This window comes from Canis aureus, chromosome 27 (genome assembly GCF_053574225.1).
Source record: "Canis aureus isolate CA01 chromosome 27, VMU_Caureus_v.1.0, whole genome shotgun sequence".
In the NCBI taxonomy this organism is placed as follows: Eukaryota; Metazoa; Chordata; class Mammalia; order Carnivora; family Canidae; genus Canis; species Canis aureus.
In genome coordinates, this window is record NC_135637.1 from 38357121 (window position 1) to 38429209 (window position 72089).

Here is a 72089-nt window from a genome sequence, read left to right on the forward strand (position 1 = left end):
TGGGTGGGGGGGGTGGGGTGACTGGGTGACGGGCACTGAGGTGGCACTTGACGGGATGAGCACTGGGTGCTATTCTATATGTTGACAAATTGAACACCAATAAAAAATAAATTTATTTTTAAAAAAGGTGGATTTTTTGTGAAAAATGAAGTGATTTTATATGCTAAAGATACAGGCACTTGGCATAGAAGGATGTTATTCCTTGAGGTAGCTCCTTGAATACATTCCAAAGACCTTTTTTTTTTTTTAATCATCTAAAAGTTGATGGTAATTCTCGCGAATACAGGGCTTCTCTATGTCTTTCTTCCTCTGTGCACAGGCCTGGTGGTTTCCGAGGGCACCCAATTAGATTAGTGAAAAGAAATACGGTCCTCTTGTCCCTTGGCTGACCTGCTCGCCATCCTGAACTGACTTCACTTTTAGTGCCAAAAAGCACTATTTCCCTGAGAGCAGAAATACCCCATTCCCTCTGGCCTTCCGTCGTCCTACCACATCCAGGTCCTGTAGCTCTTTTGCTCAAATATTCCCGATAAGAATAATTATGGGCCAATGTCCTTTCCAAAAAGGGCATGGAAATGCTACAAAAAGGAGCTTTTTACACTACTCAGTGCCTTAGGAATGATCGGCAAAGTCAGATTTTGATAGTTTCTCTTTATTGTATTTTATTTATTTATTTGAGAGACAGAGAGCAGGAGCAGGGCGGGAGGGCCCGAGGGAGGAGCAGACGCCCCGCTGAGCAGGGGGCCCGACACAGGCCTCGATCCCAGGACCCCAGGGCCGCGACCTGAGCCGAAGGCAGATGCTCGGCCAGCCGAGCCCCCGGGCGCCCCAGATTTTGATGACTTCTATGAAGACAATAGACCTACGTGGCAACTCTTCTTTGGCAGAAGCACGAATGTATGAACGAGCCGCTCAGAAACACAGCGAATTCATTCTTTCGTTCTGGGGAGACGATGATGCGGTGTGGTGTGTCACCCGTGTCCTGCACAAAGCTGCAGGCCACAGGAGGGCTGTCGGGTGGACGGTGTGCTGGGAGCCCGGCGCCAGGCCTTGCTGGTGGCCGCCCGCTGCTGGCGCCCCGCTGTGCCGGGGGGGGGGGGGCACCGGGGGCAGAGCACGGGCTCCCTGTCCCGACCTTGGGCCGGGCCCCTCGCCCCGAGCTCACTGTCCTCGTCCGTAAGGTAAGACGACAGCGGCGCCCAGCTCGCGGTGACCCGCGGGTCGGTGACTCGGGTGAGCGACTGCCCAGGGCCGCGCAGTGCACGCTCGGCCCGCAGCTCCCGGCTCCTGCCCGCCGCCGCCGCTTGCCTGGAAGTGGGGCCGGGGAAGCCGGCCTGGGGGGCACGACGCGTCGGCTTCACAGCACAGCTTCCTCCAGACACAGTCTCATGAACAATGGAGGTCATATTAAGAGGCGCAGGATGGGGGCACCTGGGGGGCTCAGGGGGGAGCGTCTGCCTCCCAGGCCCAGGCCATGACCCCGGGGTCCTGGGATCGAGTCCCGCGTCGGGTCCCCGCGGGGAGCCTGCTTCTCCCTCTGCCTGGGTCTCTGCCTCTCTCTGTGTCTCATGAATAAATAAATAAAATCTTGTAAATAAATACATACATACATATGAGCAAGCAAGATTTACAGAGGGGGAGATGAAGGGACTCGAGATTTCAGATGCTTCTCTCCTTCCCCTTCCTTCTTGGCCTCCTTCCCACCTTAGCTTCTGGAGGGAAACAGAAACCAAAGCACAACAAACAGGGCCAGGCAAATGCATGTGCTGGCCCCCCCCCCCCTCCCGGAGGCTGCGGTGAGCGGGGCTGGCCCTGGGCGCGATCCCATCCTCGCGGCCTCGGAGCAGAGGTTCCGCATCCCTTCCTCTCCCGAAGTCCAAAGTCGGGGTTCCCTGGACCTGAGCACGGTACCCGCACAGAAGCATCACGTGTGCCCCCCACCGCTGGCGCTCGGCGCCCCAGGCTGCCTCCTTTCCGGGGTGAGTGTGGGCCCCCCGGGACTGCGGTCTGCACATGCCCTGAGAGGAGGAGGAAGGCCGGCAGAGTCCAGAGCAACCACCTCCCGGCTCAGGCTAACTCGCTCGCTTCACTCAACATGTGCTTTACCGAGTCCCTGTGAGGTGGTAGGGACCTTGGCGGATGCTGAAGTGCCCCCCCCAGCCCCTCCCCGCCCCGTTTATAAGTCATTTGGTTGGGGAGACACGGAGGGCACATGCAAGGCCTTGACCTCATGCTCATGCACTGCAAACCTGCCCTCCCCTCTCAGAGCCTCCCTCCCCCCTCGCCTATGGCTTTGCCCTTTACCCTGGGCTCCCTGAGCACACGGTGTGACAGAGCAGAGGGGCAGGAGGAGGAAGAGGGGCAGGAGGAGGAGGAGAAGGAGGAAGAGAAGCAGGAGGAGGAGGATGGGGAGGAGGAAGAGGAAGAGGGGAAGGAAGAGGGGAAGGAAGAGGAGGAGGAGAAAGAGAGGCAGGAGGAGGAGGAGGCAGGGCAGGAGGCGGCTTAAGCCCCAGGGGAGGTGGCAGGAGGCGGCCGACCCAGGGCCCCCCAAGCCGGGGCGACCGCACCAAGCCCGGCGTCTGGAGCCTCAGGCCCGCCTCGAGCCGCCGCGGCCTCTGCAGCTTGGCCTCGATTCCCACGCGCTCACCGTCACCGTCGTGGAAAGTCCCAGCCACTTCTAGGGACGTCTCCTTGGAGTTGTCACCCGGGGCTTTGAAATGAACGAACTGAGCTGATCGGGCCCCTCTGTGCTTAAGGAGCACAAACCAGAACCGCCGAGAAAGGACCGAAGCGGCCGGGGGAGGGGCCCCCGAGCTGGGCCGTCGTGGCCCCGGGCTGAGGAGCGGTCCCCTGAGCCCCCAAGCCCCTGAGCCCCTCCTCTCCGGAGGACGGTGGGCCGCTGAGGCGGCCGTGGGGCTCAGGCTGCTCGGGGCTGCGGGCGTCACCTGGGGCCCCAGGGCTCAGCTTCAGGCCAGGCGCAGTCTTGTCCCCAGACGTGGCCACCAGCAGCCGTGGGCCGTGGCGGAGCCGGAGCCTGCGGTTCCCTAACTGGCTGAAAGACGTCATCAGTGTCTGGAAGTGTGACGTTTGGGGGCTTTTCCATCCATCTGGGGGTCCGGTAGGTGCTGGTGGCAGGCCCCAGGCGCTCTGTCCCTGAGGTGTGGGGACCGGCGGGCGTTGAGGCCTGGCCACGGCCGGTCACCTGTCCCTGGGCCCCCCACATCCTCCCAGCCACCCCGGAAAGTCTCTTCCTCAGTTGCTACCCTTGGCTCCTGGCAGGAAAATCACCCTGCCCATCAGGAAGGTCCTGCCCGGGAAGCTGATCTGGTCGCTGGGGCTGCGACAGCGGCAGCGGCAGCCGAGGGCACAGGCCGGGCCCCCTGCACCCTTGCCGAACGGCCCAAGGTAGCGCCAAGTAGGCGACCTGGAAGCAGAAGAGACTGTACGGGCCTCAGCCTGAAGCCTGGTCTTGCAGAGGAGCCACCCGAGCTCCAGAGGCCTTGGCAAGTCCTCTCCACATTTGCAAATAGGCACCGAGATCAACAATCTACACGGTAATAGGATTTCTGGTCAGGACGGTGAGTAGGTCCTACTTTCACATACCCCTTCTGCCCAAAGGATACGGCGTAAAAAACTCCAGGACCGGGAGGCCTCACCCACTGGCTACATAGCCCGGGAACCCGAGCAGACGAGCCACACGATCGGTGAGGGGGCTGCTGCTGGACCAGGAAGCGGCCCAGGCGATGGGCCCGTAACTTCCCAAATGTAACGGGAACTAAAAAGGTCCCAACTGAGATGAGAGATGAATGATTTGCTGCCTGAAACCAGGGTCTGGGGTTTGAAAAGATAAACTAAACTGCTGCACACCCACTCCCAGGAGACGTGTAGGCTCGGGCAACACGGGGTCGGGGCAATGCCCCTCGGGAAGCAGGAGGACAAGGCCGAGGACCAAGAGAGCTCGGTGACACAGCGCCCCCCAGCATGGTCATAAGATGTGGTCTGGGACGGGGAATTTCCATTGCAGCAACCCGAGGTGAGGGCAGAAAGCTTGAAGGAGGAGGAGAAAAAGCAGGCATAAACACACACAACGTCTATGTCAAACAGGGGTGTCGGACACACTTCCAACACAAAATCGGATGCTAGGACAAGGAAAATAAAATAAACAAAATCAACAATGCAACCACGAATCCATTCGGGATAAAAGGAAAACTGATTTTACACTATAGGCTGACAAAGACTTAATCAATGTCCAGAATGACCAAGGAGATAAACTGAAGATTAACCTTCACTTTAAGAAAACAAAACAAAAAAGATAAAACAAAACCACAGAAATCAAACAGGTGGATATGAAAAAGAACCAATTCAAAGTATTGGAAATTATGTTTAAGTAATCACTGAAGTTTTTATTTTTATTTATTTATTAAAGATTTATTTATTTATTTATTTATTTATTTATTTATTTATTTATTTATTCATGATAGACAGAGAGAGAGAGAGAGGCAGAGACACAGCAGAGGGAGAAGCAGGCTCCATGCCGGGAGCCCGACGTGGGACTCAATCCCGGGACTCCAGGATTGCACCCTGGGCGGAAGGCAGGCGCTAAACTGCTGAGCCACCCCGGGATCCCATCACTGAAGTCTTTAAAGAGTAGACATGAATTAAAAAAAGAAAAAAGAAAAAAAAGAAACCCACCTCCCCGGATTGAAATAGTAAGAATATTACTCAGAAAGCAGCACTGAGAGGGGCGCCTGGATGGCTGTTGGGTAAGCATCAGGCTCTTGATTTCAGCTCAGGTCATGATCTCAGAGTTGTGAGATCGAGCTCTGCTGGGTGTGGTGCCTGCTTAAAGTTCTCCCTCTCCCTCTCCCTGAGCCCCTTCCCATGTTTCCCTCTCTAAAACATTAAATGAATAATTTTTAAAAAGGAGTATTAAGAGATAAAGGGTTAAAAAAGCATAGAAAGCACTGAGGAAGCTTGTGGGATCAACTGACAGGTGAAGAGATGGAAAGATCCCACCTATAACTAACAGGAGCTCCAGTAGATGGAAACAGAAGAAATGGCAGAGAGATAATAAAAGAAAGAAAAATCAAGATGTTTCCAGAACTGGGAAAAGACATGAGTTTTGAAGTCTTTCCTGTCATATGACACAAAGACAATTCCACACTTATGCTTCAGAATATCAAGGATAGAGAGAAAAATCCTAAATCCTCTGCCAGAGCCTACAGATCAACACACACACACACACACACACACACACAAAAGGGCAGACAATCCAATAGAAAAGGGGGAGAAAGACTCAAACATGCATGTTATGAAAGAAGCTGTGTGACAGCCATCCGACAAGGCACTCAATTTCACTAATTATCTGAGAAATTCAAAATTAAAACCACAATGAGGTAACACAGTATGAAAATGGTTAAAGTGAAAAAGAAAGATAAAAGATAAAACCAACCCCCCCCAAAAAAAAAACCAAAAAAAAAAAAAAAAAAGATAAAACCAAGTAGAATGTCGGCCAGACAGCACTTCCATATACTGTCGTGGAGAGTGTGAATTGGTACGATTTTTTTGGGAAAAGGTTTAGCAGTAAGTAGCAAAGCTGAACGTGTGCCTACCCTATGCCCAGCGATTCCGTTCCTAATGGAATTGTATACAGATTTGCTAGAAATGCACAGGTATGTTCATCAAAAGCATGAGAATGGGGCAGCCCGGGTGGCTCAGCGGTTTAGCACCGCCTTCGGCCCAGGGTGTGACCCTGGAGACCCAGGATGTGACCCTGGAGGCCCAGGATCGAGTCTCACGTCGGGCTCCCTGCATGGGGCCTGCTTCTCCCTCTGCCTCTCTCTCTCTCTCTCTCTGTCTCTGTGTCTCTCATGAATAAATAAATAAAATCTTTTTAAAAAAGAAAAAGGCACGAGAATGCTAATAACAGCACCATGCTATAGCCAGAAACCTGAAGGTGCCCTAATGTCCATCAAGAGATGAGTGGGTAAGGTATGGTTTATTCATAAATAATAGACAGTGAGAGTGACTGAACCACCATGAAACACCAGTGAATCTCACCACATACGGTTGACAGAAAGAAGCCACAGACTAGAAAATATTTGCAAAACATTCATCTGGTAAAGAATCTGTATCCGGAATGTGTCAAGGACCCTTACACATCTCCGTAAACGGAAGACAATCCACTTTGGGCAAAGTACGCAAATGAGTACTTCAAAAAAGAAGAGCTAGGAATGGTGGTGACCCTCTGAGGGACTTGGAAAGAATCTGGGAAGGTGGCAAATGACGGCCTAATTCTTTAACTGTCCCTGACCCATCGCCTCCCATAAAACAGAGCAGCAAAAATTTTAAGACCGACATCCCACAGACAGACATCTACAGCACAAGCTCAAGTATCCCCAAGACTTCCCCAAAGTGGCAAGTAGGACAAGCCACCCATGGCCCGTCCCACGTAAGCATCACCTGTATGGGAAGCAACGGGGGGGCTGACGGGCTCGGCCACGGCCCCTCGCGGGAAAGCAGCAGCGACTGTGGCCGGGTTATCTTCCGCTCTGCAAGGCGCTGCGCGGGGCCCTGGGAGCCCTGGGAGCCCTGGGACCTCTGCTGCTGACGCTCCCTGCTGGGGCTGGCCTGCTTCCAGGAGAATCTCCTGGGAATAAAAATGCGTACAAAGTAGAACAGGAGCATAAAGGCTGAAGGAAGAAGGTCCCGATGAAAACGGGGCCTGGAAGTGGATCCGGAGGGCGGACCAAGGGCAAGGGACGGCCCATCTGACCACCTCTTCCTCTGACCCCCGCCGCCCCTACCCAGGGTCGGGAAAATGAGTGAGCGGCAGGTCTATGGGAAAATCCCACCTGCCGGTGCCCAGGCTCCCAGGCGACGCCAAAGGCTGCCGGTGTGTGGGCCACACTTGGAGAGGTCGAGGCAGCCGGGAGCCCAGCCTTGCGCTCAGGTCCCCAGACTGGAAGCACCAGCTGTCAGTGCCGCCTGCAAGCGGAGTCCCCGGCCTAAGGCGGTGCTTGCTCTAAGCCCCGCTGTCGCGGCCAGGGGACCCAAAGTGGCACGTCTCGGTGCCGGAGCGGGGCGCGAGTCCGCAGCCTGCAGGTCGTCAGCCCCGCTTAGAGCTCTGGCCCCGACACCTGCTGGGCACCTCCGGGCGCTGCTGTGCGCGCGGAACCCCGGCCCCGGCCCCTGCACCGGGAACCGCCTCGGGTCGGCAACACGGCCTGAGCCGGGCTTCGCCTTGAACTACGACAGGGACGATTCTGGGGGATGGTCTGTGACCCAACAGCCCCCCGCCCCCCGGTCCCCCGGGAAGCGCGCCCGCTGGGTGCGCGGAGCCGTCGGCTGAGCCCGCGCACACACAAGGAAGCGCCGTCTCGGGCTGGGTGGCGTGGGACCCTCGGGGGACACCGGTCGCCCTCCCGTTCCTGCCGAGCGCGCCACTTCTGGGCCCCAGCAGTTAGGCCAATGGCTGGAGAGAAGGACAAGGGACGGCAGCGTTTCTGCTGCTCCGGGGGCAGAGCCACGGGGTCGGCGTGGTCTACCATCAGCTGGTGGAAGGGCCACCTCGCCCTGCTGGACACGCACATCGCAGCAGAGCTTAAAGCGTTTAAAAAGGGGAGAAAAAGGCACTTTCATTGTCCTTTTGTCATCTGCAAAATGGGGTTCCCGCCACGCAGTTCACAGGCCATGACGGAGACACAGCGGGGCCACAGTAAAACACCTGCCACAGCAGGCGGGGGCCCCTTGCCCGCGGCAGCCAGCGCTCCCCGCACGGTTGTGCAGGGCACCTACCTAGCACCGGGTACACGGGAGCAGCAGGCATGCGTCAGGTGACGACACTGAGCACGGGATGGTCTTTCTCCAACGACGAGACGCGACAAATCCGTGTTTGGGCGAATCCTAACAGATGCAGGAACCCCTATCTACGGGGGCCTTATAACATAGTCAATAGAGCTTTTTTAGACCTGTTTTTTTTTAAGATTTTTTTATTTTTTTTAATTTTTATTTATTTATTCATGATAGTCACACAGAGAGAGACAGAGAGGCAGAGACACAGGCAGAGGGAGAAGCAGGCTCCATGCACCGGGAGCCCGACATGGGATTCGATCCTGGGTGTCCAGGATCACGCCCCGGGCCAAAGGCAGGTGCCAAACCGCTGCGCCACCCAGGGATCCCATAGACCTGTTTTAATAAAACAGAGACAAAAGCACAACAGTTCTCTGACGCTCCCGTGGGGCCCCCGGGTTGGAAGGACATCTCCAGTCAGCCGTCCAGTTTTTCAAGAGCGACCCTGGGAACCGCGGGACTTGAAAATCAAGTATTACTTCGTGTCGGGCCTCCAGCAGGTGACAGAGGCAAGAAGGTGCAGCCCCAGCTCGAGAGGGTCCCGGTGCGGGCTGCGCAGCCCCATCGCCCAGAGCAGCAAGGCCTGCAGCCCCCCGGCCCCTGTGGACCCGGCCGCTCACCCCTCAGGCTCTGCCCCAAGGCTCTCGATTCCCCCCCACACCCTCTGCCCCCCCCCCTCCCCGCAGTCATTAGCAGCCAGGGAGCCAGAAAAGCTGTGAGGCCCAATTGCTTCCCCCACCATCTGGATGAACTGGGGTGGGCCGAGGAGCCCACCAAACTCCCTAAGATAGTCCAGTGGGAACGTCGGGCTCCCCTAATCTCAACACGGAGAGTGACGGCAAGTTTCGGGGAGCAATGCTGCAGGCGGAAGGGAAAGCCCACGCGGGGGCTGGTGCTCACACGGACCCGGGAAGGCAGGGCCAAAACTAGTGTCCTTGCTTCCTCCACGCAGCGACGCTTCCTAGCAACTGAACACAACTTTCCCATCTGGATGCGCCCAAGGACACAGTTCATCAGTATTTATAATTCATAACAAAACCAGATTCTCCGTTTTACAGATTTGTTGAAAAGGTTTCCTAATGTAGCCACATTGTTAATGTCTGGTCGAAGACCATCAGAACCAAGTTTGGCAGGATGAACTCTAATGAAAAAAGCAGAAAGAATCTACAGACTTCCATCTGTTTAATTTTCCATAGTGGCTATTTCAGAAATCCTGTATAATATTTTAATGGCAAATTTTCTCCTTATAGGAGTATTATTTAATTTAGAAGGCCATTGTTTTAATGAATATTTGTTCTCCCAGTTCCTCAAACAAAAGCTCTGGGGTCTAAATAATGGCTTAAGATCTGGGAATAGTACACGGAAGACGTGGAATTGAGACTAGTTTTAGAATCAAAATGAAGAATCCTATCCTATAAGTCTCTACTTCAATGATGCTAGCTTTTTCGTTTTGTTTTTAGGTAAACTCTAAACCCAACACAGGACTGGAACTCACGACCCCGGGATCAGGAGTCACACGTTCCAATGACTGAGCCAGCTAGGCACCCCAAATCGTTACAGCTCTAGAGGTTAGCCTCCTCCCAGGCTTCCAAGTAGGAGGCTCAAACTAATCATTTTTGAAGATTTTATTTATTTATGCATAAGAAACACAGAGGCAGAGACCTAGGCAGAGAGAGAAGCAGGCTCCCTGTGGGGACCCCGATGTGGGACTCGATCCCAGGATCCCAGGATCCCGTCTTGAGCTGAAGGCAGACAGACGCTCAACCACTGAGCCACCCGGGCGTCCCGTACAAGTCTTTTTTTAAAGACTGTATTTATTTATATATGTGACAGAGAGAAAGCACAAGCAGGGAGAGAGAGAAGCCTACTCTCTCAATCCCAGGACCCTGCCTTGACCTGAGGCAAGGGTAGATGCTTCACCGACTGAGCCCCCCCAAAGGCGCCCCAACTACAAGTCTTTTAACTGGAAGAACAATCTCAACAGATTGGCGTGCAGGTGCTTAAGAGCAGACTGGGCTGCAAGGTGCATGTAAGGAAACACTAAGGGAGCGATAGACCAAGGAATTGCCAGGAGGGAACACAGTAATCGGGGAAGTAAGTTCAGGCAAATTGTGGGGTAATGCAAATGTTTATTTTCAGCTTCCATCCGGCTGTAGACAGTCCGAATTCCAAGGATCATTAACGAACACCGTATGAAATATCCATCCTAGGGAAACATGTTCTGGTTTGTTTGTACGTGACCCCCAAGTATTGAAGGGCATGCATCGGTTCTGCGGTTCACAAAAGGAAAGCAATCCAGTAAAGATAGAAAAGTTGATTATGGCTGAAAAAAACAAAACAGCTTTTTTTCTTTACAAATGGAGCTCTGCTTTCAGCGTTAAAATTATGGTCAAGACTATATACAAAAAATAGTATCAGGTGAATGATTATGTGCTGGAGGACAGAACCTCCAAAATGAGACAACTGTAAAAAACAGTAGGTTCAATGCACCGCACACATCAAGTTGTAGATTAGACAGAAAAATGGCAAACGTCCACAGGCTGCTCATGAATTGATGAAAGTGTCAGAACCAGCAGCCATTAAAATTTGGCTTAACCGAGGGATCTGGTCATCTGTTCCGAATGAGCTCTTGTCGGCCAGAGATCGTTTTTCGATGTTCAATTTTTTTTTATCCCAGAGAAGACTTTCAATTTTTCTCGTGAAATTCTTCTATTTCAGGCATATCCTAAATGAGAATAATAGCACCAGAATAATAACACAATCTCTAGTATCAGCAAAAGATGGACCATACTTACCCTCCATCTTGAAATACTATCAAGATGATTATATGGTCCTATCTTAAAATAAAATTAAATAACTCCTATAAAACTCTCATAGTCTAGAAGTTTGTGAATCAAAAATTATTTAGTTAGTGTTCAGACACCGAGTAAATTTCAGGTCTTTTGAGATAACCCCTTTGAAAGAACTAGGTCCATTCAATTTTGTTCACCTATAGTCTGAGTCTAGTGTTTGTACATAAAAAGTACTCAACAAGTATTGATGAACTGACAATATTAATTTGCGACAAATAATTTGGATCAAGAAAAGTCTTGAAAAAGAACACAGCAATTACAAATAAATCCCTCATCCAAGAATATGACATTCAAGAATGGTATTTTATAGAAAATTTTAAAATCCCCACAACAATACTGTAAGTTTCCAGCGTTGAGCATGCAACAAACGGTGAATACCGAGTTTTCTGTTGTTGGTTATCTCTAGGCGGGGAACACAAAAAAGCTCTCAGTTGTTCTTACTTGGATCTAAGCTACAAGTTACAATGTTATTTTGGTGAAACAGGATGATGGCCATAAATGTATATTATATTATTCTCTTCTTCTCTGCCCACTTACAAATTAAAAAGAAAAAGGTAACAGCAGCCCATTGCAGAACAACCAGCAGTATATAGTGTACCAGCCATGTGCACCAGCTAATCCCGTTTTATGGACATAATTCATTTGAAGATCAATGATCAACAGATGACCTATGCATCTTCTTTTATAATTTCAATATGTAGTTGTGATATTTCTTATTTAGATTTTTAAATAAGATATATTTCCATTTTTCTTAAAGAAGTGGAAATTTACTTGAGGAAATTTCTATTAGAAGAAAATTGCCTTATGTTGCCTGATTTAGTCAAAGCTGCTTGAAGTGCCAACCCTTTACCATCAATTACTGATTGTATATCAACACAGCAGAAAAGACCTGGTAGTGAGGTCACACAAGAATTCTGTTTATTATGATAGCAAACACTTTCATGGCATTTGACAAAACTCAGAAGTATCCCTGTGAGATGGTTTCAGAGCTATGAAACTAACCCAGCCAGGATGAAGTTTTTACTTAGGGAAAATAAAGAAAGAAAGAAAGAATGGAAAAGTAATAAACAACCAAAAGATACACTTCACATAATAGCAAAATATAAAAATAGAAGCAAAGTGACAGAATGAAAAACACCGCAAAGCAATGGATTTAAGAAACTCTGATTCATCTTCCCCATTGAGAATGGTCCTCTTTGTCCTCTCATAGTTGTAAATGTAAAACAGGTGGGAAAATAATTAAAGAAAGGCCTTGCAAGACTTCTAGGAGGTTAAAAGGAATTACTGAAAAAGTGTTCAAATACTTTATAAATAGTATTAACAAAAATATCTACTTTATTAGACTTTTTGTCTTCCTTCAGTGAAGGTGTCCTTTGAAAATCACACTGATTCTTAATACTGTTCCAGATTCTTAGCTAGAGAGATGTTAGCTTTCCTCCAGAGCAACAGTCCCGGGGCACCCGATAACTCTGCTGAAGAAGGATGACATCAGAACTGTGCCACGTGATGGAGACACGGAGAAGGGAGGGTGTCACAACTGTCAAGGTTCTACACTTGGTCCCGTCAAGTTACAGATCACCCAAATGACGTATTTTGTGAGTACAGCACTTTTAAGTATCACTGTGAAATCATATTCTCAGTGTGAGATTTCTCATACAAATAAGACGAATCTAATTTCTGTAAACGTCTGCAGGCCCAGCTATTTCTTTAAATAGATTTCTTTTCCCCTTAAGAGAGCTGCTCCAGTGAAGAATAGTTGCTCACAGGTCCATGTCCAGATTCAAAAAGAAACTAAACATTTTTCTGTGAAAAGACAGAAATACTCAAGTACTGTGAAAGCTTTCTGTAACCGCGGATTGCCCACCTATTCCAAAGCGCGTAATCACTCCCTATGAATCACTCCCTGATGAATGAAATGTGTTCTACAGCTACTCATAGCTCATCAGACGTGTTGTTCACCTTTGCTAACTCACACTCCTTGCTGGAATGACAGCTCTGAAGGATGTCCTTGTAGTGGGCCTTTAGATCCTCGTATAAGGAGGCGGTTTCTTGTGAGTGAGCCAATGGCAAGACCTTCTCATTCAACAGCATCTGCACTCGGAATTCCTCCTTCGGAGTCTTGGCATTTTTACAGTGGTAAAGCACGAATATCAGGTTGGAGGCGTAGGGCACGATGTGGCCGCTTCGGAACTTGCGATGCAGTTGTTCCTTGTAATTGTAAGCCGTGAGGGGCTCCTTGTCTTTGAAGTAGCCCATGAGAGCGAGCAGTGGAAGAAGGGTCTCTGCATGACCAAACTGAAGGATGACCGGAGAGGAAACTGGCTGAGACCTTAAAGAACAAATGGAGAAAAAATATGTACATATGTTCATGTCATGTAAGATAACATCCACAGTAGTGAGAAGGAGTGTACAATGTTCTCATCCTATCTAGTCTTTACATACACAACTCAACAATATGGCGAAAAATTCTGCGTGGCCGAGAACTGAACTGTTTACGCTCAAAGTTAAGTCCAAATTCAGGATCACTGTGGTATTGCAGATCCATCTAAAACACTGTGCACACTTGCTAATCTTTCAGTTCCCAGAGAGAAGACAGTCTTCATTAGGAGATCAAGGAACTTGGGCAATACATATTTCAAAATTGTACTGCCTTTCCATGAATGAAACTGCGCAAACTGGCCCTTAGGATCAGTTACTCCACGGAGGGCTTTTAATTGAACTTCAAACGCTGTTTTATCTGTATCTAGGAAATAAGGACAAGCAGTATTCAGTAAATTTCCGGGTGAGAATCAAGACCGAACAGTGAATGCTAATTCATGTGATCCTTCAGGGTTTTATGAGACCTGATCTGGGCACTGAATTTGGAAGAGAGCCACAAAAGGGTAGAGATGCAATCCATTCTAGCTGATTTACTGTGTTTGTGGAGTGGGAGTGGAGTTTACACAAGCCAGAAATACAACAGCTTTCAACACCGTAAGCTAAGTCACCTTCCTTTAACTGCAAGTTTTCTATGTCTCTACGGAGGGTAAAGGGTTTTTTTTTTTTTTTTTAAATCAGCAGCAGCAGATGACTGTTTAGTTTTTCCCTACTTTAATAGAAAGAATATGAGCTGGTTCTAACACATAATTTGTAAATCTATTCAAAACAAGTTAGCATCTGATTTCTTGCTGCCACCCCACACATGAGATTACAAACTTCATGTACCTGGGTTTTGTGGGAGGCCAGCACAATCTGCAGCAGATTCCCCACAAGGAAACAGATGCAACTAGAGAGCAGGTCCAAAACCCAAGGGAAACATTTATGAATAACCATCTGGAAAAGTTTTCTCACGGAATCACCAATAGCCTCAAGACCTGAATATATGATCAGTGTCTGTGTGGAGCGTGCAGAGGGAAGCCACAGAGCATGCCAAGACCTAGGATTTGGTGAGTGCAAGAGAGGACCACCACAGGCCTCTCCGGAGCTGCAGAAATCTCGCCCCTCCAAGGCTCCATTTCAGACAGAGGCCACAAATGCTAGAAACTGCGGGGAGCAGAGGAAGACTAAGCGGACGGGGACAGCAAAGACAAAGTCAGGCGACAGGACCAGAGCCAGGAAAGCTCAGAAAGGAACCCACCAGGTTTCTGACCAGCACACACACCACACCAGAAAAGGGAGCTCCATGAGGTTAGAAAAGCAATCTGACAGGAGCCTTCTTCTAAATGTTCAGGGAAACCAAAGTCACATTAAAATGAGCAACCGGGGATCCCTGGGTGGCGCAGCGGTTTGGCGCCTGCCTTTGGCCCAGGGCGCGATCCTGGAGACCCGGGATCGAATGCCACGTCGGGCTCCCGGTGCATGGAGCCTGCTTCTCCCTCTGCCTGTGTCTCTGCCTCTCTCTCTCTCTCTGTGTGTGTGTGACTATCATAAATAAATTTAAAAAATAAAATAAAAAATAAAATGAGCATCCGAAAAGTAAATAGAAGAATATCGGGCAGAAAAATATCCCTACAAAAAATAAAAGGATACAATACTAGAAATACATACTCAAAAAATACAGAGAAACTATAACATACTGTTACACAATCATCTGCTATTCTGAGATTAATATTTTCTAAAAAAGGAAATGTTAAAGCCATTCATCAACAGGTGACTACAAACTCCTCTTTTTAACTGATATATTCTGATTAGGTCATTTAATGTACCTAAAACCTGTATTTATTTCTAAGAAGCATCCCCATGGGCCAAAGTTACAAAGCAGTATCATTCAGAACACAATTATATTTGGTTTGACTTGCAAAACTATTTTTAAATCTCGTATTACTTGTCGGTATATAAAGATAGGGTGATTTCAGATTCTTAAAAATCCAGATTTTTTGCTCCTCTTGAAAACCTGAAAGACCTGACAACACATACGCCCTTAAGGGAATAATGAGCTGAACAGGAATAAGGGTCACTCCGGAGAGGACATATACCCACTGCCCAGGACATATGTCACTGCACATTGTCTAACCAAGGACAGATCCATTCATTACTTGCCTGGTGCCTTTATGCATTGAGTACACGCAAGTCGAAGCTGACAACGTTGTCATAATGTGAATATAATGGAATTTAATAGTAATTCAAGAAAGTATGTAAAATACAGTTGACCCTTGAACAATGCTGGTGTTAGGGGCGCCTGGGTGGCTCAGTGGTTGAGCGTCGGCCTTTGGCTCAGGTCATGATCCTGGGGTCCTAGGGCTAAGTTCTGCATCAGGCTCCCCAAAGGGAGCCTGCTTCTCCCTCTGCCTAGGTCTCTGCCTCTTTCTCTGTGTCTCTTAAGAATAAATAAATAAATCTTTTAAAAAGAATTGTTAAGAGAAAGAAAATACATTCACAGTACTGTGAATTTATTTTTTTTAAAGCAAAAAAAAAAAAAAAAAAAAAACAGCAACAACAAACCCAAAACAACCCTAAAAAAAATGCACACGTAAGTGAACCCGCAGTTAAAAGCTGTGTTGTTCGAGGATCAACTATACTGGTTTACATTTTAAGTCAAGCCAAGAACAACCCTCGGCCAATTACTTCCGTCTACGAGATCCACCAGGATGGGCAAGAGGTCAGGAAGGACAGCGCAGCACCCCATGGTCTCACAGAAAGACCTGACTGTCAGCAACTCTCCTCTTTTCCGGACAGAGGAATCCCAACAAGCTGAGAACAGGATGTAAGACAATATATAATACAGAATATTCTAGTTTCAACAAGTTACATCAAAATTATTAATGAACTACTTTACATTCATTTTTTTCTAACGAGTCTTCAAAATGCAGTGTTTACACTTCCAGCACATCTCCATTTAGACCAACCACATTTTCAAGTGCTGAATAAACCATATGTGGCTGGTAGCCACTGTGCTGATAGAACAGGATACACAGCGGTGCAGAGAGCCGTACATACTGAGATTCAATAGTCAATCAAATAAAAAGAAAAGAGAAAAAAAGATACAAGACAAATAACATACATACATATTTTTAAAATGTACACTGGAAAAGAGAAGAAATCAACAGGCCTATGTAAAATCATAAGAGTCCAAAGTTCTAGTAATCACATCCAAGCTACAGAATAAATTAAATTGAGCATTGGGTGTTCTGTAAGACTGAAAGATCACTGACCTCAACCTCTGACACCAATAATACATTATGTTAATAAACTGAATGTAAATACATTTTTAAAAAAGAAATGTAATTAACAACAAAAAAGTTTAGGTTGTGATCCACATTTAAGTTTTAAACCTGAAGATTGTTCAGGTTTATATATAAAAAGCAATAAACTTCATTTTCTCTTTTGACTTACTTTACTATTAAAATCAGCTATTTTCAAGAAGGAAGTTGAGGAAAACTGTGCTTTAAAAATACATAATAAGAATTTTATGGGAAATCAAATAAGTTTATGTATTAGATTCACATAGAGAGCTGTATCAACACAAATAAATGTCTCTCTGCCATTTGATACATTTAAAAAAATTTATTTTACATTTATCACAGCATTATTTACAAAAGCCAAGAGATGGAAGCAGCCCAGTGTCCATCCATAGATGAATGGATAAAAGTGTGTTATACACACATGATGTATACATAAAATGGAATATTATTTAGCCATTAGAAAAGGACAAGATCTTGCCATTTGTGACAATATGAATGGGCCTAGAAGGTATTATGCTCAGTGAAATAAATCAGACAGAGACCATATGATTTCACTCAGATGTGAAATTTAAGAAACAAATGAACAAACAGAAAAAAAAAAAAAGATAAAAAACCAGACTCTTGAATACAGAGAACTGGTGTTTGCCAGGGGGGGAGGTAACTGGGGGAATAGGTATGATAGATAAAGCAGATTAGGAGGTACAGACTTCCAGTTACAAAATAAATAAGCCACGGAGATGAAAAGTACAATGGAATACAGTCAATGAAATATAGGAATTTACAAAGGAATATAGTCAATGAAACAGTAATAATGTGGTTTGGTGATAGTGACTACACTTATCATAGTGAGCACCAAGTAATGCACAGAAATGTTGAATTAGTATGCTGTGCACCTGAAACTAATATAACACTGCATGTTAATTATACTTCAATAAAAAATTTTCAAATTTAGAATTCCAGGCAAATAGTAGGAAAAATTCCAATTTTTAAATATATGCCATAACTACTATCTTCCTATAACAGATCAATCTTTATTACAGAAGCTGGCAATACACACAAAAAAATTGTATTTCTAAAGGTCTGGTTAAATTCACCAATAATAATAAGACAAGGATAAACTATAGATTACAGGGTGAAATCTAATATCTGTCTTCCCCAAAACAGTCTTAAAAACTAGAAACACTAATTTGCTTAAAAATCCAAAAGTGCCTGCAGGAAATAAGGAACTTATTTGTAGGTTGGATTTTCTACAATAACTACATAAAAATATTTTAAGTTGATGAGATAATATCAAATACAAAGGAGAAATGAGCACAATTTTACTTGTGATCATTTTTGTCTACATTTCCCTCTGTGCCTTAGAGTGCCCTGCACACAGAGCAGGCGCTGTTACAACTCCAGAGAAAGAAGCGGGCTGGTGTTGCCTGTGTTCACACAGAAAGGCCCTGCACAAAACAGCTATACCAAATTCTCCAAAACATAACAAGAGGAGACTTTTTCAAAGTCCACTTGGTTCTCTTGCTTAGATGCCACAGGTTGAATCATTCCCTCCCATGTGCCAGGTACCATGCTGGTTTGTTTTGTTTTTAGAAGGAAGGGAGGAAAAATAAGAAAGGTGATAAGGTGAAAGAACAAAGAAAACAAATAGAACTTATTCTTGGCTCTTGCAGACTAGCACCTGTGTAAGTGTTAGGGGAACCCAGAGAGGAGAGCAAGCCCTTCTGTCTGGGGAGGACCTGGCTGCACTCTGCTGAGGAGGTGGGGTCTGAGCTGGGTGACGAATGCATTCCCAGAATAGTCTTACTGCAGAAACATTGCCCACTGTGGCCTCAGGGAAGTGTAACAGCTGCTTTACTCCAGGATCTGGACATTCCCAACTCCTGGTCACAGATGAAAACACTGGGGTTAACTTACCTGAGCTAGCTAGCTCTGAACTACTGATTAAAGTCACTACAAAAATAACCATTCATTGATTTGCTTCATCCACACCCGAAAAAAAGGATCACTTCATGGACTGTATGTAAATAAATCATAAATGTGTGTGTACAAATCTTAGTGAGTATACAGTAAGGAGACACTGAATGGTTTGGCTTATGGCTTTTCAAAAGTGTCAAGAAAGCAGACTATTAAAAATCTTGCTGAGAGAAATTTTATTTCATAAAAAGCTTATAAAATAGAAAAGAATGCCTCACTGTATTTTATAAAATATGCTATCAATATGACCATAAAATCGAAACCTTAAAGTTGTCTTTAAAAACTAAGCACTTTCACATTCTTTAGAGTTTTAAAAATCTTTCTTCTTGATTTCTGCATTTCAGAAAGAAAATTCAGGGCATGCTAAATGTCTAGGTTGTGCTAAGGGCAAAAAAGAATTTAGCACACTCTTAAATAAGTTAAGAGATTTAAAAGAATGTTCAGTATTTTTTGCACTAACTCACAAGTATTTCCATTAAATTACAGGTCAGAATATAAGTCCCTTCAGTCTCAAACATAACTGTTTTTCTTTATTATTTCATTTTTCCTAGCCAAACTCAACTTAGTAATCCTTAATGGTTCTGGTGTTAAAACCGAATAAAGCAATCTTCTACAAGGCTCCCCAAGAAAGTAGAAGTAAAAAATCTAACTCATAATTACGAAGTATAAAATTAAAAAGCATTTAGCCCATAATTTTTCAGCCTTTTTACACTCTAGTTCAACACAGAGATCCACTTACAGCTATGAATATTAGAATGCTTTTCTCATAAATAATGACTAAACGACATGTAAACTGATTTTTACTTTAATGTTGGAAACTCAACTGCCAAAATATCAAAATCTGGATATCTATACATGTAAAAACAAAACAAAACAAAACAAAACAAAAAAACCACCCCAACTAGAACTTTACTGTTTCCAGTCAGTGAGGAGCTTAGAAACTACCACTTCACAGTAACAAAGATCTGAACAAACTGAAAAATCCACAGGTCTTCTTAGGTCCATCAGAGAAGCTCATAAGGCATTCATTCTCTCCCCCACAAAAGAGAGAATCACCATGTACAAGAGCAGACACTTCCGTGGAAGCCAGGGCGGGCCAGGAAAACCTCAACTGTAACTGACAAATTGCTAAAGGTTTGGTGTGGACAAGTCGGGGTTAAACACTCTGGGGGACCCCAGGCAGTACCCACACTTAGTGAGTTTTACCCAGAGAAACCATTCTGAAAGAAGCCAAAGCTTTCTGTCCCTCCTAACAAGGTCGGCCCTCAGGGGGCCAGAGGTTAGGTTAGGTTTTCCTAGAGCCTAACCTGCCTCAGGGCAGGGCAACACCCAGCTCCAGCCATCTCCAGCCATCCTGTGCCATCTGAGGTTGGAAGATACAGAAGCACTGGTGCAGTTCACAGCCCGGGCCACAGGCTCAGCAAGAGGCTGAGGCCTCATCACGGAACTCCAGTCTGGGCCCCTCAGCGCCCACATCACTGAAGCCTGTCTGCAATAGTTCCTTTTTCCCAGTACATCACGTCTACTGTAGACAAAACACTGACACGGCACACCAAAGGGCACTGAAAAGGATCAGAACCAGGATCAGATAGGGCAGATGTGGGGGAATGATCAGGCCAGGAATTTTTTTTTTAATATGATTAGTATGTAAGGGCTTTAAAAGAACAGCTAAATAACACGCAAAAATAGATGGATAGTGTAAGTAGAAAGGTGGAAATTCTTTTTTTTTGGAAGGTGGAAATTCTAAGAATTAAAAAAGCACTAGATATAAAAACATGGTACAGAAGTGAGGACTACATCTGTAAGCTGGACACGGCTCGGAAACAATCTCTGAGCTTGAGCACAGAACAATGGAAACTTCCCAAACTGAAAAGCAGAGAATGACCAAAAAAAGCAGAATGGAATATCCAAGAACTGGGGACAACTGCCAAAGGTCTGATTGACATGTGTAATGGGAAGACCAGAAGGAGAAGGTAGAGACAGAAAACAATGCAATCTTTAAAGCAATAATGACTGAGCCCTTCCCCCAAATTAATATTAGAACCCAAACCACTGATCCAGAAAGCTTAAACACCAAGCAAATGAATTAAAACAAGAATACTTAGGCATACCATATTCAAACTTCATAAAATCAAAGACAAAGAAAAAAAATCTTGAAAGAGGCCATGCAAGCAAGATGGTGAAGTGAAATATTTATGTGTTGAGAGAAAAAAGCTGACCAACCTAGTATTTTGTATCATGCAAAATTATCCCTCAGAAGTGACAAACAGAAACAGGGAATCTGTTGCCAGTGGACAGGCCTCACAAGAAATGTTAAAAGAAGTTCTTTCAGAGAGAAGGAACATGCTGTAGGTCAGAAACTCAGAGCTACATAAAGAACAGTGGAGATGAGTAAGTAAAGGTAAAATAAAAACCCGTTTACATTTTTTAATTCTTTACTGACCTAACAGATAAAATTTTTTTCAAAATAATAGCAATAATGCACTTGATTATGTATGCATATACATGTGTGTGTACACACATTTGTATGTTTATGTGCAAGTAAAATGAATGACGGCAATGATAAACAAGGGACAGGAAGGAAGAATTAGAAATATTTTGTTATTATGAGGTACTTGCACTACCTATGAAGTGTTATGGTGTTATCTGAAAGTAGACTTAGGTTAGTTGTAAAGGCATATTGCAAATTCTAGGGCAACCACCAAAAAAAAGAAATGTATCTGATATGCTAAGAAACGACAGGAAATGGGAAGATATAAAATGCTCAAGTGAAACCACAAAATGCAAGTGTTTTTCAAGTGTGGAAGACAAAAATAGGGACAAAGATCAAGGGCAACAAATAGATAATAGTAACAAACATGGCAGATATTAATCCAATTATATCAATAAACACTATCAGAGTCAATGGACAAATTATACCAATTAAAAGATAGAGATTGTCAGAGTGGATCAAATCTAAGACGCAATGATATGTTGCCTATAAGAAGCCCCTTTCAACGTAAAGATGTGCCCCAATTAAAAGTAAAGTAACGGAGAAAGAACATCCTAATTAACACTAATCACAAGAAAGCAGGAGTAGCTTATAAATTTCAGACATGACCAACTGCAGAGCAAGGGAAGTTATTAGGGATAAAGGGGTCAATACCCCAAGAAGAAATAATACTCTTTAATGTATATTCTCTTTCAGAAATGGTCAGATCCAGCAGGCAAAAAATCAGTAAGGATACAGTTAAACTCAACAAGACCAACAACCAACTGGATATAATTGACATCTATTGACTTCACAATAGCAGATTACACATTCTTTTCAAGCTCATATGGAACATTCACCAAGAGACCACATTCTGTGACATAAATCACATCTCAAAAAATTTAAAAGAATAGAAATCATGCAACATCTGCTCAGTTGATAAAACTAGAAATCAGTAACAGAAAGATAACTGGAAAATCCCCAAATACTTGGAGATTATGCAACATACTTCTAAATAACACATGGGTCAAAGAAGAAATCTCAAAAGAAAAACATTTTGAACTAAATGAAAATGAAAACACAACTTATCAAAAATTTGTGGGATGCAGTGAAAGCAGTGCTTATAGGAAATTTCATAGCACCTAATGTATATGTTAGAAAAGAGGAAAGACCTAAAAACTATCTAAGCTTCCATTTTAGGAATGTAGAAAAAGAATAGCAGATCAAACCCAAAGTAAGCAGAAGAAAATAAATTTAATAAAAGCAGAAAACCATGAAATTTAAAACAAAAAAGCAACAGAGAAAAATCAATAATATCAAAAACCAGTTCTTTGAAAAGATCAATAAAATCAATAAGCCTCTAGCCAGGTTAAGAAAAAGGAGAGAAGGCACAAATTACTCATATCAGAAAAGAGATCACCACAGATTCTATGAACATTAAAAAGATAATAAAGGAATATTATGAACAACTCTGTGCCCACACGTTTGATAACCTAGATGAAATGGACCAATTCCTTGAAAGACACAATTGCCAAAACTAACACTAGAATAGATGATCTAAATAAGCCTGTATCTATTAAGAAATTGAATCAGTAATTAATAACCTTCCAAAATAGCACTGGCCCAGAAGGATTCACCAGTGAACTCTACCAATTCCAAGGAAGAAATTCTACCAGTTTTCTACAAACTCTTCCAGAAAACAGAAGCAAAGGGAATACTTTTAACTAATTCTATGAGACCAATATTATCCTAATACAAAAGCCAAGCAAAGACACTACTAAAAAACTATATATACACAATCAATATACATGAAGATAGATGCACACAAAAATCCTAGGCAAAATATTAACAAATGGAATCCAACAGTATATAAAAAGAATTATACACCCCAACCAAGTAGGATTTATCTCAGGTGTCAAGGCTGGCTCAACATTCAAACATCAATTAATGTAAACAACCACATCAACAGGCTTTAAGAAAAATCGTATTATCAATAGATTCAGAAAAAGCACCAGACAAAATTCAACATTTATTCATGATAAAATTCTCAGCAAACTAGGAATAGAGGAACTTCTTCCACTGGATAAAGGACATATACAAAGAGCTATAGTTGAGGCACACGGGGGCTCAGTGGTTGAGCATCTGCCTTCAGCCCAGGGCATGAACCCGGGGTCCTGGGATCGAGTCCTGCATCGGGCTCCCCGTAGGGAGCTTGCTTCTCCCTCTGCCTGTGTCTCTGCCTCTCTCTGTGTCTCCATGAATAAATAAATAAAAGCTTTAAAAAATCAAAAAAGCTATAGTTAACGACATCATACTTAGTGGTAAAAAATGCAAAGCTTTCCTGCTGAGATCAGGTACAAGGTAAGGATGTCTCCTCTCCTCTCCACTGGAAGTCCTAGGTAACACAATGAGACCCCTCCCAAAAGGTATACTTATTGGGAAGGAAGAAATAAAACTTTGGCTTTGCTGATGACATGTTTGTCTATGTAGAAAATTCAAATAATCAACAACAAAAAAAACCCCTCCTGGAACAAATAAGTACGTACAGCCAAGTGCAGGATACAAGGTTCATATATAAAAGTCAATTGCTTTTCTATATACCAACAATAAACAACTGGAAATCTGAAATTAAAAACATATTTTTATTAGTCCCTCCAAAATTAAATACTTAGGTATAAAATAACAAAATATGTACAAGATCTATATGAGAAAACTACACAACTCTTACGGAAGAAATCAAAGAACTGAATTAATGGAGAGATATTCCATGTTTATGGATAGGAGGGCTCAATACTGTCCAAGGGTCAGTTCTTCCCACCTTGATCAATGGATTCAATACAATCCAAATAAAAATCCCAGTAAGTGATTCTGCAGATTTCAACAAATAGACTTCTAAAGTTTATATGGAGAAGCAAGAGACCCAGATAAGCCAACACCATATTGAAAGAGAAGAACATAGCTGAAGGACTACCATTTTTCAAAACCTACTGCAAAGTTACAGTGATCAAGATACTGCGGTCTTGGTGAAAATACAGATAGGCAGACCAACAGAACAGAAAAGAGAGCCCAGAATAGACCCCCATATATATAGAGTCAACTAATGTCTGACAAAGCAAAGATGATACAATAGAGCAAAAACAATCCTTTCAATACATGGTGCTAGAGCACGGGACATCCACAGGGGGAAAAAAAAAAAAGCATCTAGACACAGACCTTACACCCTTCACAAAAAAGGATCATAGACCCAAATGTAAACCTTAAACTATATAAAACTCCTCGAAGATAACCTGGGGGAAAACCTTGGTGACTGACTCCGGCTATGGCAAGGACTGTTTAGATGCAACACCAAAGGCATGACCAAGGAAAGATAAAATAAGCTGGACTTCATTAAAATTAAAAACTTCTGCTCTACTAAAGACAATGTCTAGAGAATAAAAAGACAAGTCAGAGGCTGTGAGAAAAGTATTTGCAAAAGACGTATCTTATAAAGGGCTGTTATCTAAAATATACAAAAAACTCTTATGGGTCAACAATAAGAAAACATCCAACCCTAAATTAAAAAGTGAGTAAAAGGCCTGAACACACACCTCACCAAAAAAAGACAAACGGATGTTAAGTAAGTACATGAAAGGTATTCAACATCATACATCATTATGTATTGCAAATTAAAACAAGGAGATACCACTACACTCCTATTAGAAGAGTGAAAAATCCAGAACATTGACAATACCAAATGCTGTCAACAGAAACTCTCATTCATTGCTGGTGGGAAAGCAAAATGATACAGCCACTGTGGAAGTCAGTTTGGAAGTTTCTTACAAAACTAAACATATTTTTACCATATAACATTTCTGCTTCTTGGTATTTATGCAAATGAATTAAAAACAATTAAAAAATTTATGTTCACACAAAACCTAAACATGGATGTTAACAGCAGCTCTATTCCTAACTGTCAGAACTTGAAACCAACCAAGATGCCCTTTAATAGGTAAAAATGGGGAAATAAACTATGGCACATCCAGACAATGAAGTATCAGTGCTAAACTATCAGACCATCAGAAGACGTGGAGGAAACTTAAATGCATATTACTAAGTAAAGGAAGCTCATCTGAAAAGGCTACATATTATAGGATTCCAATACATGGCATTCTGGGAAAGACAAAACTCTGAAGATAGTATAATGTGTCCAAACCCAGAGAATGTGCAACACCAAGAGTGAACCCTAACGTCAAGTGCAGACTCTGGTGATGATGCTGTGTCGGTGTAGGTCTTTAGTTATAATAAAGGTACCACTGTGGTGTGGGGTGGCAACAGTAAGAAAGGTAGTGCTGGGGCAGCAGAGGGAGTTTATGGGAACTCTGCTTTCTGCTCAGTTTTGCTGTGAACCTAACACTGCTCCAAAAAATAAAGTTCATTACAAAGAAACAAACTATGCTGCCATGGGAATATACGTGACCAGAAAGAGTACACTCTCCCTCCAAAGAGTTAATATAATCCCTCTTAAGCAGCTGTTCAAGCTTATACCTGTTTGTCCTCTTTTAAGACTTACTCACATTTCAATTTTCTTTGACGGAGTTAAGTAGCATTAGATTAAGTGGAAAAACATATTGTATTTCTGTCCTACCTCACATCTGCATGCTAAGAGTGGGGACTTGGAGATCTTCAATTAGTGGAGGCTAAGGAGTTGTGGAGTGTGTGTGTATACACATAAAAAAGGTTTTTTGTCTGTTTTTCTAACTCTAAAGATGTCAAAGCAAATACATAAAGAGGATTTATTTATGGTCCATATTTCATCAGAAGCCATTAAAGGTATGTGCCAGGTTCTATACAGTGAACCAGTAGTTTCTCTGAAGTAAGCTGGTTTTATTTCAAAAACACACTGCCCTTTGCTCTATCTTGTAACAATAAATCTTACAAGTGTCCTAGGCCACCTGCTAGGAAGTGATTTACTCTAGTCAGTACAGGCCCAATTGATATTTGAAACAATCAGATCAGCTTCTCCTTGAACATACCTAAGTCCTACGGGTGGCGTAAGAGTGTTTCTGGGTTTCATTCCCAAGCTTCTTCAAAGCAAAGCTGCTCTATGATTAAGCCCAAAATACTGGCAACAGAACACAGGTAGGAACGTGTGTGTGTCTGACTGAGGAAGGGAGCGTGTGTGTTGGCATGGAGGGCCAGAATAACAGAGAATACAATGTATGGGAGGATAAAAGGAGAAAGAATGTGGAAAAAAAAATCACTCCTCAGTTTATTCAACTCCTAATGTAAGATCACTGCACATAATTTTTTTTTCAGAAGATTGCTGAAAACATAAAGATGGCCACATTCCGCTCTATGACCCCATCCCTGTAGCTCTCTCCATAAACAAAGTCGGGAAGTCCGGAATGTCAGGACAGAAAGAACCAAGTTTTTATCTTTAACAAAAGAATGCAATCTTTTGACGGAAAGATGTAAACGTTTTTTTAGGAGCTGCCGCCAAGACAACCAGAGGTGAGCAGGTTCAAGACCTACCACACCGGGCAGCCCCTGTGGCGCAGCGGTTTAGCGCCGCCTGCAGCCTGGGGTGTGATCCTGGAGACCCGGGATCGAGTCCCACATCGGGCTCCCTGCATGGAGCCTGCCTCTCTCTCTGCCTGTGTCTCTGCCTCTCTCTTCGCTCTCTCTGAATGAATGAATGAATAAATCTTTAAAAGAAAAAAAAAAAAAAGATCTACCACACCTGTAGCTTTTAACTTTTGGGGACATAAAACCCCTGAGACTCTGCCTAAAGGAATGGGACTTCTCCCCAGAGAAATGCACGTGCCCATAAAAATGCGAACACAGCTGTGGGAGTTCAGACTCTAGCATCCCCAGGATCTCTGTGGACCGTATCACAGCCTGCTGTCCTGGGGACAGTCGGCGAAACTTCCGTCCCACATCTGTATCTCCTGCATCAATCCCATGCACGGAAGTCTAATAATTTTACCCCAGTGAGTAAACAATGTAAAATGTAAAAATGTAAAATGTAAATGTAATGTAAAAATGTAAAAATGTCTAAACAAATAGATGTTTAATATTTACATACTTAATTTCAAGTTAATAATTCAGATGTTTTTAAATTTGCTTTGAACTTACCTATTTTCCTGCATTCTGACTGTATATTCTGATCCATCAACAAACACAGATTTCTAACAGTCACATTCCTCAAATTCACTCATATCCCCAGACTTGTAAGGACAATTCTTTCTTTAGAACTCTTAGCAGAACAGTCTCCCAAAGAACAAGGAATACAAGGACATGAAATAGGACACTTTTACCTCTGCTCTCTCCTTCTGATAAAATGCATTAAACTTGGAATGTCACATTTTCCAAATGTGACAAAACCACTTTAAGAGATAGGCACATTAGGGATCCCTGGGTGGCGCAGCGGTTTGGCGCCTGCCTTTGGCCCAGGGCGCGATCCTGGAGATCCGGGATCGAATCCCACGTCAGGCTCCCGGTGCATGGAGCCTGCTTCTCCCTCTGCCTGTGTCTCTGCCTCTCTCTCTCTCTCACTGTGTGCCTATCATGAATAAATAAAAATTAAAAAAAAAAAAACAATGCAAGAGATAGGCACATTAGCTTTAAAAAAAAAAATCTGGAAAATGTAAACCATTAATACAAATATAAGAACACAAATGAGTAATCTGTGCTAATGTATTTCAGAAATACACAACTGGGACCCTAACGTTTGAGGGTTGAGATGTGGTCAAGCCCTCTCATTTTAAAAGTTAGAAAAAGACATGTGTGTTACTGAAAGCTATCTAGCAGGATAAGAATGTAGGTCTCCAAATAGCCCCTTTTGCTTATGTAAGTCGTTAAGAAGATTTTATCAAATCTTCAATAAAAAACAAAATTTAATTTGAAGTCTACAATTATGTTGTTAAATAAGGACTGATGACTATGTATGTGTTCCATTTAGGTAAAATATCTTAAGAAGGTACTTAGAGTCATTCAAAAAGCTCACCCAGAAAAACAACTAATAATTGCATGTTTTTGCTCTAAATGTACTCAGCTTAGATCTTTCTAAGCTCTTAATTCACGTTTCACATTTAACTAATATTACACAAAGTGTGTTTTTAAACATGATCCAGGAATATCAAATCAAACTTTAGATGACTCAAACAATTCCCACACTTAACGTAACAAATAAATGTGAAGTGCCAGAGACAGGAGATGCTCTGGGAAGAAAATTACCAGGAAAAAAAAATATATTTTTTAAGTTTTCTTACACATCTGACTGAAGCATCAGCTCCAATGAGGAATTCGGAGAAGCATCAGTTGGTCAGCTTAGGACAAATGTAGAACTACAATGACTTAAGCATAAAGTTTTTTCTCCAGCAAAAATACAATACAAATAACTTCTTCCAGCCACAGGGACTGGGTTTACCTTCCTGCCTTCAATTCCTCTAAAGCCAGAAAGAACAAAGGAGGCAGCAGTTCTGAGGGAGGGAAGGTAAACCCTAAGGACTCTCGCAGCCCATCACCCAGCTTCCAGGCAGCAGCACAGCGGAGGGGAGCCCGGACGAACAGAGCCTGACGTCCTTCCTGAGCAGATGAGACGGGACTGAGAACCTAGGGAGGCCACACTGGCCGGAGTTCACAGGGCAGAGTTCCAGAGAAGAGAGATGTGCAGGGACTCCCCTCGACTTTCGGCTGCTTCCGATCCACACATGCTTGCAAGAAACTATCCAAATCCAGGGAAAATACCAGAAGAGGACAGGTGAGAAAACTTCCCAAAGCTAACACAGGGCCAGGAAGAGTCTACATCCCATAAGCCAGACCAGGAAAACCTCAAACTGTACAGGGTATCAAACAGATGTTCAGGAGAAACTACCTCCATTGGGGGGGGGGGGGGGCAAAATCGACCCCCAAAAGACACGATCACAGAAACAAAAAGGTGAACCCAAACTAGAAGAATATATTTGTAAGGCATAAGCCTGAAAAGGACTCGTACCTAGAAATATATACAAAGAACTCTTCCAAAAATAAAAGATGATAACCCGATTACAAAATGGCAAAAGATGGGAACAGACCCTTCACCCGAGGAAACACAGGGACGGTAAATGAGCTCACGGAAACCTGCCCAACATCAGGAATGTTTAGGGAAGTGCAAACTAAAACTACAGTGAGGAGCTACTATACACCCACCAGAACTGCGCAAGCCAAAAAGCCCTCCCGTACCAAGTGTGGCCAGGACGGAGAATAACTGAACTCTCGCATGTGGATGTGTCTTAAGAATGTGAACAGTCACCTACACATGACGCAGCTGGCCTACCTCCAGGTGCTACCCAAGAGAAACGAAAGCAGAGGTCCCACCAAGACAACCAAAAGTCACCGCAGCCTCATGTGCAACAGCCTTAAACTGCAACCAACCTAAATGTCTATTGCAAGCAGAATGGATGAACCAACTGTGGTGTCTCTGTATGGTGGAAGACTATTCGGCTTTTTTTTTTTAATCTTTTTTAAAAATTATTTATTTATTAATGGGGGGGTGGCAGAGACACAGGCAAAGGGAGAAGCAGGCTCCACGCAGGGAGCCCGACGTAAGACTCAATCCCAAGACTCCAGGATCATGCCCCGGGCTGAAGGCGGCACTAAACCGCTGAGCCACCTGGGCTGCCCACTATTCGACTTTAAAAAGGAGTGACTATGGACACCCACAACAATGTGGATCAATCTCATAACCATTACGCTGAGTGAAAGAAGCCAAACCAAAAACTGTACACAGCATACGGTCCCATATTCTGTAAGAGCCCAGGAAGAGTCATCTGTAGGGAGAGGAAGCAGATCAGGACTGTGTTCCGGGGAGCAGGAGCCACAAAGAAATCTTCACACGTGATGCACAGTATGTTATCTTGCAATAGCTTCGTGCATACATACACACGCAAAGACTCAGCAAACTGCACACTTGAAATGGTGCCATTTACTTTACATCAATGCTACGTCAGTAAAACTGCTTTTAAGAAACTGAAACAAGAGTGGACATGCTAAGGTTAGTGAAAGTCTTCTGTGACCAACCTCAAGGATTCCTCCCATCAAGCCTTTACCAAACTCCACAGTTCAAATTAATTTTCTCCTTTAGTATTTTTTTTTTTAACAACCATGTTTTAGTGCTATCACATAAATGTCCTCCAAATTAGGACATGGGATCCTTGAGACAGTAATTAAATGTTTACCCTCAACTGCCTGCCTAAGACACTGGAGTAGAGTCTGAGTACACAGATCAGGGAAGCACACAGGAGGCAGTTGCTGCAATCCAGGACGAAGGTATTAGCCTGAATCCTGTTCCCTGCAGTTGGGGGTGGAGGGGGGTAAAGAAAAGTGGAAGGACCAGACAGAAAACTGGAAGCAAAAGCAAACCAGAACACATGGGGTGAGGGGATGTAGGTGACGGACGCAGAGTCCAGCACGATACAGCTTGTGGGAGGACGATGGTAGCGAGGGCGAGCACAGGGACACGGGAGAACAGGGAGGAGTTCAGATGTTCCTTTCATGCCTCCCGACCACCAACTGCACCCCAGGCGCCGGTTCTCAGCACCGAGGAGGGAACGCTGAAAGACAGTACCAGGCATCACAGGCCTGAGGTCCCCTGACAGTCAGAAAGTCTTTCCAGAAGTCAGCTGGACATTTGAAACTGGACTCAGAGCACAGCCAGGTAGCCCCAGTTTTAACCTTTACTTAGACCGTTTCTTCTGACAGGCGGCACCAGCAGAGCTCCCCAGGATACCTCCTGAGGCTCCTTGGAACCCTGATGTCAGAAAGGGAAAAAAAGACCAGAAAACAGGTTCTGAGGACTTGAGATCTGCACACATTTCTAAGAACATTAAAAGACAGAATGCCCCCATTCCTATGGTCTAAGTAATTGACCAAAAAGCTATTTAAAAAACCAAAAACCACTTGTTGCCACCACAGGTGTATTTCAATGCTGCCATCTAATGTTAAAATGTGGAACTACACAACATCAAAAAACCATACTCATTCAACAATGAGATCTCAAAGTATCAAAGATTTGAGAGTCAATGAAAAGATAAGACAAAAAAATTAATGAGACTTTAATGGCAGTAACAAGTATTTACAGCAGTTGGTTTTGGTGTCTGAGAGTACCCATGATGAAATGAAAGCCCTCATGAGGCTAGCAATTTCAGTTCAGAATGTAAATCTTACTTTAAAAAAAGCAGGACACTTCCTGCGGATCGAATTCCTTACTGAATTCCCCCAATCTGGAAAGGAGAGAAAATTGAGTGGGAAATATCAGAGAGGGAGCCAGAACATGAGAGACTCCTAACTCTGGGAAACGAACAAGGGGTAGTGGAAGGGGAGGAGGGCGGGGGACGGGGTGACGGGGTGACTGGGTGACGGGCACTGAGCGGGGCACTTGACGGGATGGGCACTGGGTGTTATGCTGTATGTTGGCATACATAACTCCAATAAAAAAAATATTCAAAAAAAATTCCCCCAATCTAGAAATATAAAAATACATCAACAGAGATAATGGGGAAGGGAAGAGTAGAATGAAATATGATAGGTCTTATCTCTTCTGTAAATCCAATCTGCTTTTCTTTCTTAAAAGATTTTATTTATTTCTTTGAGTGAGAGAGCACGAGCAGGGGGAGAGGCAGAAGGAAAAGCAGACCCCTAGCTGAGCAGGGAGCCCCCATGTGGGACTCAATCCCAGAATCCTGGGATCATGACCTGAGCCTAAGGCAGATGCTTCACTGAAGGAGTCACCCAGACGCCCTCCAATCTGCTTTTCTAATCACAGCTGCCTAATGGCAAAAGCTGCTTAAATCTGCTTAAATAGTAGATGCGCTGGTTTAAACTTTAATCCCATCACTTTAGTGATGGTTCAAGAAGGAAAATAAAATTCAAGGTCCTAATAAGAGTCGAGGACCCTGAACTCAAAGCACAGTTACACTCAGCCAAAATGCTGCCAATTAACATTTCTGTGAAAAGTAAAACCAAGCTCTTAAAACTATGCTGAAGAAATATTCAGAAACACTGAAGAGCATCTCTGTTTTAACATCAATACAACAAGGCAGACAGTAGCACATCAGCGTGGGGTGGAGGAGGGACGGGAGCGCAAGGGTAACCTGGGGACTCTGGAATTAGGTGAAGACATTTCACTCAAACAGCAATGACAAAATATTGCTCATATATAAACACACTCACAGACTCTAAATCCAAACACAAGAAATATTTTAAGAGTCACAGGAAAAAAAGGTTAATGTTTTGATAGAACAGATCAGAGAAAGTACAAAGATAAAAGACTATTACAATCTTACTCTACCACACGGGCGTGTGGTATTACTGTTGAGGGAGGCTGTGTAGGTAGAGGAGGGAATGGTACACGGGAACTCGAGAATTTTGGTGTGTACTTAAAACTGCTTTGAAAAACAAAGTCTATTAATTTTTAAAAATTATACTATATTCTCTTTGCTGAGTCTATGTCAGTTTTCTTTAGAAGTACTCTTAAATTGAGCACCGCTCATAAAATCCATATCAATCTGTTTTTGGACAGAAATCTAATAGAAGTCTCTAAAAACGCTTTCTTCCTTTATCTATTTAAGATGATTTAATCTTGAATCAGCTACACAAATCTTTTTCAAAACCTCATCCGTCTTTTAGTATAGAGATAACCCGTCCCTGAAAAGCACCTGCTACTGTCTTCACAATTATGGATTCTCTTTCCACCAGTAGAAAACAAGATGACTTCCTGTCGTACAAGGTCAAACCATCCTTCCTTTAACGTTTTACACGGTCTCACAATCTCACACAGTTATACAATTACCTGGGGCTTTTATATGCATTTCTGTTTTCTCTAGATAATAAAGGTCACAAGTGCAATGAGTCTGGTCTTACTCATCACCATTTCCAGGTCCTATAACATTGCCTGACATATATCAGCAGGTGTTTTAAAATACTGTCGAATGAATCTTTTCAATTCACAAAGTTGAAATCATCCAAAAGGAGTAGACTTTCCTCATCTTACCGATGAAAGCATCTCATTATATAAGTGCTTTAAAGACATCATCTCATTTCATTATCACAACCATCCTGTATGTCAGGACACGCAACTCCTTTCACAAGGTTGGAATCTGCAGCATCAATAAATCAGAACCAGGACCCAAACTAAAGTCCAATTATCTGCCTACAGCATCACACTGCCTCTGTATTACTGCATCTGATTCCACAAGCCATGCACAAAAATTAGCTTCATTAGCTTCTAAGAATAGAGAGTCAGCTGCTACCTAATATAATGAAGCAATCAATTAGTTGCATTTTCCCCTCTGTGTTTCATCTGTGAGATAAGCAAATTATAAGAAGATAAGCTAAGTGGGCGGCTCAGTCAGATAAGCATCTGACTTCAGCTCAGCTCATGATCTCAGGGTCCTGGGATCAAGCCCCACATCAGCTCCCTGCTCAGCAGGGGAGTCTGCTTCTCCCTCCTTTTACACCCCTCTCCCCCACTCATGCTTGAGCACACACACACTCTCTCTCTCTCAAATAAATAAATAAAATCTTTTAAAAAAAAAAAAAGCTAAAAACTACAATCTTACTTTAAGATAAAAACAAATAAAACTTCCTAGAGAGGGGAGCCTGGGTGGTTCAGTCAGTTAAGTGACTGACTCTTTGATTTTTGGCTCAAGGCGTGATCTTAGGGTGGTACAACAGAGCCCTACATCAGGCTCCACGCTGAGCGGGAAGTCTGCTTGAGAGTCTCTCTCTCGCCCCCCCCCCCCCCAGCTCACACATGCTCTAAATCAATCAATCAATCAATCCTTCAAAAAATAGTGGTGATGGTTGCACCACTCTGAATGTACTAAAAAGTCACAGAATCATACAGTTTAGAAGGGTGAACTAACTTTATGATGTATGAACTATTTCTCAAAACTGTTTTTAAAAAGGAACTCTGGCATGAGACCATGGTAGTGGGGAAGGCTGTGCACATGTGGGGGCAAGGAGTATGTGGGCAATTTCTGTACCTTCTACTCAGTTTTGCTGTGAACCAGAAAGTGCTCTAAAAAATAAACTCTGTTTAAAAAATAAAATGAAGTTGTCCTGTTTATAGGAATCCTGATCACCTCCACGTAACTGCAAGAACCCTAATTTTTAAAAAAATATTCAATTATTTTACAATGTATTTAAGGCAGAGAAGTGAACTAATAATTTTAAAACACATTTTTAGTAATCACATGTCATAAACATTTTAGAGTCATCTTGCAAAAAAAAATTCTAATGAAAGACTCTATTTTTCTGAATTAGTAAATTCTTTAAAAATTACTTCCACTTTTGCCAAAAGATTACTTCATTTCCACCCCCTTTTTCCTTTTACTAAATACCTATATTGTTTGACTCGAAACAGCTATGTGTGCAATCCTCACAATCCAGTTTGGGACACTTCTATGCCCTAAAAACTTCCTGGTACCCATCTGGAGTCAATCTCTGCTTCCACATCCAGATCCAGGCAGCCATTAAAAAACTTTCAACTGTAAAGTTTGGCTTTTTCTAGAAATTTCAAACAAACAGAATCATTCAATGTATAGTGCAACCAACTTCTTTCAGTTAGAATAATGTTTGTGAAGTCATTCATTTTGTTGTACCTGTCAGTAGTTCATTCTTTTTCATCGTCGAGTGAGTAGTATCCTATCATACGGACATACCACATTGTGTTTATCCATTTATCAGCTGGTGGACATTTGAATTGTTTTCAGTCTTTAGCTATTACGAATAATACTACAGTAAACAGTCACATAAAAGTCTGTGTAGACATGTATTTCATTTCTGTAAGGGACTTAGAACTAAATTTGCTAAGTCATATGGTAGATGTTTGACTTTTTAAGAAGCTGCCAAACTTTTCCAAAATGGCTGTATAAATTTTACATTCCCACCAGCAATGTATATATAAGGTTTCCAATTTCTATACATCTTGCCAACAATTAGGACAATCTATTTTTTTTTTTTTTTGCTTTAATTTAAATTTTAGCCAGTGAATAAGAAGAACATCCAGCCTTTTCCTCCTGTGTTTCTGCTGTACTCTCCCACTCTACCACACTCATACCACTTCTGGTCACCAAACGTGGGGCATCTTCCCCGCACCAAGCAATTCACTGAGATACCAGCTAGGTATCCGGCCATTTAACTCACCTCTGACACTGTGTACCTAGACAGCGTCACAGTCCAGGAAGGGCTCAGTCCCAGGAGACTGTCCACCACTCACCCTCCTCTAGGAGGAGGTCCCAGGCTATGCACTTCTGTTCAACTTGGCTACAAATCAAAGGTTCCCTCGAGCTCCTCCTCAGTTTATTAACTTGCCAGAGCAGATCACAAAACTCAGGGAAACACATTTACCAGTTTATTATAAAAGGATATGAAGGACACAGAAGAATGTCCACATGGAAGAGATGGGAAGGGCCAGGTACATGGAACGGGGCACAGAGCTTCCACGCCCTCTTCAGGCCAAGTCACTCTCGGCACCACTACTTGTTTATCTACATCAACCCAGAAATGCCATAAACCTCAAACTTTTTTGGAATTTTATGACATCTTCATCACAAAGGCAGGACTGATCATTAGCTCCATTTCCAGTCCTCCTCCCTTCTCAAAAAATTGGGACTCAGGTCTGAAAATTCCAAGCTTCTATCATGGCTTGGTCTCTCTCAGTGACGAGCTCTCACAGGGTCCCACCCAAAGCTGCCTCATTAGAACAAAAGACATTCGGATCACCCAGGAAATTACATGGTTTCAGGAGCCCTATGTCAAGAATCTGGGGCAGAGATCAATATATATTTTTCCTATTACTTCACACCCAGTTTAGGGGGCATACTGGTGGCATTTCACTGTGATATTAATACCTAACAATGGGGAGTGTCTTTTCACGTGCTTATTTGCCAGAGTTATCTTAACTGTCTGTTAAAATCTCAGGCCCTTCTTAAAAACTGGGTTGGTCTCTTTATTGAGATGTAATGTCTCTAATACATTCTGGATTCAAATCCTTAATCAAATATGTATATTTTGCAAATATTTTCTCCACATCTACGGCTTATCTTCTCATTTTCCAGATAGTGTTTTTAGAACTGCAAAATGTTTTGTTTTGATGAAGTCCATTTTATCAAATTTTTTGATGGATCAAGCTTTTGAGTGTTTTAGCTACAAAATCTTGACCTCATCCAAGATCATTAAGATTTATTCCGTTTTCTTCTAGGAGTTTCATAGTTTTATCTCTTATATTTAGGTCACTGATCCTACATTTTCTTCCAAAATATTTCCAATTTTACATTTAAATCTATGACCCATTTTTGTGTGTAGCAGGAAGTAAGCGTCTAAGTGTCATTTTTTAACATACAGATATCCAATTGTTCCAGCACCATCTGTTGAAGAGTATCCTTTTTTCCAATGCATTACCCCCTGGCATCTTTGTCGAAAATTGACTATATATGAGTCTATTACTGACTTGGTTATTGACACTGATTTATTTCTCTATGGCTATAGTTTTTATAGTAACTTTTGAAGTGAGATATTTATGAGTTTTTGTTGCTTTGTTCTTTTTCAAAATTGTTTCAGCTCTTCAAGGTACTTTGCATTTCTGTATAAATTTTAGAATAAACCTCTCATTTTCTATAAAGAGACCTATTGAGACTGTAATAGGGATTGCATTCAGTCTATAGATGATCGACCTGTTTTCCAATTCATAAAGATAGTATATCTCTTCATTTATTTGGGTCATCTTTAACTTCTCTCTGTAATGTTTCATAGCTTCCAGTGTACATAAATACTCATTTTGAAACACCAATAATAAACATCTTACTTAAACTTTAAACCTGGTATCAAATTATAATAGTAAATACTAATTATATTACTAATAGTAATACTGTTTACTAAGTTTTTACAAAAATTATTTAAAAACCTTTCCAACACAGTTTTCAGTTTGCCATTGAACAATGGCATAAATAACAATGAACAGATAGAGCAAAAATCTGTTACCTTATAAAATCTACAGGTTATAAACCACTCATAAAACTAAATAGGAAAGAAGTTAATACCTACCTCAAAGATGGAAACTGCTTTCACTATTCTACCCACAAAGTGTCTGGTAGCAGAAACTGAGCACTCAGTCTAGTTTTCTTTCCTAACTCCCATCAAACCCAACAAAATTCCATAAACTAGAGTCTCACACACACACACACACACACACACACACAAACACAAACACAAATTCTCTCTACATGTATGAGAAACATAATACTGAAAACACAATCAAATAGACAATCTTCAGTCTCTCTTAATCTTTATAGCATTTTTGTCTCTAATTTTGAATGTATAAACTTTCACAGAAGCATATTTGTCAAATAATATAGGGCTCAGGTTCTATCACAGGTTTAAATTATGAAAAGTTTTTTTTATTTTAAACCTTGAAAAGTATGTTAACAAAGGCTTTTCCATGAGAAACCCTCATTCCAAATAAAAACATTCTGCAATTCCTACGAGAAGCCATGTATAATTACGCTATTTATAATAGAGAAAAAAAAAAAAAAACTACCCAAATGTCCACTGACCAGATGCTATAAACTGTGGTACTTCTTTACTGAGTATCATACATTACTGAATATTGTATTATAGTAAAAATGTCTATTTTTTGACTTTATAGTATATACAGCATGATGAAAATGTTAACTGTAACACTGAAGGAAGAAAAAAAGAAAATCCAGTCCCAGAAGACAATGAGCATCTGACTCTGAGCAAAACTAAACATACTTTTTGCACACATACATTTATAATAAAAATAATCTTTAAAGAGGCAAAGCAATGATATCCACCAACTTGAGAGGAACAAATTATATGGGATGAGGAGCAGAGGGGGCAAGAGGAGACAGGAATAGGAACCACTGCACATAGGAATTATTAGTAATGCTCTAGTTCCTGGGTTGCACGAAGGATTTAAACATCTTATAACTCACATTATGTCATCAAATTCGTTCATAAGCTTAGTGATTATATTAAAATATTTTAAAAATTACAAGCAATACTTATTTTTTTTTAAATCACCCATTATAAAACATCTTCCAGAAGCTTAACTAGGCACTCAAGAGAATACACATCAAAAACAAATTTTTTAAGTTTTTACCTTTGTTTCTGTTCAATTGCTTTGTCCAAGTGCTGGAAGATATCCTGAAACAGGGTGCAGCTGGATCGACTATTAATAGTATACCCATAGCCTCTTTTCCAATATTGCTTCAAGTCATTTAAATATTCTAATACCTAAAAATAAAGATTTCAAGAATCATTAGTATTACATTTCTTTATGTTGAGATTCCTAATTTAATAATGATTCTAGGAAAGTTTACATTGTTTAATTATCGTTCTACACAAAGTACAGTAGAATCTTAGCATTCATCAAGTTTGTATTTGCTTTTAAGAGTGCCCCAAAGGTCCATGACACAGAGAGATTTAGGATAAGACACAAATCTGAACTGTGGGAATGTAGAGGCTGGCATGCAAGAGCAAGTTAGTACTCATGGCCAATAATCCAGCATCCGTGACAGTTCAGGACTGTCAGAGGTTTAAAGACATGTGCTCACTTCCTCTTTCTGCCAAAATTATATTGAAGTGATAGCAAAAAAATATACAGAAAAAAGATACAAATAGAAGAATATTCACTATAGCGTGGAAAGACACTAGCAATGGATAGGGAACTGTTAAGAATTTTATAAAGCTAGAAACTAGACAGAAAACAAGTTGCTTTGATTCATGTACCAGTTTTGCAATAATAATTTAGATCAAGGATATAGAAAAGGAATGTATATTGCTACAGATGTTCTAATGGGCAAATTGGCGAGATCCATAAAAACACACATTTCTATGGCCCATTTCTTATGAAGTCATAGTCACAGATGAACCTACGAGAGAATGTCTAAGAATGTCTTACAGCAGCACCGCTTATAGATAGAGCAGAAAAGAGATTCCTGGAAATATCGAAATTTGGTTTCAATGGTTGATTAAACTATGGTATACACATACTATGGAATACTATGTAGTTATTTAAAACTTCTATATCATAGATCTACGTGTACTAATGTGGAAAGATCTCCAAGACATACTGCATGAGAAGGGCAGGTTAAGAATAACAAATACAGTATAAAACCATTTATTACCAAGACACGCATACCCACAACACACACTATACTGTTTATAGTTCTAAGAACGATATAGATTATAAATAGCACAGAAAAATGTTGAAAGAGACACATCACAGGGACTGATCTCTATGGAGAGGTCTTGAATTGGAATTGGTGATTAAGGTAGACTTTCTTTGAATGTTAAACTTCATACTCATGTATCACATGGTCAAACACCCAAACTAGAGGACTAAAACACCAATGAAAAGAGGTACAAGCGGGCGCCTGGCTGGCTCAGTTGGTAGATCAAGAGAACTCTTGATCTTGGGATTGTTGAGTTCAAGCCCAACGTTGGGTACAGAGCTTACACAAAAATAAAAATAAACATAAAAATAGGTACAAGGCTCTGCAGTAATTACGAGTTATTCTTCCCCGAAGAAGCCCCTAGAGAAACTAACCACAAGCCATAAGTTTAAATGCAGGAGCAAGGGCACCTGAGCAAGGGCTCAGTGGCCAAGTGTCTGTTTTGGGTTCAGGTTGTGATCTCAGGATCCTGGGACTGGGCTCCGCACTGGGTTCCCTACTCCATGGGGAATCTGCTTCTCTCTCTCCCTCTGCCCCTGCCCACCAAATCGCGTTCTCTCCTCCTCGCTCTGCTCTTTCTCAAATAAATTAATTAAATAAGTAAATAAAAATTTAAAAAAATTTTTTTTAAATCTTGAAGATTTTTTAAAAATCACACATGCTGGGGATCTCTGGGTGGCGCAGCGGTTTGGCGCCTGCCTTTGGCCCAGAGCACGATCCTGGAGACCCGCGATCGAATCCCACGTCGGGCTCCCGGTGCATGGAGCCTGCTTCTCCCTCTGCCTGTGTCTCTGCCTCTCTCTCTCTCTCTCTCTCTCTCTGTGTGTGACTATGATAAATAAAAAAATAAAAAAAAAATCACACATACACTATTGAAACTTTATCTTAAAAGAATTTGAAAATGTAAATAAGTTTTTCTAGGAAAATCTAAAATTACTCAAACTGATGCAGAAAAATCTGACTATACCAAATAACCAGAGACAAAGATCTACCTGAAAGACACCACACATACTCAGTTTTAAGTAGGAGTTCTACCCAACCTTCAAGAAGAGTTAGTTCCTAATATTTAAACCATTCCAGGGCACAGGAGAGGATGGAGAGCTTCTTAACTCACTTTAGGGAGATGATGGAAGCCTGTACCCAAAACCCAACAGAGAAAGCACAAAGGAAAGGCGCGAGGAGCGAAACTGCAGCCCACTGCACTGCGATTCCTGTCCTCTCAACTGTGGCTCACACAAACATCCCCCCTACCTTCTAACCCCTCTTCCAGGAAAAGGAATAGCGTCAGGGGCCAGTAGTACCAGCGCAGATGAGCCCGGGCCCTAAGCCAACCTCACTGTAAACATGATTTACTGAATGTGAAATACATCGCTGCCCACCCCCCCCCCCCCAAAATTCAGCAGTATACTGAAAGAATGCACCGTCTGCCAGGATGGAGTGACTGACATTAGGCATGCCCTCCAGACATAAACAAGTAGAAAACAGGACAAAATATGTACAATAAATGTTTTCAGTCACTGAGTAATGAGCACTGAACTGAGATCACGCAGACAAGGGAAACAAAACAAACCCTACAACTGCCCCAGGTTTCTGCCTGGAGGCAATTGGAAAACTGTGGCACAGGAAGGGGGTGGCGATCAGGGTAAGGGTGGGGGGTGGAGGAAGGGGATGCTGTGCAGAATCCTGCAGTCTTGCTGAGTTGAGGAATCAGAAAGCAGTCTTAAGGGGCTGGAATTAGCAGGGCAGTGTGCCGGGAAGGAGGAAGCTACACAGGAAAACCGCTCCAGAAACCTGGGGTCCTCTTGATTCTGCTGCTAATGTTGTGAATAAGTTGAATCCCAGACCTATCACAAAGCTGGGAGATATTCAAGTTCCAAGCAACTGAGGTAGGAGAATTTCAGTAGACACCCAGACGTCCACAATTTCAATACAGACCCCAGAAGGGTCACACTTGAATAGTAAAGGCATTTTTACGAATAAAGGATTAGGGTTTTGTGGGTCTGATTTGGATTATGAAACTCAGAAATAAACCTCAAAAGGATCAAGCTGACCCACAAAAGTAAACTAACTGCAAAATAAAACAAAATTCAAAACTCTTTAAAGGAAGGCAACAGGGGTGTCTGGGTGGCTCAGATGGTTAAGTGTCTGCCTTCAGCTCAGGTCTGATCTCAGGGTCCTGGATTGGGCCCCATGTGGGGTTCCCTGCTCAGTGGGGTGTTTGCTTCCCTCTCCCTCTGCTCCTCCCACCTACTTGTGCGCGCTCTCTCTCTCTCTCTCTCTCACAAATGAATAAAAAAGAAATCTTTAAAAATATATATACTAAAGGAATGCAAAAAAATTTAGGCATTCAACAACATAATATTCACAATGTCCAGCAGTTAATAAAAAATTGCTAGAAACACATGAACAGGAAATGTAAGCTCTAACTAGGAGAAAAAGCAATATGTAAAAATTTATCTTAAGAAAGAAAATATGCAAGCATGATTCAATACTAGAAAATGTACTATCATAATTTACTATGTTGGAAGATTAAAGAAGGAAAAACCACAATCATCATCCTAGATGACAAAATTCAACACACATTCCTGATTTTAAAAACACTAAATAAATAGAAGGCTTCAGTAAGCAAGAAATAAATTTCCTTAATTGGTAATGATAACTGATGCAGGAAACAAAGGCAGAAGGAAATACAAATAAAATTAAATATCCTTAGTAACCTGCAGCCCACTGACGAATACCTGAGACGGGGAGAGTGTAATGTCCTCCCGAAAGCTCCCAACTTAATGTCTTAGCAGTAATGCCTTGTTAGAGGGAAAAACCACTTGAGCTTGACAAAGGCAAGGCCTCTAGTATCTAGCAGGTCCTCTTTACATATGAAAGTTCTCTGAAAACCTCCCTCAACTTCCAAGTCTACCATCAGCCACCCCTCACAACCCTGTCCTGTCCCAGAGCTTTAATAAAACCACCTTTTTGTACCAAAGATGTCTCAAGAATTCTTTCTTGGTCGTCAACTCCAGACCTCACCCCACCAAACATCACCTATATTCCAAAACTCTATCACAGGGTACACTTGGAGGAGCAAAATCAACAATTTTTTGTTTGAAACCAAGACCTTCAGAATGAAGCCAGAGGGGAGCCTCCCCAGACTGTACGGGATACACTAGGAGGCGACAGACAGGTATTCCATGTTGCAAGGATCTCAGAGGACAGCAGCTCTAAAATGGAAGAAACGCTACTCATCCCCGAATAGCACCTCATCCGACTGGCTGGCTAGGGAGCAAGAAAAGCTAAACTCCAAAGGTAAGTAATAATTAGAAAAGAGGACTAGCAGAGCATCCCAAAAAGCAAAGGAAAAAATATAAGAAACATAAGCTCGGGGCAGCCCGGGTGGCTCAGCGGTTTAGCACTGCTTTTAGCCCAGAGTGTGATCCTGGAGACCCGGGATCAAGTCCCACATCGGGCTCCCTGCATGGAGCCTGCTTCTCCCTCTGCCTCTGCCTCTCTCTATGTCTCTCATGAATAAATAAAATCTTAAAAAAAAAAAAAAAAGAAAGAAAGAAACATAAGCTAGTATAACATCAAAAACAGTAAAATTTGAAGTTCTACATAACCTGTGATCCAGCAACTCTACCACAGACACAGACCTCCAGAAATGTCTGTGTGTGCCCCAACAGACCTACATGATAAGGTTAATACCCCCAAACTGCAAACAGCCCAAATGTCTACCAAAAAGATAATGGACTAAAGAAAAAAACCCTGATAATTCATAAAATAGAATGCTATGCAGCAATGAAAATACATTAACTACTGTGACATGCAGCATCATAGGTGAATCTTAAAAACATGATGTTGAAGAGAGACATCTGGGTGACTCAGTTAAGTCCCTGAGCAGGGAGCTTGCTTCTCCCTCTCTGTCTGCCCCTCACCCTGCTTGTGTTCCCTTTGTCTTTCTCAAATAAATATATTTTTTTAAAAAAACATAATGCTGAAAACTAGGTACAAAAAAAAGTGTGTTGGAACACTTGGGTGGTTCAGTGGCTGACTGTCTGCCTTCGGCTCAGGGCGTGATCCCAGGGTCCTGGGATGGAGTCCTGCATCAGGTTCCCTGCAGGCAGCCTGTGTCTCTGCCTCTCTCTCTGGGTCTCTCATGAAAAAATAAAATCTTAAAAAAAAAAAAAAAAAAAAAAAGGGCATGATTTCATTACAGTTAAGGTAAATCATTACTTGTAAAAAAATTAAAAATCAGTAAACACTAAATTAGTGTAACGAAGAAAACCATGAAAATACAAATACAAGGGCATGTGGGTGGCTCAGTCAGTTAAGCATCTGCCTTCAGCTCAGGTCATGATCTCAGGGTCCTAGGGTAGAGCCCTGCATCCTGCTCTGCTCAGGAGGGAGCGCCTGCTTCTCCCTCTTCCTCTGCCCCCACCCCCACTTGTGTTACCACATGCTCTCTCTAGTAAATAATCTTTAAGAAAAAAAAAAGAAAGAAAATACAAATACACAAGTAATAATAATGGGGAAATAATCTCCTATACAGAGAGAAAATATTTTGTTTAAAAAATTGCAAGATAGGAGCCCCTGGGTAGCTCAGTCTGCCTTCAGTTCAGGTCATAGGTCTTGATCTCAGGGTCCTGAGATCCAGCCCAGAGTCAGGCCCCACACAGGGCACGGAGTCAGCTAGCAATTCTCCTCCCCCTCCTTTCCATCCCCCTGCCACTCGTGCACACATTCTCTCTAAAATAAATATATCTTTTTTAAAAAAATGGTGAGATAAATCTACTAAACTCTATAAGTAAATCTGAAAACCTGAATTTTTTTTTTTTTTTTTTTTGAGGGAGAAAAAGAGAGTGAGCGTGAGAGACAGCGTGCAACTGGATGGGGGCAGAGGGAGAGAGAAAGAGAATCTAATCTTAAGCAGGCTCCACATCCAGCTCAGAGCTCACAATCCTGAGATCAAGACCTGAGTGGAAATCAAGTCAGACTTTTAACCCACTGAGTCACCCAGGTACTTCAAACCTGAATGATTTTTATAAGAAAATATTAAATACCAAAACTGAATCCAGAAGAGACAGAAAATCAAGATATACTCATTACAGTATAAAATATATACAAAGTTGCAAAAAACTATCCAGCATAAAAGTACTAGTTCATGTGTCATTTCTTTTCTAAAAGTTGACTGCCATCAACTTTCTCCTTTATGTATCCCTATACCTTATTCATATCTCTTATAGCCATCCCACTGTCTTACTGCGGGTTATCTGTGTCTTTCACTCCCTAGAAGACAATGCCTATGTTATGTTAGAATCTTTAGTTCCAACCAAGTGCCTAGCACCAAGCAGGCCCCAAACAAAATTTGCTTAATGAAGGCACATATGGTCCAGCATTTCACAAGGTTTCGGGTATCTAATAATCTTTGGGATTCTCAGAATTTCATAAATGTCTATTCATTTTCAATTTTTTAAAAATATCCTGATTAGCAATTTCAAACATGTGAAAAATAGTGAACAGTAATGTAATGAATCCCTGTGTACCCATCATCCAACTTCGATAATAATCAATATTTGGCCAATCCCATTTTAGTTATCCTCCACTATCACCACTGGATTATTTTAAAGCAAATCCCAGACATTTTGTTTCATCTGTAAATTTTTCAGTATATAAACCTATTTCACAGTGTAAAGTTCTACGCATAATTTATTTTCTGTCAAATCTTTAAAAAAGAAAATCACAGAAAACAAATAAATCAAAAGAGAACTTCGTATTTTTAAATAAAAATTATTTGCTCTCTGTATATATAAAGAAAGCTCTTATTCAATTAATTTAATAAACATGTATTTCAAATTTTCAGATCATAAGAAGTTCTTTATTTACAAAGGAAAAAAAGTATCTCCACAATGGAGAAATCTGCCAGGTATCCCTTTAATCAAATGATCACACAAGTCATCATCAATAATGTGACAAAAAAAACATGCACTGGAGGACATATCACTTACAGAGCATTCTTATCAAAAATGCTGAAACCTTAATCTAATCAAAAGTTGAAAATCAAACACAAAGGCATTCTGGCAGAAAAAAAGGGCAGGGGGAGTGGTGCTGGACGTCTGCAAAAGGCAATGTATAAAAGAGAAAAGAAAGGCTGGGGTACTTTTCTAGATTAAAGGAAACTAAAAAGACATGTGACAAGTAAATACAATGAGTGATCCTTCAATAGACCTTGAATTTAAAGGGAAAAAAAAAACCTCTAAATAAGACAAATGTGAAAGCTTCAGTAGTGGCTATATACTAGACAATTACTGTACTATTACATATATATATAATTATATTTTATCTATGTAGCAGAATGTTATTTTTTAGATACAAGGGTGAAGTGCTTTCATGTCTGCAAAGAAAAAAAGATTACATACATGAGGTAGACAGAATAAATGCCCCCCCAAATGTCTACATCCTTATCTCTAGAACCTATGAATATGTTCTCTTTCATGACAAAAGGGAATTTGCCAGTGTGATTAAGGATAGTAAGATGAGGGATCCCTGGGTGGTGCAGCGGTTTGGCGCCTGCCTTTGGCCCAGGGCGCGATCCTGGAGACCCGGGATCGAATCCCACATCAGGCTTCCGGTGCATGGAGCCTGCTTCTCCCTCTGCCTATGTCTCTGCCTCGCTCTCTCTCTCTCTCTCTCTCTCTCTGTGACTATCATAAACAAATAAAAATTTAAAAAAAAAAAAAAGTAATACATGTTCATTAAAAAAAAAAAAAAGGATAGTAAGATGAGAAAAATTATTCTGGGCTACTTAGATGTGCTAATGTAACCAAAAAGATCCTTATAAGAAGGAGTTAGGAAGGACGGTCAGAGTAGGAGCTATAACCATAGAAGCAGAGGTCAGAGTGATTTAAAAAAAAGAGGACGAGCAAAGGGAAGTCGGCTTGGATGTGAGGGGTGAGTCCTCAGCACAAGGAAAGCAGCTTGCGCTTGAATCAGAAGCTGTCGGTACTTGCAAGAGACCACCTGGCCAGAGCTGCTCCGAACAGCGGGGCAGAGAGCGGAGGTCAGGGGAGCACGGGCCAGACATTCCACCAACGGCAGGAACCTGGGCAAACGAAGTTGTTGTTCTGCTAAGACGTGAATTTCCCTTGCCAGCACGCATCAGCAAGGTACTCTACCAACTTTTTTCCCCTAGAGTAATCTGGGTGGGGAGACAAGGGAGGTGAGTAATTTGACCCATGTGGATGGTGACCCCAAGTTTCAGTCTACACCTATACTGGCATAATTACTAATTCTGTGGTCAGGAGGTTTCTAAGTGATGGGCTGGGGCAGTCAGAGGGGAGCAGCAGACAGAGGAAATACCATGCACCGTTACCCCTGGGGCTCAGTGACTGAGAGCGGTCGTCCACTGAGGGTCCTGTCCTCTTCTTCCAGCTTACCTGCTGAGTCCCATTCCCACCTGAGCACAGGAACACACAAAACCACCTTTGGTCAAACCACCTGGTTGTGGTCACTTTGGTCTTTGAGCAACGAAATAAAGCACTTGTTTACCCTCAAATAGTACATTAGCCCTCGGCCTGCAAGCCTGACTGTATCTGGCAAACAGGAAGTACACTTCTTTTAAGAACTTGATGTTAAGTTTTGAAGTTAATCATTGATTTTCATGTGGAATACTGACCGTTTCATACGTATGCAAGAGATGACTGAAGTTTCAAAAGTCCACATTCCTGAATGCTCCCTACAGACACCAGGATTCTATTCAATGCTGCTATCCTCGGTGCTCAGGAAGACAATGGACGCTCCCCGACCCTACCTCTCTGGCTCCCCACATCCCGGAAATGACCAGAATTTGCCTGCCTTAAGGTCATCTGAGGCCTCTGGCCTTCTCTGTCTAGACTCTAAAAGAAGTAATATGACTGAAGAGGGAAAAAAGGAAATATGAGGCAGGCAGACAAACTGTAGAGGAATAGAACACGGGGCTCAGTTTATCACAAAAACTATTTAAAAAAAACAAGTTACGTATCTGAGAAACCATTCGTCCTCTCTGAGCTCTGGCTTCCTATAAAAAGAAGAATTTGGATTTTAAGAGCTCTACAATCCTTTCCAGCAATACAATCTAATGGGGAAAATAGGGTTTTGACTGGGTGGACCTAGAAATCAAATCGCCATGGAAAAATGTTTTCCAGAATTTTCTGAACCCAAACTATTTAGAAGCACCCCATCTGACCGCATCTCAACAATTTACCCCTATGCAAGGAGAGTTACACGTTAGTCAAAGACAGTCCATGTTCTCTGCTCTGGTTATTTTTTTTAAAAACTGCTTCAAATAACAACAACAAAAATCATGCCAAAAAAAAAAAAAAAAAACCCACAAAAAACAACCAAAGAAACTGCAATAGTAATACTTACCTTTGCGTCATCTATGTCAAAAACATCACACCAAGGAGATTTAACACCTTTAATTGCCAGGTCAAATGAACAGGTGAAAAAAGCTACCTGAATTAAATCTGGGGGGGAAAAGAGAAAGGTAAAGTTTGTGAGTCACTGTTCTCTGTAATCCTCCAAAGGCTAAATACCCACAGAATGCCACGTGCAGCACAGTCCAAGGACCCAGGCAGGCTGAGCACCGAGAAAAGATGATTCCGCTTTTTCCTAACCAAAGAATGAAGACTCGCTGTGTATACAGCCTGAACAGGAGGATCTAGGACGGCCAGGAAGAAACCATGCGGAGGCACAGATTTCAGTCCAATGAAACTAAGTTAACTGGTAACTACCATTGTTCTGGTTTCAAAAGTAATGTGTTTGTTAAGAGCACGGTTGCCTACCAAACCCAACGAAAAGTTCAACCGAAGAACTCGCTAAACGCAACCTGAATTTCTCCCTTTTGGAGGGCTGGAGGAGGGAAGAGAAAGGTGGGGAAGCTTTCAGTCCCCATCTCGAAAATGAGCAGTAACCAACAGCTCTCTCAACCACACAGCACTTCGTGTTCTAACTGTGCGGAAGGAGTAGAGAGGGGACACAGGAACGCGAGAAGACTGCAGCCGGTGGCAGGGGCAGAGTCAAGCTGGGACAGGAAGACGGAGAAACCAAGGGTCAAGAGGGAGAGAAACAAAGAGGGAAAAACCCCACTGGGGAAAGCACGTGCTAACAGCATCCGTTTTTCAAACTTGTTGCTCAGCCAGGCAGCAGATTTCAGAAGTTCCCTGGGATTTTCACACTGCGAATGAGCTGATTATAGTGCTTTTAGCTACCGGGTTTGCAGAGACGGGCGGGGCCCCAGGAGCCTGGGCTAGGGGAGCTGGCGGGGCAGTGGCGCACGGCCGCGCTCTCTGGCCAGAGGCAAGCTGCGGACAAAACTGTCGAGGTCGCTGCGGGGCTGCCTCCTGTGCTTTGCTTTCTCCTTAACGTCAGTGTCTTGCCTCGTTCCCAAGGAACCAGGCTTGAGTTTAAAGAACTCCCCTAAGCAGTATATAGTACAACAGGAATACTTGAGGATACAAGTAAAAGCCATTTAAAAACTTAGTTCGTATAAACAAAAGGGTGGATAATCCTAATACCTAATAGGATATAGTGACTTCCAAGCCCCATGGATGTATGTTTGCGAAAGAACCTGACTCATTCACACGCCAAGTTCTAGTTCTGAAACTATGAACGCCAATCCTAATGGTCTATTCTTTAACTGGATGGGAGCTGACAGAAAAATTTCACCAAAAACACGTAAGGACTACAGGCGATGAGACCTAACTCTGCCACTAATCATCCTGAGCAACTGACTCCAGCCTCTCGGGTCTCAATCCTCCCATCTACAAAATAGGAAGGACAGACGGTCTCTCATGAGGAGTTACCGCCCTGACCCGTCTATTATGATCATGTTGACTTTCTGGGCAGTTTTTTAGAACCTCTGGTTATTTTAGTTATTTCAGAGATTTAAGTGTAAAAAAACTAAAATAAAATAAAGGAGGACATGGGAAAATATAAAAATCTTGGGTAAGAGGATTCCTAGGCAGAATACAGCATTGAACAGCCACGATGATGACAGACGTGGCCATATAAACACGCAACGGGTACAATCAACAGCACCATAAACAGACTTAAAAAGTGAGCAACAAATTAAGAGAAAACTGTTAGCAACATACAATAAGCAAAGGATTTATACTTTGTCAAGCAAAATTAAAGGTTATATAATTAATATAACACATAAAGAGTCCCTAAGAACAGTATGAAAAACATAAAAATAATCTAAGAAATGGACAAGATAAGAAGGAGGCAAACCGAAGAAGGAATGCAAGTAGCTAGCACACATAGGGAGACATGCTTATCTTCACAAGTAACCAAAGAAATGCAAACAAAAGCTGGATATCATTTTTCATTAATCAAATTGGCAAAAATCAAAACGACTAACAATCACTGTTGGATAAGAGAAGGGGAAAACAGGCATTCTCACATATTGTTTATATTAATTCCTACACTTTCAGAGAAGAATTTGGAAGGACATGTCAAAGTGTAAAATATTCATTGTCCTTAGCCCAATAATTCCATCCACAGTTATTCACCTTATAAATTCTTGAGATCAAAAATCAAGACTATAAAAATGTTCACTGAACCATCATTTGAAAGGGTGAAAATCTAAGAAAAACCTCAGTAGGAAAATGATTTGCTACAAAAAAATTTGCATTGTTTTGGCTCCAACCCCCCTACCAGTAAAATCCGATGGGTTCAGTACATTTTTAACTATCATTGACTTAGAAACAGAATCACATATCCTATGAAATCACATAGATTTCAAAAGAACGAGACAGAGCTACGTAAGACAGATATACTACCGAGTAAAAATGAGTTATAGAAAATACATACATCGTCATCCCTCCACATTAAAAAAAAAAGTACTTAAATAGCTACAATAGTTTTGAGAAATTCCTCCGCCAGGCATTGTCCTAACACTTTGCATGAATTAATCTCATATAATCCTTGCAATAATCCTAAAAGAAAGGTACTATTCCTATACCCATTTTACAGAAAAAAACAAAACACTATGGCCTATGGATAGTACTGAACTTGTAAAGACCACAGAGTTAGTAGTACAACAGTGTCAAGATTCAAACACAAACAGTCCAATTGCAGAACATGATTATAACCACGATGCTTATTTTGCCTCCAAAAAGAAGCCACTCTCAGCTACCCCATCAGTGACTAAAAATTATGTCTTAAAAAATTTTCAACATCTAACCAGTCACTAACCAAATAATAGCCAGATACTAATATAGCTATATAATGGAATTCTGTAAATAAAGTTTAAAATGTAGCACTAGAATCACACACATTAAATAAAAAAATAAAAAGCTGAATTAAAATCAAATTTCAGACTGATATCATAGTTTGACATCTTTCATAAAAGTTTTAAAACCTGCAAAACAATAACCCAATTATGTGTAGAAACATAAATATTAAAGCTGGCATGGGATGACTTAAATGCCCAATTCATGACAACAGCTACTGCTGGGAAGAAAAGATGAGGAATAAGTCCCAGAGAGGGACCAAGGGACTTCAACTCATTTAAACCAACTAACTGCTGCATGTGAAAATTTGATAAAACTGAGTTATGGGTATATCAACATTCATTATCAGCTTTTATTATTATCTACAGGCTTAAATTACTTCACATTAAAATAAATAACTTTTTAAAAAGATTTTATTTTTAAGTCATCTCCACACCCAATGTGGACTCACAACCCTGATATCAAGAACCACAGGCCTTACCAAATGAGCAGCCAGGTGACCCTAAAATAAACAGTTTTTAAAGCTTTATTGGTAAAAAATAAAATAAAAATAAAAATAATAAAATAAAGCTCTGTAGGTGATCACAATGTTTAGCCATTTTGGGGAAAGAAAAAAATTCAATTTTATTTACTTTTTTTTAAAGATTTTTATATTTATTTATTCATGAGAGACACACAGAGAGAGAGGCAGAGACATAGGCAGAGGGAGAAGCAGGCTCCATGCAGGGACCCCAGGATCATACCCAGAGCCAAAGACAGATGCTCAACTGCTGAGCCACCCAGACGTCCTCAATTTTAGATGCTAGTCCAGGTATCTTCACTTTTTTGATGTTTATAAAGCATTCAAAATCCATGATTCTAGTCTATTGTTTTCCCTACATCTCCTACTTCTAGACTTTTGGAAATTTACTCTCAATATAAGAAACCCAAAATTTGTATGTATGTTTGTCAACATTTGCTGTACAAATTATAAATTCTTAGAAATCAGAGAAAAATCTCATTTTTTCTCTCTCTTTTTTTTAAGATTTTATTTATTTATTCATGAGAGATACACAGAGAAAGAGAGAGAGAGAGGCAGAGACACAGGCAGAGGGAGAAGCAGGCTCCATGCAGGGAGCCCGACGTGGGACTTGATCCCGGGACCCAGGATTGCGCCCTGGGCTGCAGGCGGCGCTAAACCGCTGTACCACCAGGGCTGCCCTCATTATTTTTTCTCAATTTCCTATTGGTAGGTGAGCATATGAACCTGGCTTTTCCACCTGATATCCCAGCACAATTATTAACAATGCCCCCTTTCACTCTCCAGTGTATGGGGTTGATTGACAAATTGCAACAGGTAGCCCGTCCATCGCAATACCTTTTGACAGACACAAATGCTAATTTTTTTTAGTATCTCTAGGCTTAAAAGCCTCAAATAAATGTAATACACTACTTTGCTTTTCACTTTCTAATACCCCATCTCAAAACATTAACAGGTTCACATTTCTGATCAGCTTCAAAGCTAAAGAATTTTATGTAATTTCCCACTTTTATCATTTTATGGGGTAATAATTCAAAAAAATGTCTTTTATATAAATAATGCTTAGAGTTGAAGATTTATATACCTCTCCCCTCAAAAAAAATTTCATGATATATATAGAAGGAATCTTGTACCTTAATTTACATAAAGCTCAAAGAATATGAATCTAAAAACAGTAAGCATGAGATACACAATTTTCTCAATCGAGAACATACTCTTTTCTTAACATAAAATCAACTGTGAACCTTTAAAAAGAATTATTTTATACTTCCATATTTTTTCTCCAGAGTTCAAGAACCATTTAAATTATCTCAAAGTTCAAATGAAAAACAAATGCACACATTACCTGCATTTAAACTGTGGACTGGCACTTGCAAAGTAGCAGCAACCTTTTTTAAAATGTTCTGCATTTCTGGTCCAGTTTTGAAAGCTTCTACATGATAAAGAGCCGTAGCATTCTTTTCCACTTCAGTTAAAAACTTCTCACAATGATCAAAGAACCTCATTAGTTTATCATTAATTCTTGGAGGTCCACATTCCATGTCTGAAAGAGAACAATATTTTGTTTATATATACATATATATGAACAGATATATATACATATATTATATATACCATCAATACAATTGATAATTTCGGATTACTGAAAATTTTGCTTCAAGTGTGAAAAGGAACACAAAATCTGTTTATTGGTGTGTCTGAAATACGCACACGCTGATCACAAAAGACAGGGCAAAGCTATTCCCCATTTGTAATGACTAATTCATGGGTTTATATCCTAGAAAAAAACTAAAGAAACAGAGAATTGGAGATAATATGTTACTGCTACACTACACAGTGAAAAAAAAAAGGTGGTTGAAATAGTTTCTTAAGGCAAAAATAATTAGCATGAAAATCCTAAGAAGTGCAGAAATGTGTTGTAAGTACTGTTTCTGCCATGTAGCAAAGCTCCTCATTACACCGTGAAAGACTAATTCAGCAGATCAAATGTTTTTCTACTCTAAGCAAAGTCTACACAGTGTGTTTTATTTTCTCTTTAACTTTTCCAATGCTGTGTTACTTTACAAAAGACTCTGCTTTGGACAAAAACTACTGACAACAGCACAAACACATGGACGCTTCAGGTCTCCTGTATTTGGTGCTGGTTGGTGCTTCTGTTTTTGATTTATAACTAAAGCTCCCAGACACTTTCTATTTAGAATTACTAAGTCCTATTATTTCCCCAACTTGGCAGCAAATATATGTATTATAAAAGTATCCGCAATCATGCCTCAACTACCAGGGGGCCTTTTTAAGTTTCTTCAGTCATGTTCAAAACTCATCGGTTCCAATCATTTCTCTGATAATTTACCACGAAAAGAACACCAAGAACACTACTTCTATATACAAAATGAGAAAACCAAGTCAGTTACACCATTTTGCTTTGGATGTAGGGGTGAAAAAACACATTTATATTTACGTATGTGTCTCCATTTCAGGATCTCCTGAAACGGAGAACTCTGCCCACGGTCACTGCCAACTGGATTATAGTTTATAAAACACCTTGACTTGGAAAATAAGGGACTTTTATCATTTCTCTGTGGCCTCAAAAAACAATTTCCCAGGTGGATCTGGATTTTTCATCCTTGCTGTGAACTCATTACTGCTGCTCTTCAAACAGAAACAAAGGTACTGTCCTGAGTTGCTGGAAGAATACAAAATCTAATTCAATGGCCTCCCTTGAAAGCCAGGGGTGCACAAGAGGCAAAACGACAGTTTATAGATAATAAAGTAGCCAGGCAAAGGGCTCAACCTCTATGACCTCATCCCAGGAGGGCCAGTAGCCCCTTTCTGGCCTACACTATACATACTGTACTATAATGAAATGCATTTTGCTTTGAACGGTCACGTAACTTAACTCGCGGGAGATTTTCACTTCTATTAATCACTACAAAGCACAACAAGTGACTAAACAGAAGTCAGCCAAGAGAATGACCCACGTAGCAGGAACATGACACACATTCAGCAGAAAGGCCTCCTGGAGCAGCTACACCGGGTACGTGAGGATGCTACGGGACAAAGGACAACCCAGGCTACTTCTAATTCACTCTTCACTTGGGTTTAAGGCTCAACAATGTCTCACTCCATCTCTGATCTTAGAAATGGGCAACAAAATAGTAACACTTGCTCTTCTCTCTGGAACAAACATGTTACATGTTTTTTTGTTTGTTTTTTTTTTTTAATTTATTTATGATAGTCACACAGAGAGAGAGAGAGAGGCAGAAACACAGGCAGAGGGAGAAGCAGGCTCCATGCACCGGGAGCCTGATGTGGGATTCGATCCCGGGTCTCCAGGATCGCGCCCTGGGCCAAAGGCAGGCGCCAAACCGCTGCGCCACCCAGGGATCCCAACATGTTACATGTTTTTATCCTTATTCCTGAATTACAGGAGAACAGAAGCTGTAGTTAAGGGTTGGGTCCATCCCAAGCCATAGGAAATTGGGAGGATCATCCAGTGTTTCTGTGGCTCAATCCCCTCTGCTGGGCAGGGAGAAAACATGACCAACGTCAGAGGGCTTTGGCAAGGATTTAGGGAAACAAATGTTAGGCATGCCTGGCGCAAAGCCACATAGCGGGCGTTAAGTGTCTGTTAGTGTTAGGATCCGTGGCTAGGACACATTTTCTGTGCGGTGGGGAGGGCGCACCATGGGGTGGGGGGAGGACATGGATTCCAGGCTGACTCTGCTCCTCAAAGTAACCAGGGACAGTCAAGAGGGTATACTCTTGGGCTGTTTCTCCACCTGTGGCACACGAGCCCCCCCCCCCCCCTAGATGATCTCTCCCATTCTGCAAAAGTAACGGAATAAATTAAAGTCGGGTGACCGTGAGCCACAGCTACGGGGGAGGGGAAGGGGGGGGGTAAGTTCACAGCACACACAACAGCAACACAGAGGGAAAACAGCCCAGCAGTGGAGAAAGCTTGGGAGCAGCTTCCTAAAACAGGATGTGGCTCCAGAACCAACATGTTATTTAAAAAAAAAAAAAAAAAAATGTTGGTAAGTGAAAAAAACCCAAACAGCATGAGAAGCAAAGCCTGCAGAAGAAGAGTCCTGGAAGCAGCTGCCAGGGCGGAAGGAAAGGCAGGGCTGGCGCCTGCCTGGGATGGAGAGGCGACCACCGCGCGGCGGCTCCCGCCCCATCCTGCCCCAGAGCACACCTGGGTTAGGGCCGAGCGCGCCCCAGAGCGGCCTGGAGCACACCTGGGTTAGGGCCGAGCGCGCACCCCCGGGCACACCTGGGGCAGGGAAGAGCGCGCACCCCCGGGCACACCTGGGGCAGGGAAGAGCGCGCACCCCCGGGGCACACCTGGGGCAGGGAAGAGCGCGCACCCCCGGGGCACACCTGGGGCAGGGAAGAGCGCGCACCCCCGGGCACACCTGGGGCAGGGAAGAGCGCGCACCCCCGGGGCACACCTGGGGCAGGGAAGAGCGCGCACCCCCGGGCACACCTGGGGCAGGGAAGAGCGCGCACCCCCGGGGCACACCTGGGGCAGGGAAGAGCGCGCACCCCCGGGGCACACCTGGGTTAGGGCCGAGCGCGCACCCCCGGGGGGCTCGGGGCAGGGCGGGGGCGCCGAGGCCCCGGCGTCAGGCGTCACCTGCGACGTCGGGCGGCGGCAGGCCGGGGTGCAGGTGCTGCCACAGCCCCTGCAGGAAGGCGGCGCCGCTGTCCACGCAGCGGTGCTTGGAGCTGGTGACCAGCTGCAGGCGGCCGTAGTTCTCGCGGCTGAAGAGAGCGGGGAAGAGGGCGGCCAGGCGCAGCGCCAGCCGCCGCATGTCCTGCCGGCCCTTGTCCACCAGCTGCCCGTCCATCCAGTCCGCGTACCACAGCGGCCAGTCGGCCAGCGCGGCGCCCAGGTCCCGGCCGCCCGCCGAGCCCGCGCCCCCGCCCGCGCCCCCGCCCGCGCCCCCGCCCGCGCCCCGCCGGGCCTGCAGCAGCCCGTGCAGCTGCCGCAGCCTGCGGATCTGCTTGGCCGTCGGGTAGCGGGTGCCGTGGCGGATGAGCGCCACCAGCTGCACCGGGGTGCAGGCGTCCTGCAGCAGCGCGGGGTCCCTCCGCGGCGCCTCGGGGTCCCGCAGCAGCCCGGGGTTGGCATCCTCGTAGCGCGTCTTGGTGCCGAAGTAGGGGCTGAGCGCCGAGGCCGCGGGGTCGTCGGGCTCCAGGAGGGAGCAGCGCGACAGCGACGACAGCAGCGCCACCGCCAGGGCCGCGACCGGCGCCACGGACACCGGGGGCAGGCGCGGGCGGCCGCGGAGCATGGTGCGGCGCGGCCCGCGGAGGGCGACGGGCGGGCGGCCCGGGCGCGACTTCCGGCTCCGGCGGGCGGGGGCGGGCCCGAGGGCGCTTCCGGCCTGCGCGCGAGCCCCCAGGAGGCGCTGCGCCGCGCGTGCGCTCTGGCGGGGCGGGGCGGGGCGGGCCTCGGGGCGCTCGGGGCGCTCGGGGCGGCGGAGGCGGAGGGGCCGCTGGCGTCCCCCGGCAGCCCGCGTGGGCGCGGGGCTGACTCCGCCAAGCCGCGCCGGCTGTTGGGGATGCTCCGGGGCCCGGACCCGCCCCGCCCCGTGCACCCGGCGGGGATGAAACCCGCCGCCCGCGGAGCCCCAGAGGCCGCGTTCTCGGCGTGGGCGGCCGGGCCCCGCACCCCAGCTCGCAGTTTGCGGAGAGGCGGAGCCCGCGCCCCGCTCCCGGTTTGCGGAGAGGCCGAGCCCGCGCCCCGCTCGCAGGAAGTGCGCATCCGCCGGGCCCTGCCCTCCTCCAGGGAAGCCCGTTCCGCGCCCCGTCGGTCCCTGGAGCTGGGCCCCCGGGCAGCAGCCCCCGACGGGCGACGGGCGAGCGCCTGGCCCTGCAGGGAGCCGCACACCGCGCGGCGGAGCACGAGCTGATCTGCTGCAGGGAGCGCTCGTGCCCTTAGCGCCCCCCGAGCTGAAACTGCCCCCGCGCAATTCCGCACTCCCGTGGGCTCGTGTGTTCGTGCTCATGGCTCAGAATCCTTGGCCCCAGGGACAAGAAGGACCCGTCATAAATCCGCACGACACCTCCCTGTCTCCCGTCGAGCACCGTTCTGTGGGCTCGTTGGGAAAAGAGGAGAGATGAGAGGAGTCCCCTGGTGCCCCGGCCTCAGGGGAGTTTGGACCCAGTTCCATGTGATGGAGCTTCTCCTTCAGAGGCCGACTCGGTCGCTCTGGGTCAGCCCGTCTCCGTCTGGACCACTTTCCTCCTTGCTTAGGCGGCTCGGGCTCAGACAGGCGTCTCTGTATGTGAACCCCCCAGCAAGACGGTGAAGAACCGAGACCGGGTCCCCCACTGGGACGCCGCGAATTTTCAGACGTTCTGTAGCAGGAAGCCAGCTTTCCGCCACATGCTCTTTTCCCGATAGGCCGTCTTGCAGGATGGATATTTGGGGCCCGTGATAGTTTTACAGAACCTTGCTCAAAGCGATGTTTGGTGAAATCTACCTTTTCTTCATGAGCTTCCTAACCCTTACATTTTATAGGCTGAAATGATGATATTTCTAAGTGTATTCAGCAAGCATTTGTGCCAGTTGCATGTTTCTTGCTTAATATGTGTGCCTGATAATGATCACCTCTCATGCCTCATCTTTTGCAAGCTCAGGAGGCACCAAATCTTCCCAAAGGCATCAACTTTCCTAATGAAGTGACCTTTAGAGACCCTGTCTACCTACTTACAAAGTCAATGGCATACATTCTTATACACTAAATTTACCCTTAGCTTGATTTTTTCCCCTTTCTTTCATTCCCCATCTCTCTTTTTTTTTTTAAAGATTCTTTTTTATTTATTCATGACAGATAGACAGACAGGCAGAGGGAGAAGCAGGCTCCGTGCAGGGAGCCCAATGCAGGACTCGATCCCAGGTTTCCAGGATCACACCCTGGGCTGAAGGCAGCACTAAATCGCTGAGCCACTGGGGCTGCCCCCCATCTTTTAATGTTATACCATTTTATGTATTTATTAGACACACTCCAATCATTCTGTTGTTATGGCGAAGATAACATAAAATTAAGCAATGCCTTCATGTTTTTCTCTCTTTTTTTTTTAAGAGTTTATTCATTTATTGATGAGAGACAGAGACACAGGCAGAGGGAGAAGCAGGCTCCATGCAGGGAGCCCGACGTGGGACTGGATCCTGGGACTCTAGGATTACGCCCTGGACCGAAGGCAGGTGCTAAACCACTGAGCCACCCAGGGATCCCCCTTCATGGTTTTCATTAGGAAAAAGCCAGATGTAGTTAGAAGAGGGCAAAGAGGAAATAAGCCTTGGATCCTGACACCAACCTCTTCCAATCATTCACTGAGTGTCCTTGGGAGGTAACTCAAGTTCTCGGAGACAACTAAGTCTCCTTATTTGAAAATTAGGAATATTAGAACTGACATTGTGGAATTATTGTGAGAATTACAGATGACATTTGAAATTCATAGGACAGGCTACCACGAATGGTATTTTTATCAATAAAGTTCAGTAATATGTGCTATTCCTGTGCTTAGACACATAGCTCTCTAGCAGCTATACTAGGTATAAACCTCCACTGGCCATTCAAAGGACTTTCACAAGCCAGACATGCACCAAAGATCATTTCATGACTTTGTTTGTTTAAAGATTTTATTTATTAGAGAGCAAGTGAGAGAGAACGAGTGGCAGAGAGGGGCAGAGGGAAAGGGAGAAGCAGACTCCTCACTGAGCAGGGAACCCAACATGGGACTCGATCCCAGGATCCTGAGATCATGACCTGAGCCAAAGGAAGATGCTTAACCAACTGAGCCCCACCCCCCCAGGAATCCCATAGTTTTTCTAATAATAACAATCCACTCATCCTACTTAAATTGAGTTTCTCATTCTTAAAGCAGTGAGTACTTTTGAGAAGTTTTAAATAGACAACAGGCCCTGCTCATCTTTTCATGTCAGGCCATGTCTTAATCTTCTGGCCAGTCTGTAAGTTGGGTGCCCTTTGAGATAATTGCCCACCTTGTCCAATCAGCTAGTACCCAGGAGTCTGTGTAGTATAAGACATGGTTGCCTCTTGGTAAAGACCATGGATAGCCTTCCCTCTTGTGAGGCTCTGAGCATGATAGCAGTGTATTCGACAAATCTACCATAACACGAGAGGTAGGATGGAAAATTAATGGTTCAGATTCCTTGAAGAGATGAGAGCATGGAACCAAGACCACAGAGAATTTGATCTGGACCAGAACCAGAGGAGACCTTATTTTCTGAGAGAAGACTGGCAGGGTGGATGCACATGTAGATACATTTGTTGGTCTAGCAGGACGGAATTCATGGAATCTAAGCCTGATGGCCTCAGGTTCTTCAGTGACAGGAGGCAAGATTGTCTGAAGAGATAGGAGAATTGGATTTCGGTCATTGGAATGTAAAAATGGCTTGGATTTAGAACTGAGAGAAATGGGAAAGTAGTGGGAAAGGATTTGCAACCAAACGTAATAGGAAAAAAGAAAAAAGTTGGATGACCAGCTCTGGGGAAGGACTTGAATTGCTAATGGTTATGCAATTTTATCCAGAAGTGGACATTATCTGTTGTGTCTTTCAGAGTGGAAAAGGAAAAAATTGAATTCTATCGTTTCACATTATTCTAATTTGTCTTAAGTAGAACTTTTCTATTCAATCCACTATATTAAAGAATATGCTATTTTTGCCAGATAATTTATTCATAGGACTTCTAAAATAGTTGTTCCACTCTTAAGATTGCATGGTGTCAAATATAGTACTTTAAGTTACAGACATCTATAATACTTTTCTGATGGTTACTAAAGAAGAGGCTTTCTGGTGAGGAAATAATAAAGGAAAAAGCAAAATTCTTTGGGGTAAAGGGTAGGCTGTCCATGTGAGCATAGAAAATACTGATTAAAAACATGGTTTTGGAAGTTAGACTTTCTGGTTATCAAATTCCAGCTTCATCACGTAATATATGTGAGATTTTGAGCCAGTTAAACTGTTGCCTCGGGACACCTGGGTGGCTCAGCGGTTGAGTGTCTGCCTTTGGTTCAGGGCCTGATCCCAGATTCCCAGGATCAAGTCCCACATCGAGCTCCTTGCATGGAGCCTGCTTCTCCCTCTGCCTGTGTCTCTGCCTCTCTTTCTGTGTCTCTTATGAATAAATAAATAAAATCTTTTAAAAATTTTAAAAAATAAACTGTTGCCTCAATTTGTCTTCTTCTGTAAATTGGTGATAATACCTATGCTATATGGCTGTTGATAGGATTAAAGGAGGCAGTTTACATAGAGACTCTCTATAGTTCTGGCCCCAAATCACTTTGTAAGTTTTATTGAGCATAATTAAAATGTTTCTTGTTAACACTTTTCCTTTAACCGAGTAAACAGACAATGGCTAGTTTGTCATAGATACTTGTTATCTTACAACTACATTAAGCAACTAACCTTGTACCTATTTCAAGAAAGTTTTAACTCTAGTATCTTATTGCCCTGCTGTTTCATCTTTCCATTCCTACTTATAGATTTAGTGCTTATTTGTTTTTTATTGCAGTAGAAACAGCCAACAGAAGAAGGGTCCACATGTGTGGACAGGGCAGGGGTGACCCATGCTTCAACAGAAGTCCCTTCAACCTCACTTGAATGTGGAGATTGCATAGATCGCCAGACTCCACTGATAAGATACCTTTGCTCAAAAGAAACAATCACTGATAGCAAACCCCTACATTGTTCCCCAGCATCTACCAGCCAAGCTGAACTGCTTAAAGTTGTGTTTCAGTTGATGAGTAGAACTTTGCTGAACTGCGCACAGTGATGGAGGGGACTTGCTATTTTTACACTCTCTATCCTGCCTTGCTAAGGGGGTTATTTTGTGGTGACAAAGGTTCTCTTGTGGTGTCTTGACACGCCTAGGACTTTGATGGGAGTTCTTCCTTCCCATCACATGTGGGTTTTAAAGCCACTGAACTGTTTCAGAAACTAGATACAATGTTTTTTTTTTATTTTTTTATTTTTATTTATTTATGATAGAGAGAGAGAGAGAGAGAGGCAGAGACCCAGGCAGAGGGAGAAGCAGGCTCCATGCACCGGGAACCCGACGTGGGATTCGATCCTGGGTCTCTAGGATCGCGCCCTGGTCCAAAGGCAGGCGCTAAACCGCTGGGCCACCCAGGGATCCCTAGATACAATGTTTAAATTGGCAGGATTCTTACTTCCATTTAATAGGAGGAAACTGGGGATCCCTGGGTGGCGCAGCGGTTTGGCGCCTGCCTTTGGGCCCAGGGCGCGATCTTGGAGACCCGGGATCAAATCCCACGTCGGGCTCCCGGTGCATGGAGCCTGCTTCTCCCTCTGCCTGTGTCTCTGCCTCTCTCTGTGTGTGTGTGTGATGACTATCATAAATAAATAAAAATTTAAAAAAAAAATAGGAGGAAACTGGAGCTATTCACTTTCTAGTCATGTTCTGTAATGATTTTCCTGTACATGCCAGTACTGTTGCTCAGAGGCAAAATTTCCTCCAGAAGTCCCCTCCAAAATATCTTGTTATCCATCACAAAGATGAATAATATGTTCTAAATTTGGGGGAAAAATTTCTCTTCTTCCCTGTATTTTTCAAGAACAAGTATGGATAATCACAGTAGTTTAAACATCTTGTTTTTATTCTGAAATGTTAGTTTTCCAAAATTGGAAAATCTCTTTGAGCGATAAGACCTTTAAGACAAGTGGTTAGTTGACTTTAAAGCCATCATTATTTCCTTATTCCCAAGAACAGAGAACTTTCAGAGAAGTTATTCATCAGTTCTTTATCAGAAAGAGTGTTTGTTACTTAGTACATTAATGTTCATTTCATGTTTTCTCACTAGCCCACATATGAACCAATCTTTCAGTTTTTGTTCACTATTTTCTTGTAACATGAATCTATTTTTCTTGGGTTGAGTTGCTTTGCCTATATCGTATATCAGTAAGTATTAAAATCCAACGATACCTAAACTAGAAAAGCAATGTTGGCATCTATGGACTCACACACTGAGCAGCAACTTTAGTAAACAGGACAGTTCACATTCCATAAACAACACCCTGCATTACCCCACCTTTCTTGTCTTATATCCTCTACTGCCTCGACTGATTCTGTACTCCAAGGGACAAAGCAGCCGCTGCTAAATCATTCACTAGTTAATACCTTAGACATAAGAGCCATGGTGAAAACTTTTTGCTACTCAAATATTCATCCCTTACATCAAGTAGACTGTCAGCAATTATTTGTTAAAAGGGTGTATGTATGAATGAATAAATGAAATAGAACAAACAGTGTGGGAAGATAAAAGGTGGAAATAATATTGCTTTGTATTTAAGCAATGTAATTATTTTACCTTCCCAGGTATCCCATGACCTGTGAGGAACAGTATGTATATCACGTTGTGGAGGTGGAAATCAAAACAGAGAGGTTAGATGCCCTTGCCAAAAGTCATCTCCTCTAACAAGTACTTAGTAGAAGCAGTTCTAGAATATGATTAGTGAAAAGCGAGCTATCTTTGTATTTTTTTTTCCTGATACCTCCCTATTCTTGACAAATGAACAGTGACCTCAAAAAGTGACATTTGTGGATGAGACTAAAAGAATAAATGTTGCACATGATACTATAGCAGTTATATTAGGTAACCACTCAACATTTATTCTCCCTTGTTTCTTGGAATCAGGGTGTACGCATGCATCTTTTAGGAAGATCATTCTGTCCCCACTTAAAGAAAAAGGCTGGTTTAAAACAATCCTGGTAACTCTATTTTTCTTCCCAGTTTTGGTTTAGGAAAGAGCATGTAACTCAATTCTAGTCACTGAGATAGAAGGGGAAGTCTACTTAGCAGTTTCTGAGAAAGTTTTTTGGTTCTAAAAAAGACAAACGGTGGGGTAACAAGCAGTCAAAACTTCATAGGATCAGTGGATCAGAGATCCTGATGATGCAAAGAAATATTGCAGTTGGCACAGTTAAATATTTTGGAAGGAAAGGAGATGATATTCAGTAAATGAAATGCCTAAAATGGATATTTCAAAGATGGTAGAGCACTTGTTATTGATTAAATGAGAGAGTTTAGAATATAAGAGTAAGAAAATTTAGCCAAGGCAAGTTATAGAATAAAATTCTTTTAGAATTAAGAAGGTATAAACAAACAAAAAATGGAGAGGCCAAGAAGTCCTAGGTGAAAACTTTTTCTCCTGGTTCTAAACCTCTGTTCCTACAGGGTTTAAGCCCCACTAGATTCTCACCTTCTAGTCTATGTACCTCTTTATCCAACTCTTAAAAATCCCCAGCTCACTCGGCATCTATTCCATGAAATTTATTTTAAAAATTTTATTGTACACAACATTTTGTTTTTAATAGATATGATTGATGGTTTGTAGAGATGAAAGAGATTGACAGCACAGAGATGCTGATAATTTTAAATATAATCTTAAAAAAAAAACTTCATTCTTAAAATGAGAGAGAATGATACATATAAGGAAGAGGCAACTGCCCTGGACATTAATATGTCCAAATGTGATGACTAGACCTGCTGCAGTCATCTTGCAACCAGTGAGGGGCCAGCATGAAAACAAAGCCAACACAGTGAGATGACACAGCCAAATGTGGAAAGAACCTGAGTCCTTCATGATATCATTGAGCTGATGAATTAAACTGGGAGTGTGCCTCCTGTGGGCTTCCTGTCACCTAAGGTAATAACCATCTTTACTGTTTGAAGTAGTGTTTCATTATTTTCCATAGAAAGTCTCCTAATTGGTATAAGTAATTATTAGCTTCATTTAACCCCTTTGGTTAAACCTGTCATGCCTCTCTTGATTTTGCTGGAGTCACCTGATCCCATATCCTCAGACCTGACCTTGAGTCTCTCAGAATGATCATGGTTTATGAAGCATGGGAAACATAGGGAAGAGTAGGAGGTAGATGAGCGGGATGAGATATCTGGTGATGGTGATCTGGGTCAGACAAGGTGAAGTGTGAAAGCTATGCAAGAAATGCAAATGAAAATCAGAAAGAAGGCAACTCTTCCAAGCACAACCATAAAAAGCTAGTCTTACAGACTCAGGAGCACACCTATGGGGAGAGTTGTAGTCATCATTATAGTAATGATGTCAATTAGATCTGTGTTTTTTTCCTAAGGGAAGAAATAATTGTTCATAGGCTATCAGAGGATTCTTGTCATGCCTGTTTTCTACAGAAACATACCAAGTTCTGATGTGTTTCAGGATGACGCCATAGTCTAAAAATGAGAGGCTTGATTTCAGGTTTTCCTGTAGGTGCCAGAGAGGCTCATGGTAGTGCTCCCTTCCAGGCTGACACAATTCTTGAAAACTAGAGGATGGCCTTAACATTCAGTTTAGGATAGATCTCCCTCATGACCTTAAGCTTTTTGTGAACTCTTTGTAAAGATATACGAATACTCTGTTATTACATGAGATCTGTTCATGTGGATTTAAACAGTAAATCTAACAAGTAGGCTATTCTTTGCCTGATGGCACAGAGGTACTTATTTATTTTTACATTTTAGGAATTTGAGGGAAAAAAACTATTTCTCAGTTACAATAAATTGAATTTGAAGCCATAAAAAGGAAGAAAATAATAAGGATTAGAGCAGAAATAAATAAAGTAGAGAATACAAAAGCAATAAAATCAATGAAACCAAAACTGGTTCTTTGGAAAGATCAACATATTGATAACCTTTAGTTACATTAATAAAAAAGAGAATACTTGGGATCCCTTGGTGGCGCAGCGGTTTAGCGCCCGCCTTTGGCCCAGGGCGCGATCCTGGAGACCCAGGATCGAATCCCACATCGGGCTCCCGGTGCATGGAGCCTGCTTCTCCCTCTGCCTATGTCTCTGCCTCTCTCTCTCTCTCTCTCGTGACTATCATAAATAAATAAATAAATAAATAAATAAATAAATAAATAAATAAGAGAATACTTATACTACTAAAATCAGAAGGTAAAGAGGGGATGTTACTACTGAATACAGGAATAAAAAGCATTATAAGAGAATACTATAAACAGCTGTATACCAAACAAATTAGGATATCCTGGAGGAAATGGACAAATCCTTAGAAACAAAACTATCAAAAAACTGACTCAGGAAGACATAGAAAACCTAAATAGACCCATAACAAGTAAGAAGACTGGATCAGTAATCAAAAATCTCCCAACAACTTCCATTCTGTAATTAGGGCAAGGTGATAGACTAGTATAAGATTTGAAGGCAAAGTCCCCTGGAAGCAACTACTGATGTGAGTAGAACAGAAATCAAAAGAAAAAGCTAACCAAAGGCATTAGTGGTGAAGGTGCTAATCCTTTCTATTATTGAAATAGAATGAAATGGCTTTCTGTGGCCCTCTTGAATTATTGCCTCTCATTATTCACTATAACAAATGAAATTATGTGGTTTCTATTTATGAAAAAAATAACACATTAATTTTAAAAAATATCTCCCAACAAAGAAAAGCTTTCTATTTAATAAAAAGAAGAAAAGAAAATACTTCTCAACTCGTATGAGGTCAGCATTACCTTGATACCAAAGCCTGACAAGACACTACAAGAAAACTAGAGACTAATATCCTTTCTGAATCTAGAAACAATAATCTCCAACAGATGCTAGCAAATAGAATTCAGCAGCATATAGAAAAGATCATATACCATGACCAAGAGGAATTTATCCCAGAAATGGAATAGTGGTTCAGCATAAAAAAATCAATCAATGTACACACCATGTGAATAGAATGAAGGTTCTCACCAAGGGAGAACCACATGGTCCTTTCAAATGATGTTGAAAAAGCACTTGACAACATCTGACATCCCTTCATACTCAATAAACTAGAGATGGAAGGGAACCTTCTCAGCATGATAAAGGCTATATATAAAAAACCCACAGCTAACATCATACTCAATGGAGAAGAATAGAAAACTTTTCCCCTAATCCCAGGAACAAGACAAGGATGCCTGTTTTTGCCATGTCACATAGTATTGGCAGTTCCAGAGCAATTAGACAAGAAAAAAGAAATAAAGTGCAGCCAAATTGGAAAAGAGAAGTAAAACTACAACAGATTACATAAATGTAGAAAACATTAAGAATACATGTAAATATGCATACATACACCCTACCCCGACAAACACACACATTCCTTTTAGAGCTAATTAACGAATTTAGTAAATTTACAGGATACACAGACACACAAAAATCAGTTTAATTTTGCACTTGCAGTGAAAAATCTGAAAAGGAAATTAAGCACCCAAAAGATAATTTTTGCGATAGCATCCAAAAGAATAAAATACTTAGGAATAAATTTAACCAATGAGGCACAAAACTTTCACACTGAAAATTACAAAATACTGCTGAAAGAATTAGAGAAAACCTAAATAAATGGAAAGTCATCCTATGTTCATAGATTGGAAGACTTAATATTGTTAAGAGGACAATATTACCCAGAGTGATATGCACATTCAGTGTAATCACTATCAAAGTCCCAACAGTACTTTTTATACTTTCTCTGTATTTTCACCACCACTAGTTATGGAAAAGCCCATATTAAAATTCATATGAAATTTCAAGGGACCCAGAATAACCAAAACAATCTGAAAAAGAACAAAGCTATGGGGCTCACGTTTCCCAATGTCAAAACTTGCTATGCAGCTACAATACTCCAAACAGTGTGGTACTGGCATAAGAAAGACATATAAACCAAGGGACTTGAGAGAATTGAGAACTCAGAAATAACCTTCACATCTATGACCAATTGATTTTCAACAAAGTTGTCAAGACCATTCAGTGAGGAAAGGATAGTCTTTTAACAAGGGGTGCTGGGATATCCACATTCAAAAGTATGAAATTGGACCCTTACTTTATACCGTATATAAATATCAACTCAAAATGAATCAAAGACCTAAATTTAAAAGCCATAAAAGATAAAAATTAAACACTATAAACTCTGGGGAAAATAGGAAAACTTGGGTTTGGCAATGGTTTCTTAAATATGACATCAAAAGCACAAGTGACAAAAGAAACAATTAGGTTGGACTTTAAGAAAGTAAAAGCAACCCATAGAATGGGAGAAAATATTAGCAAATCATATACCTGATAAGTGACAAACATCCAGACTATATAGAGAATCATGTAACTCAACCACAAGAACACAAACAACCTAATTTTTTAAATAGGCAAAGGACATGAATAGCCATTTCTCCCAAAAAAGATATACCGCTCTTCAGTGAGCACATGAAGAGATGCAAATCAAAACCACAGGAAATGTCACATCACACCTACCAGGATGGCTAAAATTAAAAGCAAAATAATAACTAGTGGTGGTGAAAATACAGAGAAAGTGTAACTGTAGTACATTGCTTGTGGGAATGTAGAATGGAACAACTAGTGTGGAAAATAGTTTGGCAATTCCTCAAAAAGTGACACATAGAACACCTTATCATCCAGCGATTCCACTCCCAGACATAAACCCCAAACATGGGCTCAAACCAATACTCCTACACCAGTAGTCATAGCAGCATTAGTCACAACAGCCAGAAAGTGGGAACAACCCAAGTGTCCTCAACAGATCAGTGGGTAAACAAATGTGTTATTATGTGCATAATAGAATATCATTCCGCCATAAAAAAGAACGAGGCACTGGGGCACCTGGGTGACTCCATCAGTTAAGTGACCAACTCTTGATTTCGGCTCAGGTTATGATCTCAGGGCCGTGCGATGAAGCCCCACATCAGGCTCCAGTCAGCTTGGAGTCTGCTTGAGATTCTCTCTCCCCCTCTTCCTCTCCCTCTGCCTCCCCCCACTTACATGTGTGCTCTGTCCTTCACATAAATAAATAAATATTTTTTTAAATAAGGGGACCTTTGTTCCTTAGATGTACTTACACATCCTACAACATGGTTGAACCTTGAAAAATATTATGGCCGGTAAAATAAACTAGACAGAAAAGGACAAATATCATAATGCACCACTTAAATAAAATATCTAAAGTAGGCAAATTTATGGAGACCAAAAGTAGATTTGAGATTCTCAGGGGCTGGGAGGAGGAAATGGGAGTTATTCCTCTGTGGGTACAGGGTTTTGTTTGGGGTGACAAGAGAACTTTGGAAATGGTTGTGATGGTTGCACAATGTTAGCAACACTAGATTGCTCAACTGCAGTTAAAATAGAAGTTAAAATAGTCATACATGTTTTAGCACAATAAAAAAAAAATAGTTTATCTTGCACGCTGGCAAGTACATTGTTTGGGACTATGAAATAATTCACCCAGAAGATAAATGTCATGATAGCTGTTTGTGTCTCAATTTATCCCATGTACACAGAATACACATTTGTAGCCCACTAGTCTACCAAAACATTGATGATTAGCCAAAATAGAAAAACATATTGAATCAGAAATAGCATTATTTTTATCCACTGGTTACACCAAAAAAAAAAAAAGCCTGATTTTATTCGTGAAACATGAGAGAATAGAAAGTTTTCTATAGATTTTGGCAAAATTTCAGGGCAGTTTCCAGAAGGTTAAATGGCCTGATAATTTTAAATGACTCCGGTAGGCTAAATAATCGCCCCAGTGATGTCCACGTCCAAATCCCTGGGACTGGGACTATGTGACCTTGCACAATAAAAGGGGCTTTGTGGATGCAGTTAAGGATCTTGAGATGAGAAGATTATCCTGAAGGATCTGATGTAAGCAAGTAATCAGGGTCCCTCTCGGGAGGCAGGAGGGTCACCGAGAGGAGAGGCGATGTGAGCCTGCGGCTGTGGGACAGGAGGCACTGGGATGACAGGCCCAGAGGCCTGAGCGATGCGGGGCCACTCACCAAGGAGAGCGGGCAGCCTCTGGAACGCGCCGGAAACCCGCAAGGCCGTGGGTTCTCCCTCAGGAGCCTCCACCAGGACAGCTGCCCTGCGGCCCCTTGTTGAAGTTCCAATCTCCAGACCTTACGACAATCAATTTGTATCATTTTAAGCCGCCAAGTTCGTCATAATTTGTTCCAGCAGCAACACAATGCATGCAATGACAGATTTTACTTCCTAAATCATTGTTACTTTTTTGAGAGACCGTTTTACCCCAAGCACTGCTTTTATATCACGCAGTTAAGATTATGGGTTTGAGGACTGTCCTCCTCGCTGAGAGAGTGATGCGGACGGTGCCTTCGCCAACAAAGCATCCCGCTAAGAGCTCTGCGTGCTTTACTTCGAAAATCCTCACCACCTTTTCAGGGAAGTACTTTATCTCCTTTTATAGGTGAGGAAATGGGCTCTATAAGGTCAACCTATTTAAGGTCACATAGAGGTAGTGTCACCGGGCACGTGCTGATAGAGAATAGACAGGAGCCAAGCTATTTCTGTTTCTCCTGATAGACTAAAGGCAGTGGTTACCAGCAAGAGAATGCAGAGTCTGAGAGAAAAGAAAGAAGAGAGAGATGTTGGGATGGGCAGCTGTGGGTATTCAGGAAAGTGTAGGTCAGGTTAGCTTGCCTCTGGGTCACATGGGGAGTTTAGGAAGCAGGAAGCAACTGGCCATTTCTGTGTCGGGCTTCTGAAAGCCAAATATTCACACCTTAGATGTTCACAAAACAAAGATCCATTTTCTTATGGCTTCTGGAAAAAATATTCTCTGTATTATAAGAACTTACAGGGCACCTGGGTGGCTCTGTGGCTGAGCATCTGCCTTGGGCTCAGGTTGTGACCCCGGGGTCCTGGGATCGAGTCCCCCATCCGGCCCTCCACAGGGAGCCTGCTTCTCCCTCTGCCTGTGTCTCTACATCTCTCTGTGTCTCTCATGAATAAATAAATACAATCTTTAAAAAAAAAAAAAACACGTCATAATGAACATTACTGTGTGGTCTATTAGGCACAAGTATTGTTTGTTGAAGCTTTTCATAATTGTTGCTCTTACATTTAAAGTAGATTTTACATATTTGTTTTGCAAACAATAGCAAATCTAGACATTGTTTGAAGTAAGAAGCAGTGATGTTTAATACTGGGCCACTTTTACTTATCATGTTTTACATATAAATACAATAAAACATTTTTTAAGAAGTTGAAAATTTTCCAAGGGAGTGGATAAAAATATTTGATGATGTGGGATGCAGATGAGGGATGGCTGGCATATATATTTTTTAAAAAGAATAAAAGCTTTGCTTGACTCTTAACGTTTGGGCTCTTGACTGCAGAGGGGTTTCTGCCCTCTGGTCAAATCCCAGTGATAAGGTATCTGCCTGTGACATGAGCAGTAACTGAAGTATTTAGGATTAAACAAACTATTTCATGTCACAGAATAGAGGAGGTGAGGAAAATGTGAAGTGATAAGGCGCTAGTTGGCGCAGGGTGCTGGTTTCAGATAGGAAGGGGGCCGGGCAGAGACGAGTGTGTGCCCACGCTGGCCCGTGTCACAAGCTGAAAACACTATTTTGAATTTTTATCCTGAAGATGGAAATAGCATTCTTAGGAAAAAATCCAGTGTTAGGTAGAAATGTGCTAAACCGATTTGGCTTATTGACACATCTGTCCATTCTTTGTGAGACAGTCACTGGGCGGCTGCTTGGTTGTGTGTTTAGACCTCACAATGAACTCAGGGCAAAAATCGTGCAGTAGGAAGTTTTATTTTTCAGTCTCCCTGCCACGCTTGTTCTCAAGCCTTCAGCCCTCCGGCTCCCGGCTCAGGCTTGGGAGCTCAGAAACGAGGCCCCGGGCGGCTCCGGAGACAGGGATGCTGGTTGTGGAGGGTACAGGGTGGTTGGGTGTGTTCAGAGGAAGACGCGAATGTGGGTTTAGGAAAGAAGTAGCACCAAGCTGTGAAATTCTGTTCCCTGTGGGTCAGTAGAACTATGATGTCCTTGGCGTTCTTTTTCTAATTCTTTTTACTTTTTTCTGGGAATTATATGCCTTGCTTTCAGAGTAAGAAAAAAACAAAGTATATATAAGACAAGAAACGATAAAAAGAAAGTATTAAAATTTTTTCCTACTATGTCAGTGTTTTTCTTTCTGATTCATTTGCAGTTTATCAGGCCTGCTTGGCTTATTTGGCTACGTAGTTTAAATTGTTTAAAAACTTTTTTCCCCCAAATTGGTCAAAACAATGTTTCCAATTGCTACAGATTTTTACAACTTCTTTTTTTAAGATTTTATTTATTTATTCATGAGAGACACACAGAGAGAGGCAGAGACACGGGTAGAGGGAGAAGCAGGCTCCCTGCTGGGCGCCAGATAGAGGACTCGATCCCAGGACCCCAGGGTCACGCCCTGAGCCGAAGGTAAACGCTCAACCACTGAGCCACCCAGGTGCCCAACTTTGTAGTTTCTAAGGAAACAGGATGCCAGTCCTGCTCAGACCTGACGTTGACCTCTGACTTGCTTTAAGTCTATCCAATCAGTGCTCCATTTATATTTCACTCAAATTTTACTCTTACCCCCAATCCTGTAATAATTTTATCTTTTCTTGGTTTGGCAAGATGCCTCACAATCTTCTGTGTGCGATCTCCCTCACTGCAATGAGTCAATAAAGCCGACGAGTACAGGATGGTCCCTTGTAGGCTGTTAGGCCAAATGACACTTCTTCAGAGAGGCCTGCTCTGATGTTTTATCTCAGGATAAAGTAGCATTCCTACTGTGCTCCACAATAAACACATTCTGCTTTTCTTTTTTTAAAATATTTTATTTATTTATTCATGAGATAGAGAGAGAGAGAGAGAGGCAGAGACACAAGCAGAAGGGGGAGCAGGTCCCATGCAGGGAGCCCGACGTGGGACTCAATCCAGGGTCTCTAGGATCACTCCCTGGATTGAAGGCGGCACTAAACCACTGAGACACCCAGGCTGCCCAACATTCCGCTTTTCTTTCATGGTTTACCAGGTCCTTTAAGACTCTAAAGTGATGCAGTGATTTAGTCAAAATATCTGATTAGAAACATTAACTAGTTACATTGTTCTACTCTACTGGTAACTGTATAAAGTATAGAGCAGGGCACCTGAGTGGCTCAGTCCGTTAGGCTCAGTCAGTGAAGTGGCTGCCTTCGGTTCAGGTCATGACCTCAGGGTCCTGGGATTGAGCCCCACGTTCGGCTCCCTGTTTAGTGGGGAATCTGCTTCTCTCCTCCCTTCTCATCCTCTCTCCCTCAAATAAATAAATAAAATTAAAAAAAAAATAAAATACAATCTTTAAAAAAGTAAATAAAATAGAGAGCAACCTAAATGTTCACAACTTGAAGTCTGAAGCAATTTAAAATATTCATTGCCTCATACCATACCTCAGGATGTTTG

The 72089-nt window shown here is 42.6% G+C and overlaps 1 protein-coding gene across 1 annotated transcript; it reads right to left on the reverse strand.

Moving 5' to 3' along the window:
* Positions 1–9960: 9960 nt before the first annotated feature.
* Positions 9961–56140, reverse strand: MINPP1 (multiple inositol-polyphosphate phosphatase 1). The gene is made up of 5 exons (XM_077874859.1): positions 55443–56140; positions 52152–52349; positions 47420–47517; positions 37951–38084; positions 9961–13032 (listed from the first exon to the last, which is right to left on the reverse strand). The coding sequence occupies exons 1-5, from the start codon at positions 56101–56103 to the stop codon at positions 12636–12638; spliced, it is 1488 nt and encodes a 495-aa protein (XP_077730985.1). The 5' UTR covers positions 56104–56140; the 3' UTR covers positions 9961–12635.
* Between the last annotated feature and the right edge of the window lie 15949 nt (positions 56141–72089).

What these genes read in the sequence shown, in the direction of transcription:
- MINPP1 (XM_077874859.1), bottom strand. Translation starts at nt 56,103, where the DNA reads ATGCTCCGCGGCCGCCCGCGCCTGCCCCCGGTGTCCGTGGCGCCGGTC. An exon ending in GCCGCCGCCCGACGTCGCAG is followed by an intron (nt 52,350 to 55,442) that starts GTGACGCCTGAC and finishes GTTCTCTTTCAG; the next exon opens with ACATGGAATGTGGACCTCCA. An exon ending in GCAATTGAACAGAAACAAAG is followed by an intron (nt 13,033 to 37,950) that starts GTAAAAACTTAA and finishes TTGTTCTTTAAG; the next exon opens with GTCTCAGCCAGTTTCCTCTC.